The 72,089-nt window shown below is 34.8% G+C and overlaps 2 protein-coding genes and 1 long non-coding RNA gene across 3 annotated transcripts; 1 reads left to right on the forward strand and 2 right to left on the reverse strand.

Moving 5' to 3' along the window:
- Positions 1 to 20,704: 20,704 nt before the first annotated feature.
- On the reverse strand, positions 20,705 to 21,856 carry LOC107945552 (ethylene-responsive transcription factor ERF038-like). Its single transcript, XM_016879605.2, has one exon. The coding sequence runs from the start codon at positions 21,674 to 21,676 to the stop codon at positions 20,855 to 20,857; it is 822 nt and encodes a 273-aa protein (XP_016735094.2). The 5' UTR covers positions 21,677 to 21,856; the 3' UTR covers positions 20,705 to 20,854.
- A 10,033-nt stretch (positions 21,857 to 31,889) lies between these two features.
- Positions 31,890 to 34,377, reverse strand: LOC121224535 (uncharacterized). The gene is made up of 4 exons (XM_041107984.1): positions 33,297 to 34,377; positions 32,898 to 33,131; positions 32,462 to 32,783; positions 31,890 to 32,214 (listed from the first exon to the last, which is right to left on the reverse strand). Exons 1-4 carry the CDS (start codon positions 34,375 to 34,377, stop codon positions 31,890 to 31,892), a joined length of 1,962 nt encoding a protein of 653 aa, XP_040963918.1.
- Positions 34,378 to 40,311: 5,934 nt separating this feature from the next.
- LOC107945553 (uncharacterized) lies at positions 40,312 to 41,000 on the forward strand. The gene is made up of 2 exons (XR_001696616.2): positions 40,312 to 40,471; positions 40,737 to 41,000. It is a non-coding gene; the product is annotated as an uncharacterized lncRNA (long non-coding RNA).
- The last annotated feature ends 31,089 nt before the right edge of the window (positions 41,001 to 72,089 follow it).

Raw genomic sequence — 72,089 nt, forward strand, 5'->3', positions numbered from 1 at the left:
ATTTTCTCTCTCCTCCAGCTACTATTTCTTGAATCTAACTTGATATTCTAGCTCCCCATAGTCTCTTTATCAATTTTCTCTCTTGGTGGCTATGGAAATTTCTTTGATTTCTAAGTGAAAATGGTGATTTTTTGGTGGAAGGACCAAATTGTAAAGAAAGGAAAACTTCTTTCTTTTTCCTCTCTTCTCACGTTAGTTTCATGGAAAATGAGATGATTTCTCATCATCTTTCCTTCCTTTTATACTAATCATTTATTAATAAAATAATACTAAAAACATTAATAAAATAATAATTAAATAACATTTATCTAATTAATTAATTAAAAATATCACCAACATCATCATTACCTTCTAGAATTCTCTCTCCTTCTAATTTACCATTTTACCCTTCATAATCTTTTGAAATTCCATCCTTGAGTCATCACTTAATTTGGTAAAATTATAATTTAGTCCCTCAAAATTCTTCACCTTTTCAATTTTGGTCCTAATTCATCCATTTTCCCTAGTTTCTAGATTATTCCACCCTTAAAATATTTACCCTATTGGTCCTTCAACTTCTTCATAGTTACACTTTAACCCCTCAAGTTTTGAGTATTTCCTCTTGGGCAACACAACTTTTCTCACTTTTGCGATTTAATCCTTTCTTGAATTAATATGTCATAATATACCTTCCTATCATAATGCAACCCATGTCAAAATTTTAAAATAATTTTTTTTCCTCGTCGGATTTATGGTCTCGAAACCATTGTTCCAACTAGACCCAAAATCAGGCTATTACAAAGTGCCCATTTTTATAAAGCCATTCAACTATTTAAATAAAATTCATAAGATTTCAGAATGTTAGATCCTAACTTATTGGATACGACATTTTGGTATCTCGACTTCAAAAATAAAGGCAATATTTGATGTTTAAGAATTTCGAGAAAATTGAACCCTAACTTACTGGGTTCGGGTTTCCCAATTGACTTGAATAATCAACTATCCTTCTTAAAACACATGATTTTCTTTAAAGGAGAACAAACTTAATTTCGAAGAGCGACTATCGCGCTCTAACTTACTGAGCGTGGTAATCTATCTCTTTGAAATAAGTGAGTCTTATCACTCATTTGAATTTTCTTTTTAAATGACCGTATTTTAAAATATTTACAAAATTTCGACATTAAGACATTAAACAATCAATTCGGTACCAATTTTGGGCGTTACAAGGGTGCTAACCCTTCCTCGTACATAACCGACTCCCGGACCTATTTTCTCAAATCTCGCAGACCTAAAATTTATTTTTAATGGTGAACCGATCACACCTTAATAAAAGATCGGTGGCGACTCCCGTTTTCATTTTAAAAGTCGATCCACGTTTTTTTTAATTTAAAAATGGTTTCGACAGTAAGCTGACGTGGCACGTTAAATAATCATTTCAAAAAAAAAAATAGGTTAATTTATACAATCGGCCCCCATATTTTTTCGTTTTGAGAAATTTAATTTTTTTCTTTTATGTTATTTTAACTTTCCTTTTTTTTCTTTCTTTTTTCCATTCTCTTCTGCTTCTTCCTATGTTTTCCTCCCTTCTCCATTTCTTTTAACATAGTTTTTCTATGTTTTCCATTTGTTAAAACTAGTCCCTATACTTTTATTTTTTTTGAACAATTTAATTTTTTCGAGTGAGGTGAGCTTGTGGACTAGTTTTAACAAATGGAAAACATATAAAAACTACGTTAAAAGAAATGAAGAAGGGAGGAAAACTAAGGGAGAAACAGAAGAGAATGGAAAAAAAAGTTAAAAGAACATAAAAGAAAAAAATTAAATTGCTCAAAATTGAAAAAAATTAAATTTTCATTTAAAATGATGATTTAACGTGCCATTGTTGGAAATTATAGATTGCAAATTTAATTTTTGATGAGCACTTATTCAATTTTCGAAAGTGATAATTTATCAGTCAATAGATACATTTAGAAAGTGATAATTTATCATTCAATGGATACATTTTCATGGGACATATTTCTTTTATGTCCAACATGAAAGGTTGTGATTCTTCAAATTAGTATCCTTTGAGTGCATATAAATAAAGGGTCTATGGTGCTCACAAATAACAATTACAATCAATCCTATTTTTAGAAACTAGAGTAAGAGTTAGGGAATTCCTCAATTTTTCTAATCAAAGGAAATTCAAAACTTCATTGTAACCCGAGAGGACTTTTGTCTTAACCCTCTAGCAACTTTGTGTGGGGGCAAATAGTTCTCTTTTGAAAGCGTGATCCGCGCCTCGAAGTCTACTGTTTGTTTCCATATAAGTCTCTGATTCTATCGTCTCCACTCAAATATCCAACAATAAAAGATAACTATTTTGGAGATGTCGGCGGAGGCTATTACGTATTCAAAGTGATGAACCAAGAGTTTATGAAACTTGATTTGATTGTTCAAACTTTAATCATTGAAATGACAAGATGTTGTTCCTTCTTACTATATTAAATGTGGCGTATGTTTTGGATTCAAACCTACAACCCATGGAGGACCCAACTCCTAATGCAAACTCCGAGAAAATTACAAAAGTGGCTGAACTCAAGAAGAAGCGCGAAGAAGACAATTTCACATGTCGAGGACACATCCTCAACACATTGTCTAATCGATTGTATGATCTTTACATGTCGATGCAATCCCCGATGGAAATATGGAAAGCTCTTGAAGAGAAATACAACATCGAGCGATAAGGTACTGATAAATTTTTAATGATGAAGTATTTCGAATTTAAAATGTTCGATAGTATCCCGATCATGGATCAAGTCCATGAATTACAAGTCCTTGTAAGCAAGCTTCGTAACTTGAAAGTTGTTATTTCGGAATTGTTACAAGTCGAGGCTATCATCTCGAAGTTGCTTTCCTCTTGGAATAATTATAGGAAGAAACTTCTGCATATGGCAAAAGACTTCACCATGGAGAAAATACTTAGGCATTTGCGTATTGAAAAGGAAACTCAGAAACGTGATGTGGTGTATCTTTCCCAAAGTTTTAAAATGAACCATGTGAGCGAATCCAAGAACTCTTGAAATGGTAAGCGAAAGACCACATCCGAGACCAAGGACGTGCAAGACAAGAAGAAAAAATCTCGCAATTGTTATAATTGCAATAAGAAAGGACATTATATTAAGGATTGCAGACTTCTAAAAAAGAAACAAGATACACAACTTCCAAAGCCAATATGGTGGAGGAAATGGGCTTAGTGGCCATAGTTACGGAAGGAATCGAGAGTTTGGATATTGGTATGATTACTGAACTTAACTTAGCCATGAATGATAAGTCCTGTAATTGGTGGCTCGACTCTGAAGCTACTGTCCATGTGTGTAATGATCGACAACAATTCAAGAGTTATGAACTGTTGGCAAACTGTGAAGTGCTTATGGGCAACTATCAATCAGTTAAGGTGCTTGGTCAAGGGATAGTGGAACTTAACTTCAAATCTAGAAAGAAATTGACTTTGACCAATGTGTTGCATGTTCCCGATATGAGAAAGAATTTAGTGTCCGCAAGTATTCTGTGTAACAAGGGGTTCAAGATTATCTTGGAATCCGATAAGTTTGTCTTGCTTAAGGGTGATATATGTTGGAAAAGGATATTGTAACAAGGGTTTGTTCAATTTAAACATTGATATGAATAAAGTTAATTATTCTTCTTATATTGTTGAATCTTATCCTTTGTGGCATGCGCGTTTAGCACATTTAATTTTAAAACTTTACAATATATGCAAAAGAATGGTTATATAAGTCTAAGTAATGATAAGTTTGTGGATAAATGTGAAATTTGTATTCAATCAAAAATTACCAAGAAGTCATTTCCTAATAAGTGTGAAAGGAATTCGCAAGTGTTAGATTTAATTCATTTGGATGTTTGTGAATTAAATGGAACACAAACAAGAGATGAAAAACGATATTTTATCACTTTTATAGACGACTTCTCTAGATTTACTTATGTGTATCTCATGAGAAGTAAAGACAAGGCTTTTGATATGTTTAAACATTTTAAAAATAAGGTTGAGAATTTATTTAGTAAGAAAATCAAAGTGCTTCGTAGTGATAGAGGTGGTGAATATTTTTCAAATGAATTTAATGTATTTTTTGAGGAACAATGTGTGGTATATGAGTGTTCTGTGCCTTATACTCCGTAACAAAATGGTTTGGCAGAAAGAAAGAATCGTAGTTTAGTAGATATGGTTAACTCGATGTTGTTAAATGCTAACTTCCATATAATCCATAGGGTGAAACATTATTGACTGCATGTTACATTCTTAACAGAATACCATTGAGAAAATTTAAAGTATCTCTTTATGAGTTATGGAAGGGTAGGATGCCAAACTTAGATTATTTCAAAGTGTGGGGGTGTTTGGCTTACTATAGAGTTCTCGACCAACAGAAAACAAAGTTAGGTCTAAGAGCTGTCAAGGGTGCATTCATTGGATATACCCAACACTCTAAAGCTTATCGTGTTCTTGACTTGGTGCCAAATACGATAATTGAAACAAGAGATGTTGTATTCATTGAAAATAATGTTTTCAATGATTCAACAGATTCAGAAAAAGAATACCAATCAATGATCTCAAGTGATCAAACCAAAAGAAGTCTTTATGATAATAAGGATACAAAGCTGAGGAAAAGTCAAAGAATGAGAAAAGTAAAGGACTTTGGTCCATATTTCATTTCCTCGCAATCTCTAGCATTCTTTGTTGAGGGAAATAGAGAATCCGTAATTAGGAAGATCCCCATAATGTTTAATGTGGGTGGTGATCTAGAATCCTATGGTGAAGCCATGACTTCTAGGGATGCAACATTTTGGAAAGAGACGATCAATAATGAAATGAATTCAATATTATCCAACAATACTTGGATTCTAGTTGATTTTCCTCAAGGATTGAAGCCTATCGGGTGTAAATGGGTGTTTAAAAGGAAAAATACTCCAACAGAGGGTTCTCCAACCTTTAAGGCTAGGTTAGTGGTTAAAGGATTTAGGCAAAACCAAAACCTAGATTATTTGACACTTATGCACCAGTGGCTAGGATGACCTCCATTCGAATTCTTATAGCATTTGCATCTATCTATAAGTTACATATACATCAAATGGATGTTAATAAGATTTTTTTGAATGGTGACCTCGAAGAGGAAGTTTACATCAAGAAACCAGAAGGTTTTGTGCTTCTTGGGGATGAACATAAGGTGTGTAAGTTGATCAAGTCATTATATGGTTTAAAACAAGCGCCTAAACAGTGGCATGATAAATTTGACTCGGTTATCTTGTCATATGGTTTTTTTACATAATGGTGCGGGTAAATGTATTTACACTAAATTCACCGATAGGTATGGCGTAATTATTTGTCTCTATGTAGACGATTTATTGATTTTTGGTACGAACATGGAAGGTGTTCGTGAGACCAAAGAGTATCTAGCCTCGAAATTTAAGATGAAGGATCCCAACGAGGTAGATACAATTCTAGGTATAAAGGTGAAAAAGTATGAAAAGGGCTTTGCACTAAGTCAATCTCACTACATCGAGAAAGTATTGGAAAAGTTTAAACACTTGAATATCAAGGATTCAAACACTTCATACGATTTAAACTTCAAGCTAAGCGAGAACAATGGCAGGGCTATAACGCAACTTGAGCACGCCAGCGCAATTGGAAGTCTAATGTATGTAATGCATTGCACTAGACTCGATATCGCATTTGCTGTGTGCAAATTGGCGAGATTTAAAAATTTTCCTAGTACTGATCATTTTAAAGGAATTTGTAGGATTTTTGGCTATCTTAAGAGAACAAAAAATTTGGGATTATTCTATAGTGATTATCTCGCAATACTAGAAGGTTACTTGGATGCAAGTTGGATTACAAGTCTAAGTGACAATAAGTCCATATCAGGATGGATTTTTACAACCGGAGGTGGAGCCTTTAGTTGGGCCTCCAAGAAACAAACTTGCATCTCACATTCAACTATGGAGGCTGAATTTATAGCCTTAGCGGCTACTGGCAATGAAGCAGAATGACTAAGAGATCTCTTGCTAGATATAAAGTTGTGGCCACAACGTAGGTTCACCATTTTCGTATATCGTGATAGTGAATCTACCATATCTCGAGCGTACAATAAGGTGTACAATGGAAAGTCTAGACATATAAGTTTGAGACATGAGTATGTGAGACAATTGATTAAGGATGGTGTGATAACTGTTACCTATGTTAAGTCAATTGACACTTTAGCGGATCCATTGACAAAAGGTTTGTCAAGGGATATGGTTAAGAGTACCACCACTAAGATGGGATTAAAACCATTCTAATCACATCATTGACGATGGAAACCCTACCTTGTTCTAGCCAAAAGTTAGTTTCAAGGTTCAAAGGGTAATAACAAGTTATCGAATGACAACGTACACTAAGGATCAGGATTTAATGTTTATATTTTAGGAGGATGAGTTTTACTCTTAATGGATGGACATTAGTTGTCATGAAATCCACCTATATGGACATGAAGTGGTGCCACTTCAACGAGATTTTCTTTATGGTTTTCTCTCGTACATGTTCATGAAACATGATGAGCATATAGCCATAACGGTGCTAAAGCAAATTAAACTCTTACTCTAATATTTTACGGTTATTTGTAAAAATTTTCTAATATTAATTTTGAGAGTGATGGTTTAAGTGACTAGCCACCATTCACTTTGTTGATACTTTGAGAGTTTGCACTAAAGGAAGGTTCAATCTGCGGATACCTTTCTTTATGCATAATCGTTGTGTACTTATTTTTTGGAATTAATAATCTAGTGGGGGATTGTTGGAAATTATAGATTGCAAATTTAATTTTTTATGAGCACTTATTTAATTTTGGAAAGTGATAATTTATCATTCAATGGATACATTTTCATGGGACATATTTCTTTTATGTCCAACATGAAAGGTTGTGATTCTTCAAATTAGTATCCTTTGAGTGCATATAAATAGAGAGTCTATGATGCTCACAAATAACAATTACAATCAATCCTATTTTCAAAAACTAGAGTAAGAGTTAGGGAATTCCTCGATTTTGCTAATCAAAGGAAATTCCAAACTTCGTTGTATCCCGAGAGGAGCTTTGTCTTAACCCTCTAGCAACTTTGTGTGGGGGCAAATAGTTCTCTTTGGAAAGCGTGATCCGCGCCTCGAAGTCTACGGTTTTTTTTCCATATAAGTCTTCGAATCTATCGTCTCCACTCAAATATCCAACAATGATGTCAGCTTACCGTTATACTGTTAATGACAATTAACGGCTCAGTGATTAAAATGTTACAACACGATAATGCAAGTGACTAAAATATAACATTTCAAACATAAGTGACTAAACAAAAGTGACTATTTTAGTAGTTTACCTTATTTATAATTAATTCATATAATTTTTACAATAATAAAATTTAAATTTTATTAAATTATTATAAGACAAAAATTATTTATTTTATTTAATAAACATAATAAATTATTATAACATTTGTTTATATTTATTTCAAAAAATAAACATATTAAAATTATTTTATATTAAAGTATTGGTAGGAAAGTGCTTGGTATAGAGTTACTTGCCTCTCTCATTGGAGACCTTAGCTAATATATGTGGGCTCCTCTAATCTCTATATGCCACACATTCAATTATGATTGAGGTTATCAATAGGTATAGGTAGGGTGGCACTACAGTATGTACGATCTTCTTTGGATTCGGTCAAACTATTTGTATTTGGGGTTCACATGAGGTGGATATGATTCTATTAGACCAAATGTTTCATATCACCATGAAATGACTTAAAACAAGGACGAATATGCACCGAGATGAAAAAAGTATTCAATAAAATGTTTGGGTGACAAAATCTTGCAATCATTTGCTCCCATACATGTGATTTTACTGTATTTATAAACTATAAAAAATTATTTATAAAACTAAATCTTAATCGAAGAGTTTATTTATTTATTGTGTTGTTATTTTTCATGATTTTGCAATGAAAGTAACTTAAAATTTGTGTTAGTTTCACAAAATGGGGCTAATTTTGGGCTGGGCCTTTTAGTTAGTATTTAAAATACGCTGCGTTTTGTTTCCCTATTCTTTTCCTTTGGCTGCTGAAAGTTGAAACCATTCAGCTTTCTTCCCGCGCTAAAATCCATCGCTATCTCCTTACCCAAAAGTTCGTCACCGAACAAATTCATACAATTTGATTGATGAATTTCAAACCTCCTAAAGCCGCCGCACCGCCACAGAAATTTTTTCTTAGCAAATAATGCTCGCCGCCGGAGAGACGACGGTGGATGTTCGGAATTTGGAGTTACGGCAACGCTCAAACTTGATCGCCACCAAGTCGCGATGAAGTTTCTTGGCTCACTCGAAGGTACTATGAACATTGTTCTTTATAAATCCTTTCTCTTTTAGTATTTAATTTCCTTGAAAACTTTATATTCTCTCTTTCTTTCTCTATCTATATATAGATTGTTGAATAGAAATTGCAAGATCTATAAGGTAGGTATGTCTTGCTTTAACATTTGAATCCAGATTTAAAAATTTAACAGTCCTTTTGGCGCTAAACGGTTTGATTCAGTAATTTCCATAGTTTATTTGATGTTTTTGATCCAGATTTACAGTAAAGTGATGGCTACTAAAAATTAAAATAATGATGCGATGAATATGCTTTTTGTTTTTAAATAAAAATAAAAATTGATGGTAGAGTTTGATTTTATTGTGCTAGACAACATTAGAAATTTTTACATAATTTTAATAAAGCTAGGTGGCCATGGTCACATGGAGCAGACGTGTATGACTAATTGACTATATGTTCCTTGTGGCGTGCAACAATTGGGATAGACATTTATATATAGTCTTATGGAATTTTAAAAAATTATGATATAATCATTTATATATAGTGTAGCAGGCCAATTCTGCCTGGCCCGATGAAATAAATAAGGCCCAATTACAATACACGGCCCAAGTGCCCCAAAACAAATCAGAAAAAAAAAAGAAAACCCTAACCCTAGGTGCGCCGCACCTAGGGCCTTCTGACCCTCTGCTGTCGCTGCTTCTGCCACCGCTACCTCTGACGCCGCGCCGCCCGTCAATCACCTACTCCATCAACGTCAACACCTGCAAACAAGAGAAAAAGCAGTAGCAAAAATAGCAAAAATATTGTAAAAAAAAATGGCTATAAAGCCATAACAACCATTGTAAACGGACGGCGGGCCTTTTCTTTTTTTTTCACGAATACAAGTGAAATAAAAAGCAATATTTAGGAAGGTGATATTTTGCTTTAGATATGAGTTTTTATTTTTATTTTTATATTTTTTATCTACGGAAATGAAAAGAAAAAGGAAGAAAAACTCACCTGGTGGGTCCCGCGCTCGTCGTCGGTGGCCCTTTTTGGTCGCCGAAATCGGACCCAGAGAACGCGTGGAGGAACTCTTTTCCTTCGGCCTTCCGGCCAAAAAGGGTGGACTTTTGCCCGTGTTTGAAACGAGGTTTAAAAACCCGACTTTTGGGTGGTTCCGGCCGCCATCAACGGCGGGGAAGATGGCGGCCGACGGCGACTCTGCCGTGGTCCTCTCGCCGGATTCTGGGCAATGCTCGGAGAAGGCAAAGAAAAAGAGGGAGAGGTTTCTGAAATTTTTGTAAAAATGAAGGGAAAAGTGATTTTTTTAGGTTTTTTTATTTATATAGGGTACCAAAACGGTACCGTTTTGGGAAGTTCAGAAAATCCCCAAAACGGCGTCGTTTCGGGGCCATCCGACCCGACCCGACCCGACCCGCTTCGGAAGGAGGAACCGCGTGTTTTAGCCTTGAGGGGTTATTTGCGCAAGGAGTCTCTTTGTTTTTGCAGCGTAGTGCAATCTGATCTTTTTGTTTTTTGTGATTTGGGCCGTGAATTTTGCTGCTGTTTCACTCTGGTCCTTAGACCATGTGCAGTCCCTCGGTTAAAACGCTGCGCATCGGACTTGGGATATTTTCCATATCAGCCCTGTGTTCTTTGAGCGCGTTATATTTTGGTCTTTGGGGACCCCTTTTTGTGTATTTTCAATTTAAAACCCCTAATCTTATTTTAAAATTCAATTTAGTCCTTCATTTTTATATATTATTTTTAATATTAATGTGTTTGATGTTATTATTATTATTGTTATTGTTATGATTTACTTATTTATGTCATTTTGAATTTCAAATTTTGTTATATATATATACTTGCATATATTTCTACAACATATACATACGTACATTTTTAAAGTTATAAATATATTTTTATATTTCATTTTTCGTACATACATAAACCTACATCCATATGTATATATACATATTTATACACACTTCTATTTCATAATTTCAAAATATATATACGTATATCCATACATATTTTTATATACATATGTATATATGTATGTACTTATGTATATTTTCTATATTTTATAATTTCAAATATATATACATACATATATATACATATTCTATATAATTTCAAATATATATACATACATATATATATACCTATTCTATACTATCTCGGCGGACTTACTCTTTTTCGTGTTTACTGTCCCGATAGACTTACTCTGTTTCATGTTTACTATCCCGACGGACTTACTCTGTTCTGTGTTTATTATCTTGGTAGATTATCTCTATTCCGTATTTATTATCCCGACAGACTATCTCTGTGGATGTCATAGAGTCTTTCTTCCATGGTCTTACACCTATCTACCATCCTGGCATACTATTAGTTGATGTCATGGAGTTTTTCATCCATGGTCTTACTTATTATACTTGGCCGCCATAGCGTCCTTCATCTATGGTCTTATACTATTTACCTTATACATAGTTACCATGACGTCTTTTATTCATGGTCTTATGCCATATACCTTTTTACTGTGTACCATGCTGTTATGTCATCTTTCATTCATGGTTTTACGTTACGTATCTCATACTAGACTACCATAGGATCTTTTATCTATGGTTTTATACCATATACATTATACTAGATTGAAACAGTCTCTTTCATCTATGGAATTATGCCCTATACCGTCGTCATGATGTTGCCTCGAAGAACCAGTCGATATTGTCGTCGTGGTAAATATTATTCCATTGTTTCATTTCCCAAATCTTCCTCCCATTACCTCCTTTAATCCACCTAACATTGATACTCAAACATTGTAATGTTCCCTCTGCAAGCTTCAGAGATTCACCCGATGCGGTATTTAATGGGTTCTCTCCTTATTCCCATCCTAACTTCATTTAACCCCTTGAGGTTTATCTCATAGTCATGCGATGCATGGTTAAACAACATAAACCATAACAGTAGGTTTGGAGTGTGAAATTCACATGAGTCTTTGTTGTTTCCATATCTTATTCCTTCTCTTGAGCACCATAACTTCTATTATCCAGGTAGTAGCTTACAACCAAAAACCCCACTAGTTAAGCTTATGCTACGTCTTAAAAGCTTAAACTTTCATGACATGCAGAACCTTTAAAATAGTTTTGAAGTTCCATAACTTCATCCTACGCACACAGAAGTTAAGAACTTTACCCGCTTACTCGTTTCCATACTTTTCCATCTCCATCCTCATGAAGTCTACTTCATGCAGAACCTTTCATGGCTACTCTTTCGAGCTACCGAATAGGATGAAGAACGAAAGAAATTGGAACAAGGTCGGGAAGAAAAATCATCCCTAAAAGCCACCTCCCATTTATTTATAGCCATTTCCGTGCTATTTCCAATCCTATGAAAGTTTTCCATGGTTAATTATTATGTCTTCTACTAAGAAACTAGCTGGTTCCTTTTTACCGAACTAAATTTGTTTCTTAACCATGTCTAATCCAATTTTCAACTTTCCCATTTCTTCTAATTGAGGCTGTCAACTTGCGGTCTCTTTCAATTTTGTCCCTTAATTATTCTAAATTTTCAGATATTTAGAAATCCGGGTGTTACATTATTTGTTGATTAAGTTAAAATTGTTTATGATTTGTGACATTAAGGATATATATTTTTTAGATAAATTTAGAGCATTTAAATGAGCTTTTATCATCCTAAGGAGAGATGTGTTTAACCAAAATACTGTTTCATATTGGTTAAAACTATTTTTTTCTTTTACTTTCACTTTTTTTAGTCTTCTTTAAAGGAGCTTGTTTTTTTTTTCTTTTAAGAAAACAATTTAACGAATATAGTGAGGGTGAAGAAAGCAACAAAAAGAAAGCTTAGTGTTGAATTAAGTCCAATGAAAATTTTTTATAAAGAGTTTCTTATAGTCAATGTTGGTAGGGCTAAGAAAAAGTGCCAATTTAGGCAAACTCAAGGTTTTAGCTACAATTACTTGAGAAAAATGTTGATGATATGATCTAAGGGATGATTTAGGATATGTTTGGAGAAAAAAAGACTTTTGACGAAGATGATGAAAAAGTTGGAGGACAATTTGAAGAAAATGAGATTGTCCTAGATCTTGTTATAATAGGAAATGAAATAGAGCATGATAAAATAGAGAAGTTGTCTTTGATGGAAAAATCTTACTTGAGCTATAACAGTATTTGTAAAACTCCTGAATCAAATACTAATGGTACAAGCTTTCATATTGATAAAACAAGTGAGACTCTTCTTGATCTTCTTGAGATTATAAATGATAAAATGAGACTTGTTCGAAAATGGAACAAGACTATGTTAAAAATTAGTGAGGAGGGGGAAGATGATATCAATAAATATGTTATTGATCTACTAGTTGGTTGAGCTCTTGTTGGTGTTGGGAAGTATGTCCATATTGTAGTAAACATATAATTGTTTTCTATATATTTAAACGATGAATAAATAAGTAAAGTTAATTTCATATTTCACTATTATATCTTTTATGTTTCTACCTTTCATGTTTTGCAAGTACAGCGAAATTGTGACAAGCAAATATTAGCTTATTGATTGTTTAAGTTCAAACTGATGGTAAGTGGTACTGTAAGAACGTTTACATTGAGAGAAAGACAATTTACTTCAGTAGATAATCTAAACGAGTCCGTAATCTCGTAAAAGAATTAAAGTGAGCATTTCATTCAAATAATTAGAAGGATTATTATATCGTCTACAATTCCAATTGGGGAGATGGTTTGTCTTAGCTGTCGGAGTAGTTGATTCCACGGGTCGAGACATAGATGTATTCATTAGAAAAATGATACATTAGATTGGACCTAAGATAAATTAATTTTAGATCCGTTTGTGAATTAATTCACTTGTGACGTTCATGGTGTGATTTACCTAAATCCTGAGTTAGTCATTGACCATGCGTATGTAACTCATGTGATTTGATTGGAGGCTTATGCTCTAAAGATGATCGAGCTCATAGTCGGTATGTTGGGTACATGACTTGTGTATGGCATGACTTTACTAGCAGCAATAGAATTCATAGCTCGATTAAAGAGTTAATGATATCCTCTCATTGGCATTGTGTGGATTGATAAATATGAAATATGATCATGGGTTGCTTATTCTTGAATGAGCAATTTATCATAGTCATTTGTTGATATTGATCATGTTAATTATTAAGAAGACACAATGGTGACAATGAGATAAAATAGGATTGTATTGAGTGATCGGATTTAACTCAAGTAAATCAAGGATATCATATGAGGGTAACACACACATGATGAAGTCATTAGACAAAATAATTGGATGAATTGCTTTCGTAAAAAAATACAATAAGGAGTTTTCAATCATGATATTCTTTATGGATTGACTCCATGATTAAGTAAATTACAAATTATCGCAACAATGCTTTTGGACATAATTGCAATTACTAGAGCCTAATTGTACATGTTCGATTGGTCTCTCCGTTAGCTCAACAAAAGCTTGATCAGACTGCATTTGAATCAGAAGAAAATTCTATGACTTTGAAAATAATTTAATTGAGTCGATTTATTCGATGTGGAATTAAATTATGCAGTCGTGAGAATTGTTCAACTAGAAAATTTGATTAAAGAATTTTTTTGAAAAATTAATTTGGAAAATCGTAGTGATTTTTGAAAAAAAATAATTTTGATAAAGTAAAATTATATTAATTAAAATAAATAAATATGATATTTTTAGAAATTAATTTTCAAGTCAAACAATTGGCCCAATTAGTAATTGAACTTGAAAATTAGACCTGAGATCGAAAATTGAGCCCGAGAATCCAAAACCGAGATCGAGACCCAAAAATTGGTCGAACCGAGTTTGACATGTGAAACCGGGCCAATGGTCCAACTGGTGGCTAGACCAGACCGGTCGGGTCATCACGAGGCTTATATCAGCTTGGGGTGTCGTGAGGATGTCGCACTTGCGATGACACTATCAGACATGATGGTGCTGGTGGTGGCGATGACGACATTCCGGTGGTCGGCGAGTGGTCCTTCGACAGTTAAGCAGTGGAGGAATCACATCCTACTGGGACTTTATTAGATAATTTGATTTCAGATTAACTATTTCAATTAATATTATTTTAATAGATTGAATATTTAATTTAATTTAATATTTATCTTTATAGTATTTTATTAATTTAATATTAAAGTGATTATGTTAATATTAAATTTAATTTAAAATTTATCTTATAGATAAATATTCTATTAATTTAATAGATTTAATATTAAATGTAATCTAATATTTATCTTAATAAATGTTATATAAATTTAGGGTAAACTATCAAAATAGTCACTTTTGTTTACTTCAGATTATATTTTAGTCACTAATGTTAACACTTTAGTCACGTACGGTAACATGTTGTAAAATTTTAGTCATTGAGCCGTTAATTGCCATTAACGGTGTAATGGTAAGCTGATGTGGCACATTAAATCATCATTAGAAACAAAAAATTTTAGGTTAAATTATACAATTGGTCCCCATATTTTTTATTTTGAGCAATTTTTTTAATTTTTTTTCCATTCTCTTCTGCTTCTCCCTTTGTTTTCCTCCATTCTCCATCTCTTTTAACGTAGTTTTTCTATGTTTTCCTTTTGTTAAAACTAGTCCCTATACTTTTATTTTTTTGAACAATTTATTTTTTCTTTTTATTTCTTTATTTTCCTTTTCTTCTTTCCCTTTAGTTTTAACAAATGGAAATCATAGAAAAACTACATTAAAAGAGATTGAGAAGGGAGGAAAATAGAGGAAGAAGCGAAATATAATGAAAAAAAAAGAAAAAAAAGGAAAGTTAAAATAACATAAAAGAAAAAAATAAATTGCTCAAAATAAAAAAAATATAGGGACCAATTGTATAATTTAACCTAAATTTTTGTTTGAAATGATGATTTAACGTGTCACGTCAGCTTACCGTTACACCGTTAACGGCTTAGTGACTAAAATGTTACAACACGTTAACGTAAGTGACTAAAACATAACACTTCAAACATAAGTAACTATAATGTAACCTGAGGTAAACAAAAATGACTATTTTGGTAGTTTATCCATTAATTTAATATTAAAGTATTTAAGTTTAATCATAGTTAGAGAGAGTTTTGGGTCATTATTTTTCACACACTTGAATTCAAGAGGATGTTGTAGAGAGAAAATTCTCTGAAGAAATTTTTTCAGAATATTTCTAGAGATATTTTTCTTATTTATAACTTGACCCAAAATTTAGAGAAATTGCGAAATTACCCTACTGGTAATTTTGTGGAAAATTTTCTGATTCGAAGCGATCCCACACTCGGTAGATTTGAGCTTGAGGATAGCAGAGAAGATTACTCGGTTGAAGAATTCATCATAGAATCGAAAAGGTACAATTTTGATTAAGTGTTTATTACTTTAGATATCACAATCAAGTTTTTGTTTTGGGAAAAAAGTTTAAAACTCTAGTTTTTCTCTTAAACTTATTTTCCCCTGCGTTTTTCAAACTCGATTTTCCAATAGTTAGCTAGACTTCTTTGTTGCATGCTTGTCAATTAGGAATCATTTTGTCCCCAAACTCTTTTGAGTTCAATCCTTGGAATACTCGAGTGCTCCATTGTAAAACTAAAAATATTACAGCTCGACCTGTTACACATGCAGTATATCGCCTTATTATTGATTGTTTTTATGTTGATTCTCAATCTCGATGCACACATGTCAGGGCACAATCACATATCTTCGATTGATTGTGCTTTTATTGTTAATTATGTAATAGATATTTTCAATAAGTTACTTGGTATTCACTTAGATTCTATGTTAGTAAGTCGAAATTTATATATGTTTTGAGGTTTGTCTATTTGCTTTGAGGCTTGTCTAGGTTTTGTATAAGAGCTTATTGAATGCATTCTAATATGTTCATTAAGGAATTATTTTTGTGAGAGAGTGCAAACTGTTATTGTAAACATTGTTGAGTGTTTACTACCCAAGTTCTTTAGGGGAGGATTTGGATGTGAGTGTTCTAGTCTTTAGGTGCGAAGGTGAGATATCTATGCTTAGCGAGTGATAGTGTGAATCACTTATTGTATTCGTGATTAAAGATAGTAAAATTACTCAATGAGCTAGGCCCCACAGACGTAAGGAAACCAAACTGCATAAACAAACCTTGGTGTTCTTTGTGTTTTTGTTTGCACAGTTTTTGCAATGCCAAGTCGTAGTGGCCACTGTAGTCTAGCACTTCCATTAACAATTTTCTTATTAAGGAAATGAGCAACTTAAACTAGCAACAAAGATAATTATTAGCATATAAACATGTGATAAATACCTTTTTTTCTAGCTACTTATCACATTGAAGGAGAGCTTATAAATAGGTTATTAGTGAACTTCCTTATTAGCTATTTGCGGGTGTGTTTAGACACTCCTTGTTAGGGATTTTTATAGAGAGATATTGAATGTAAGTGAGGCATTTAGGGGGAGAGATTTGTAATAATTTGGGTTTGACTTTAGGGTTACAATTATCCATTTGGAGAGCATAGATTGGACTTTAGCCAATAGTTATGTAGGATGAATTTTAAATAAGATTATTTTCTGAGCAAGGCTCCACAGATGTAGGATTGGTGAATCTGAACTGCATTAACAAATATCATGTGTTCATTCTCTTTTACTTATCTATTTGACTCACGTTTTGGGTTTGTTATTGATCTGCCGTACGTTGATACGTCAAATTAAGCTCTCCATTACACTTAATGAGCTTATTCTCAAGCAATTTAGATGTTTTTTCGTTACTTTTGTTTATTTTTAGTTTTATCATTAATAAACTATTTTTTGTTAGTTTTATGTCATTTTTTATACCCAAATTGGCTAAACGTGCCATGGGGAACCTAACTTGATTGAGCGTTTTAGGGAGTCGATGGTGGCTCGAATGTGAAAAACATCACCTAGAAGAAGGGTATCGCGATATCAAAGTATGAAAGTTGTGATACCCCTGACAATGTTGAAACAAAGAGGATTGAGGCTATCTATAATGGTATTGCAATATTAGTCATGGGTATCGCGATACTAAAACACCCAAGGACACCATATTTCAATATTGTTGTGGGTCTCGCGATACCCAAGCTTAAAGTGTGAAAAAAAACTGTAAGGGCAATTTTATGTCCAATAAGCTTAAGTATAATTTTCATTAAAGGGAATAATGGTCAACATTAGGTTAAACATTAGTAGGCTATAAATACAACCTTATAAGCCTTTCATTTCAGATTTTGTTGGTTGAAAACATTTTCCTTAGTTTCTTAGCTATTAGTTTAGGTTTTCTTTTCTTTTTTATTTTTGTAGTATTTTTATTTATTCGTTTTTGTTGGAACATTGTGAAGGAAGATGTATTAAACACTCGTACTTCATCGGATGTTTATCTATTAATAAGCATTTTCTCAATCCTTATCTTTTACATTTTATGCTTACCATATGTTTGTTAAAATGCTTCTGTGGAATTCAAGTTTAATCATAAGCTGGATTGTTTTATTGGTTGATTGATGAATGAGTTACTTAGCTAAGTTATGCTTCATGCATTGATTGGTTGTTTGTTCAAGTGTGTTACATTGCATATTACACTAAAATTGACACCTCTAGTGGAAGATTTAGATAGACAAAATCGAGAGGAGACTCTATCATGTAGGACTTTGATACACTTGTGTCGAATAGTGAGACCAAGAGGAGATCTATATGCCTAAGTGAGATCGAAAGGAGAGCTTAGTTGGTATCTTTTAGTTTAGGATGAGACCGATAGGAGATTCCTAACTAGGAGTGGCAAACAATATAATCATCATAGGTTTATTAGCTTAGTTAGTAATCCATGAATCATTCAACCATCATTTCAATCAATTTGCATTAATTTCAGTAAAAAAGAAGAAAGTTTAGTACTTTTATTTTTAATTTAGATATAGCTTAAATATTATTTTATTTGAATTTGCCCTAATAATTTTCAACTCGATTAGGTTAGTAATTGTTTAACTTGTAATTAACTTGACAAAAATATTTACCGGCAATCCTTTGGGTTCGATCATTGAAATGCTTTAGTGTTCCATTGACACTACAAATATTACAACTGACACTATACGCTTGTAGTTAAAACTTTACTCTTAAAATTATTTTACAAAACTATTTGTTTTTCTGTGCACACGTGCATGCGGGTCAATTATGCAAACTCTCTAATTTTTTTCCAACAAAAGATGGAACAAAATTGTTTTTGAACGACTACAAACCAAGGCTTTTTATAAGTGAAGTGGACTTCGTCTCCAAGTATATAGACTGAATTTAAATCCTTAAGTCACCGCTATTTGAAGGGCTTTACCTAAATACCATCATAGCCGGAATAAGATTGGGTTTAGATCGTGAATTTGATCTGAATTTGAATCCTAAAGTCATCGCTATTAAAAGGGCTTTACTTGAATACTATTCCGGCCTAAACATGATTTATTATACCAAAAAGATAATGAATGATGAAGAACTTGTTATCCTTTGTCCTTTCATTCGTTTCATTGTTTGAATGTTTGTAATATAAAATTAATGGAACCAAAAACCTTATTCTCAATAATTTGTCCTTGTAAGACAAAAAATTAGCCCAGAATGAATAACTACCTGTGATTGTGGGTCTCTTGATATACAAACTTGTTTTACAATATATTTTGTCTCCTTTCATGAATGGGAAATAGAATATGAGGACATAAATGAAGATGATGTCAATTTGCCATAAAGGAAAAATAGTTGGGGCCTGATTACTTTCCCCCCATAATAACACCTTTCTTGATCATTATAAATTTGAGGAGGGAAATAGGGATGGTTTAGTTTTTTTTTTTAATTGACGGTTTTGTGCAGAGATATTTTTTTTCGAAAATTCAAGTTTTGAGATGGACGAATTAATTTTTCATTCAAAATTTTGGGTTAGGTTTAGGTGAAATATCTCGAAATATTTAGTGAGAAATTTTTATATTTTTTAAATTATAAGTTTTTAATTTCATAAAATTTTATAACCTATATTTTAATTTATAAATATTGTATAAAATTTTATGGCATTTTTTTAATTCTTATAACATTTTATAAATATATTTGGTTTAGTTTTATTTGAAATTAACATATAATTTTAAAAAAAATTATAAAATTTTCATGTCAAGGTGGAATAGGATCAGAAAATCGTTTTGGGGTCGAGTACAAAGTCGAGTAATAGTATATTAAATAAGATTTGTATATTTACAAGTGAAATTGGGTTGAAACCATCCCTAGAGGAGAAGATTTACACAAGGTTCGGTCCATAATTACCAGAGGCGTAAACAAGGATAGGCACAATTGGGGCTTTGACCCTTACAAATTGGTAAATTTTCTCATTATTTCTTTAACCTTTTATAGAATTACAAGTTAATATAATGTAAAAATCTATTATTTATTTATGTCCGTAACACAATTTTCTAATTTCACCCATGATAATTAGATTATGAATGTAAAACAACCTTTGTTATTAAGATTAAATCTAGAAGCCACAAAGTCTCTAATTAAATTTAAAATTGAATCAAGTAAAATCTATTTTCCGATACTCCACTTGACCCATTATTCTGTCAATTTTGTTTGGGGTTAGTTCTAAATATGTGTCCACATGGATAAGGAATCTCCCCTTAATTTCCTTTAGCCAAATAATGGTAGTAAAGTTGAAAAGCAGTGTTGTACAAAAGCACGACCATCCCTCGTTCCGTCACCTTCAACTTTGTTCCTTCCTTTCGTATATCACCAATTCCATTTACAGCAAAACAACTTTGCCACAAATCACTCCACCAATATCATGGATCTCTTTCAACTTTTTTTTGGTAAAAATACCATTGAAGTCCTTATGTTAAGTGTCATATTGAATTTTACCCATTCTATTAAAAAAATAGGCACTTTCTATTAAAAATTTCATTCATTTATACTATTAAAAACTGATATGATTAATAGAAAAAATCAAACTATCACAATTATTATGCCACATGTATCTCGTACTGACATATATGAAAAAGTTTTTAACAGTAGAAGTGGTTGAAATTTGTAACAGAATAACTAATTTACTCTTTAATCTAATGGGTTAATTTGTCCATTATTTAATAGAGAGGACGAAATGTAATTTGACTCCTAGTATAACGTCCTCCACTATGCTTTTACCTTTTCTTTTCTTTTTTTTTTCTTTTCCAAGCTATAGACACATAGAAAGGGTACGTATACAAATATAGCAGAGTAGCTACTATTTCTTGCTTTAAAGTTATTTATCACTCAAGTTTCATAAGAACAATTAATTTCTTGATTTTGCAAACAGAAATATATATATATATATATAACAAAGAAGAAGTGAAGAACCTAATCTCCATTTATTAAATGTTTATTGATCTGACATGCTCATATTTTACATATATATTTTAACCATATGATTGGTTAATATTAACCATGTCAAAGATTAAAAAAGAAGATATTGCATGTACTGAAAAGATACGGTCTTTTCTTAGTAGTACTCCCACGCGAATGGCTCCTCGATCCTGAAACCAGCATCGACTGCACATACTTGCCACGTTGAAGAATAAGAGCAGAGCCCATCGCTTCGATCGATGGCATCAATCGTGAGATCGGGCAAATCAAACAAGGCAGCATCGTCTTCAAAGGGTGAAGTACCACACATATTGTCCGAACGTGAAACCGGAACTTGTTCTTGCCTTGGTCGACGACTAACTTTGTCTTCGGGTTCAATGTTGTTGCTCCACCGCGATGTGTCGAGATATGTTGAAGCAGCAGCTTGGGAAGCAGCGGCTTGGATTTCCTTAGGAGATGTACTAGCGGGGCGTGGAAGTGTTTTTGCAAGTTCGGGGAAGTTAAGGTGAGCCGAGCAGCCTTTGATGGCTAGTGCGGCTACATCGTGGGCTCGAGCTGCCATTTCTGCGGTGGGGTAAGTCCCGAGCCATATTCTCGATTTCTTTTTTGGTTGTCGGATTTCGGACACCCATTTGCCCCAACTCCGCATTCGTACACCACGGTATACCGGTTGCTTCCTTTCCAAGTCTCCTACAGCTTTCTTTGAACCTTTAATAGCTACACTGTTTTTTGAAGTTTTCTTGTTTTGTTTAGGACCCGAAACGGAGAATGAGATGGAGGTGGCCACGGTGGTAGTGGTAGAGATGACGGAACAAGAAGTAAGCGGGTTATTATAATGAGCATCATTCTCAATGTCGATATCCCTTTCCATGACAGATAGATAGATGCCTAGTTTTTTGTTAAAGAAAGAAATTCTAAAGTTGTAGGGGCCTTTATGATTTATGATTCTTTCACCCATGAATTCTCATTTAAAAATGCATGATATGATATGATATATACATACATATATATGTTTATGTATTATACGTATATAAAGGAAAAAAGAATTAAAGAAGCTTAGGTCCTTAGCATAAGGCTATAACAGTTGAGCACTTCAGCTAATTCATCTATTATCCATGTGACTAATGGGAGTATTATTACATCATGCTTATGTTTGGATTGTTCTTATTTCAATTTGGGATACAGAATTGTTTAGTCCTGGTAACTTTTCACTATTAGGTTCTTGAATTTCTTTTGTCCGCAATAGTTTCGAAAATTAAAAACTTTTTTCAATTTGATCCTTCAACTTGGATTTCTATTCAGGAAAAATGACATGACACTCTAATTGAGCCATATTATCACTTGAAAATTTTAAAAATTATATATATTCTTTCTAAAAATACAAAAAATTAGATGATGACATGACATCATCTCATAGTGTCATGCCATTACTTTTTAATGAAATTCAAGTTAAGATTGAATTGGGAAAAATTACCAAATTTTAGGATTAATATGGATAAAAAAAGTAAAAATCAAATTAAAAAATTGTTAAATCAAAGACTAAATGTTACTTTATGCTCTACTATAGACTTGAAAATTTTAAGGATGCAATTAATATTTATATTGAAATTATGCAGATAGATTGTGATTTGTTAGATTGATATTTTAATTATGATTGGATCTATATATTTTTGGATTGTGTCACACTAAAATCATAAAGTCCTTAAAAGAGTTTTTTTAATTTTTAATTTCACGAGCGAAATTAAAAAATAATTATATATATTATTGATATTAAAAAGTAAAATTTTAAATAAACGAGGCGTATAACGATTTCTTTGATTACTTGTAAAATTAAAAATATTCACTAATATGCCAAATAATAATCATTGATTGAATTATTTTAAAAAAATGATAAACTACATATAATGTCATTAAATTATTAATAAGTTTATGTTTTGGTCATTCAACTTCAAAAAGTTACAAAATTATCATTGAACAGTTCGAAAGTTTTTATTTAATTCATTGGACTGTTAAAGTCTTCTTTGTTCACCACACCGCCTAAACCAATTGAAAGCTCTCCTCCTCTTCTTCTACAATTCAATTTTTTTTCATTAAACAACTTCAAACATCATGAATCCGCGAACTAAAATCTAAATAATTTTCTTCTTCGATATTCGACATTGACCATCAAATAAACTTGGATCTAAGTTATGTTATTCTATTTGTCGATAGGTATTGATTCACTGTATTGATCATCGGATTGTCGCTTGGAGCTTCCTAGTTGATTTAAAAAAAAACCTTAAGAGCCAAATGACTTAAATAAAAATTTTCGAATAATTCAATGATTGAAATAAAAACTTTCAAATAGTTTAATGACTATTTTGTAACTTTTTGAAATAGGGTGACCAAAACATAAACTTACTAATAATTTAGTGATGTTGAGTATAATTTGTCCAAATAAAAAATTAACACCCACATGATCAAAGTACTTACCTCAGTGTAGCCTTGGGTTTAGCCAGATGATATGTCATCTTCACCTTGACCCAATTCCCTCTCTCCCATAGCTTTCTCACTATTCTATCTTGTTTTATTTCTAAGTATCAGTTGCGTACATAATAATACAACATCACAAATTTTAATTAAATTTGTTTTTTATAAGATATTATTTAATTCATTAATAGTACATAAAATTATAAAAAATTTAATGTCGACTTTTTAAAACACAAAAATTGGAGTCGCCACCGATCCTTAATTAAGGTGTGATCGGCTCACCTTAAAAACAATTTTGGTCTACGAAGTTTGAGAAAACAGGTTCGGGAGTCAGTTACGCACGAGGAAGGGTTAGCACCCTCATAGCGCCCAAAATCGGTACCAAATTGATTATTTAAAGTCTTGGTGTCGAAAATTTGAAAAAATTTTAAAAGGAAATTTTTTATTTCATGAATGAAATAAAGCTGAATCTTCGAACACCGAAGTAAAGCTGTGTACTCTTCTATCGTAGGCACCAAATCAACCTTCCCGAATGTGAAGCAACTGTAGGCCGGATTCCAAAACTGGGCAAGAGCTCGAAACAGACGCTTGTCTACCTTCATGTCCAGTAAATAAGGCAAATCCCCATAATTTAAATAGAATAACTGCCTAACCTCATTATCCCATTGATCCCAAATCTCCTTCAATTCCTGCAAGTTGTTCTGAGCTACGCTAACACGAGTGAAGTCTCATAACTCTGATACGTATCCCACGGCCAAACTATCACCTTTTTCGTGCTGTATCTTCTCAGACCAAGTCCGAACAGCCGCATTGTCTTCCACTCTATCAAGAAACCCATTTCCCATGATAAACTTTCTATATGGCAACCGAATATGAATCAACGCCTTTATAATGAAATGTCATGCAATTATGATGTCATGCAATCAAAACAAAAGAAACCCAAGTCAGTATCACATATAAAAATATAATCCAACATAAAATAACAAGAACACTTATTTAGGAATCTACTAGGGTTCGGTATAGTTCTACCTAGGGCAAGTCCCTATAGCTCACTATATGAGGTTTAGTTTCTAGAGTAAGGGTACCCGAACCAGTAGATTCCTCGATCCTCACCCATTATAGGCTCATATGGAACGAGTTCAGTTCAGAGGGACACATTTCCCTATGGCTGTACAGAGATGAAAATCTCACGAAGACATAGGTACGGATGTATCCCGGAAGCGGTCCACTACCCTGCACAGAGGTGAAAACCTCACGAAGGACTAGTTTCTCGCTCCCACTTAAGGGTAAAATGCAAAATGCAAATGCAAAGTTACCAACATACCATGGTAAAAAAAAGTATGAAGGGAAATCATGAATTTTTTAAAAACTTTTGATGTTCGACACAAAGACAAAAATGAATCAATTTCTGGCTCGACTCTCTAATGTCCCCAATGGAGTCGCCAAGCTATCGAAACCGTTTTTTTGAAAACAAAAATTTAATGCCGACTTTTTAAAACACAAAAATTGGAGTCACCACCGATCCTTAATTAAGGTGTGATCGGCTCACCTTAAAAACAATTTTGGTCTACGAAGTTTGAGAAAACAGGTTCGGGAGTCAGTTACGCACGAGGAAGGGTTAGCACCCTCATAGCGCCCAAAATCGGTACCAAATTGATTATTTAAAGTCTTGATGTCGAAAATTTGAAAATATTTTAAAAGGAAATTTTTTATTTCATGAATGAATTAAAATGATAAGACATTCTTATTTCAAAGAAATAAAACACCACACCCAGTGAGTTAGGGCACAATGTTTTTAAATCTTCAAAATATCTGAATATTGCCTTTTGCTTTTGAAAATTCTTATTTCGAGAAGAAAATGTCACGACCAGTAAGTTAGGACCCAACATTTTTGAATTCCCGAGAATAAGCTTTTATTTAAAATTTGTACGAATTTATTGTAAAATAAATACTTGGTTTTCTAAATTCATTGAAAAATAATCACAATCCAGTAAGTTAAGATACGATCTTTCTCGAGAATCATGAATTCCAAATATTTAAAAGCTTATGAAATATGATGATTAAATGCTTCGATAAAACCAAAATATATTTCCCAAACGGGCATGTCAAAAGTTAATGCATAATATGAAATCAAAATTTAAATTTAAATCACACATGTACATGTATTTACAAAAATATATATAAGCACATACAAGTAAATCTAAAAATACATATATGCATAGGTTTAACACACATATAAGGATACATATAAAAAACACATCAATCCAAAACCTAATAAAATGTATGTACGTATTTGGATATCATGAAAATAGAAAGTTTGGATATGTACATATTTATAAAACAGAAATGTATAGGTATATAGGTGAAATATAAAGTAGGTGAAAGTTGAAAATAAAAAGAAAATACTAGAAAATATATGTATATGCATATGTATACAAAATAAAAAGAAAATATATATAATATAATGTATATGAAAGCTAGAACAATAAACACTATAAAAATTTAACACGTATGAATGCTAGCATGTATAAAAGCTAAAAATATTTAATATGCATGTGGAAAATGTTGGGTAATAAAACCTATACGGCGATAAAAAAATGAATCTAAAACATTAAAGTATGTGTTTGTATACTAATTAAGCAAAAAAAAAAAAGAACTAAACTGAATAAATAAAAAAACTAAATTGAACAAAAGACAAAAAAATGGGGGTAAATTCAAAAATAATAAAAAAAGGATCAATTCGTATGCGCGAGCTATAATGGGGGACTACAAAGGAAATAATTCCTTCCCTTCCAAGACAGTGCACAGTGGGGTATCAAATTGCAGCAAAATTAAAATTTGCGACCCAATTTTTAAAAAAGAAAAACAAGATTTAATTGAAACGTGTTGCAAGAGGGAGGGGCCAATTTCGCAAATTTCCCACCTGACGTCAGAGCGCGCGGATCCTCCCCTTCGGGTCGGGTCACCGCGCGGGTCATGGCACCAAACGGCGCCGTTTTAAAAAACATTTTTAAAAAAACCATTTTGAAACCCTAAAATTTTCAGTTTCTTAAACTGATTTTAGAAGACCATAAGGCCCTTCTCTACACCGCCGTCAACAGATGGTTCGGCCGACTCAAATTCCTGCACCAAATCCGGCCCGGATTCAGGCGAGGGAATCATAGATCACCACCGCGGCGTATCCTTGAAGGTACAATTTCGCCTTTTCCTTTGTTTTGTTCAAAAAACGATGAATAGACAAACATAAAAACGAAAGAAAAAACAGATGGGATTCACCTCTTTCAAGTTTAATTTCTACTGCTTTTCTTTGTATTTCTCTCCTTCTCTTATTGATCCTTTTTCTTTTTTACAGATTTTCAAAGGCTTTTATAGCCCGAAAAATCGAAAGAAAAAAAACAAATATTAATTATTCTTGCTGTTTCTTCTCTCTGGGACTCTTTGAGTTCGTTTTGCAGGTATTTGTGGCGAGAAACGTGTGCGTGGAGGGGAGATCGGCCTCGAGACGTGCGCCGATTGGAGTCTTACTGGCGGCGCTGGAGGTAGTGGCTGGTGGGGCGTTTGAAGAGCGGCTAGGGTTTTGTTCTTTTTGTTTTTTGTTTTGCTGTATTGGCTATTGGGTTTGGGCCAATTGACTGGGCCTGAACTGTTTTCTTTTTGTGTTTGGACCCAGGCCGATTGGGCCTTATTACAGCTGCCCCTCTTTGCTCATTGTCGTGTAACGGGAATAGAGCAAAGACTACAAGGCCCAATTATGCCTGGTCTTACTGAGCTTTAAACTTCTTCGGTGCTTTTCTTCTTTAAGTAGCTTCATTCCCTCCTACTGCATCTTCAGCGGTATAGGAACTAGCGCTTTGAACCACTCCATTGCAATGCCAAGGGGATAGGGTTCGTCCGTTGTAGCTTTTCAAAAGAACAAAATTTGCTATCTGCTCCACTGCAACTTCAGGGAGATAAGACTTATAACTTCAACTTGTTCTGCTACAACTTAAGGGTAAATCTGATGCAATCTGCTCTACTGCAACTTCAGAGAGATAAGACCTACGGTTTTAATCCGCTCCATTGCAACTTCAAGGAGATTGGATTGGTTACTTCAGTCTGCTCCACTGCAACTTCAAGGAGATAAGACTTGTATCTTTGATCTACTTCACCACCAGTATGGGAAGACAAGATCTGCTTATTTTTTATCTACTTCATGCCAGTACATAAAGACAAGATCTGTTTTCTCCGATCTACTTCACGTCAATACATGAAGACAAGATCTGCTTTTTCCGATCGATTCCACTGCCGACCAGGGGAATAGGATTACTGGCTTCAATATACTCCACTGCAACTTCAGGGAGGTAAAATCTGCCATCTTTGACCTGCTTCTCTGTCAGTATAGGAAGGCAAGATCTGTTTTTCCTACTTCGCCACCAGTATAGGAAGATAAAATCTGTATATTCGATCCACTTCGCTACCGATATAGAAAGACAGGACCTACTATCTTTGATCTGTTTCACACCGGTACATGAAAACAAGATCTGCTTTCTTTGATCTGCTTCGCCACCAGTATGGGAAGGCAAGATCTGCTTTCTTCGATCTACTCCACCACCTGTACGGGGAGACAAGATCTGGTATCTATGATCTACTTCACGCCAGTACATGAAGACAAGATCTGTTATCTTTCAACCTGCACCACTGTTGCTCAGGGAGATAAGGCTCTATGATTTCACCAATCTGCTCTCTGTGAAACATGACCTGTATGATTCACTTTATGAGCCTAATTATGCCTAATATTAGGATGTTATGATCAGAATGAATCAAATGCTCCTAACTAGGCGTGTATGAATGACATTTCAATGTTATGTCATGAAAAATGAATATTGAATGTTTAAAGTCATTATTTGCTCATTAAGGCTTCCTTTATGGCAACAACGCTTCGTCAAAACTTGAAAAATTTAAAATCTCGACTCTTGGCTCTTAGATATCTCCGACCTTTTAACCCGGTGAAGGTCTAAACAACAGTCATGTTTCAGGTTCCTGAGTTATTTAAAGATTTCTAGAGTAATATGAAAAACTTCCCTTGTGAAAGTTTTATTAGTCCATTAATCGTTACTCTAATGCAACATGTTTGTGAAAAGATTACAACGATGAATAAAACAAAATTAATTTGGGAGCATAGCTCGCAATGGATTGTCAATGATAGAAGAATTTTCTGGGGACATTTATATTGAAGAAGAATGAAATATTCTAAAACAACGAATTCAATACAAATACTATGAACAGGTGCCCTAGATATCTCTGCTTTGAATTTCTCTATACAACTTTTCGAAGACCCTTCTGAATTCAACACGTGTTTAGGAGATTCACAGTATTTTACTGATGCCCCAAGATGTCGTCTATTCCTTTCTACCAATTCAGGTACAATAAGACTACCACGTGACAATCAAAATTTGAGTCGCCCTTTTCAGGTTTTCAACTCAAATCCCCTTTGGTCTTAAGGTGCCCTTTGCGGGTTTTCACCTTAGCCTCTCCACTTTTTTTTTTTTGGAATCAAAGCGCCCTTTGCGGGTTTTCACCTTGGTTCCTTCCCTTCTTCAAGTAAAGTATCTCTTGACCGAATCTGAATTCACTGGATTAGGCAAGTTTCTTCCATTCATTTCAGCCAGGATCAAGGCTCCTCCAGAAAAAACTTTTTTTACGACATAAGGACCTTCCCAATTCAGCATCCATTTCCCCCTAAAATCTTTTTGTAGAGGAAGAAATTTTCTCAACACCAGGTCCCCCTCGTGAAATTCTCTAGGTCGGACCTTTTTGTTGTAGGCTCGCATCATTCTTTTCTGGTACATCTGACCATGCTGAATAGCCTTTAGCCTTTTTCCCTCTATCAAGTTCAACTGATCGTATCGAGATTGAACCCATTCTGCTTCATCCAATTGTAGCTCAGTCAAAACCCGGAGAGAAGGGATTTCAACTTCGATGGGCAAGACTGCCTCCATGCCATAAACTAAGGAGAAAGGCGTTGCCCCGGTGGAGGTCCTGGTTGACGTTCGGTACGCAAGGAGGGCAAACGGTAATTTCTCGTGCCAGTCCTTGTAAGTCTCAGTCATCTTCCCTACAATCTTCTTTATATTTTTATTAGCCGCTTCTACTGCACCATTCATTTTCGGGCGATACGGCGACGAATTGTGATGTCTGATCTTGAATTGACTGCAGACCTCTGCTATTGAGCTGTTGTTCAAATTCAACGCATTGTCGGATATGATTCTCTCAGGCATTCCATACCGACATATGATTTCTCTCTTCAAGAACTTACTGACTGATGACTTTGTAACATTAGCATACGAAGCAGCTTCTACCCATTTGGTGAAGTATCAATAACCACGAATATGAAACGATGCCCATTTGAAGCCTTCGGCGATATTGGCCCGATAACATCCATACCCCACATGGAGAAAGGCCATGGAGAAGTCATGACATGAAGAGGTGAAGGACGTGCATGCATTTTATCACCATAGATTTGACATTTATGGCACTTCTTGGAATAATTGATGCAATCCCCTTCCATGGTAGACCAGTAGTACCTGAATCTCATAATCTGTCTGGCCATTGTGAAACCACTAGCATGCGTTCCACAGATACCCTCATGGACTTCCTCCAAGATTTTCTTTGCTTCCACAGTGTCCACACATCTTAGCAGAACTTGATCCTTTCCCCTCTTGTATAAGATCTCCCCATCTAAGACGTAATCAATGGCTAGTCTTCTTAGAGTTCTCTTTTCATTCTCCGTTGCCTGGTCAAGATACTCACGATTTTTTACATATCGTAGTATATCTTGATACCAAGGACTATCATCGATTTCTCCTTCTTCAATATTGTAACAATGAGCCGAGTCTTCATAGATACTCATTTGGATAGGCTTCATATCCTCATGTCTGTTCACCTTGATCATGGAGGCTAAAGTAGCTAGTGCATCAGCTATCTGGTTCTCATCTCGTGGGAGATAGCAAAAAGTGATGTCCTCAAACTCCCTAATCAATTCGAGAACCAACTTTCGATAACTGATTAATTTGGGATCTCTCGTTTCCCATTCACCCCTGAGCTGATATATCACCAATGCTGAATCTCCATAGACCTCTAGCACTTTGATTTTCCGCTCTATAGCTGCACGAATACCCATGATGCATGCTTCGTATTCTGCCATGTTGTTTGTACAATCAAAATCCAATTTGCAAGTAAAAGGATAATGATCACCATTCGGGGACACTAGGACTGCCCCAATTCTATTACCCATAGCATTCGAGGCTCCATCAAAGTTTAACCTCCAACCGTGACCTTTTTGGAGATTTTCCTCAGTAGCCACTATACACATCAGGTCTTCATTTGGGAAATCAAAACTCAACGGCTCGTAGTCCTCCACAGCTCTACTAGCTAGAAAGTCAGCAATTGCACTCCCTTTCACAGCCTTCTAGCTCACATAAACAATATCAAATTCAGACAGTAAGATCTGCCATCGGGCCATTCTCCCATTCAAAGCAGTTGACTCCATCATATACTTTAACGGGTCTAACTTTGAGATTAGCCAAGTCGTATGGTATAACATGTACTGCCTTAATCTTCGGGTTGTCCAAATCAAGGCACAACATAACTTCTCAATAGGCGAATATCTCATTTCATAGTCAGTGAATTTCTTGCTGAGATAATATATCGCCCTTTCTTTTCTCCCCATTTCATCATGTTGGCCTAGCACACACCCCACGGAATTATCAAATACTGTCAGATACAATATCAGCGGCCTATCCGGGCTAGGTGGTGACAGCACTGGAGTGTTAGACAAATACTGCTTCACCTTGTTAATAGCTTCTTCGCATTCTTCATCCCAAGTCCCAGGATTATGTTTCTTCAGAAGACGAAATATAGGGTCACATTTCTCAGTCAGTTGTGAAATAAACCTAGCGATGTAATTCAGTCTTCCGAGGAAACCTCGAACTTCTTTCTGAGTGCGAGGTGGAGGTAAATCTCGTATTGCCTTGACTTTTTCTGGGTCAATCTCGATTCCCTTTTCACTAACTATGAAGCCTAGCAACTTTCCTGACCTGGCCCCAAAAGTGCACTTCACTGGATTAAGCTTGAGCTGGAACTTTCTCAATCTTAAGAATAACTTTCTCAAGACCCGCACATGTTCGCCCTCCATTCTAGATTTCGCGATCATGTCATCGACGTAAACCTCGATTTCCCTGTGCATCATGTCATGGAACAAGGCTACCATGGCTATTTGGTATGTCACTTCTGCATTCTTCAATCCAAACGGCATCACTTTATAACAAAACGTCCCCCATAACGTAATGAACGTAGTCTTTCTCATGTCCTCGGGATGCATCTTTATCTGATTATACCTAGAAAAACCATCCACGAAGGAAAACAATGAAAAGCCCGTAGTATTGTCTACCAATGTGTCGATGTGGGGCAATGGGAAGTTATCCTTTGGACTAGCCTTGTTCAAATCCCGATAATCCACACACATTCGTACTTTTCTATCTTTCTTTGGAACTGGTACGATGTTAGCCACCCACTCAGAATACTTGACTTCTTGCAGAAATCCGGCATCAAACTGCTTTTGGACCTCCTCATTTATCTTCAACACGATATCAGGCCTCATCCTTCTGAGCTTTTGTTGCACTGGCTTGCAATATTCTCTTATAGGGAGACGATGGACTACAATGTCAGTACTCAACCCCGGCATATCCTGGTATAACCATGGAAATACGTCCTTGAACTCTCGGAGTAATTCGATGAGGTATTGTCTTGTCTTTGCAGAGATATCCGATCTGATTTTCACCTTTACCTTCCTCTAAGCTCACAATTTCTATTGATTCCCTGTGAGGTAGGATTTGCTTCTCGACCCTTTCTACCATCTTCAACAAGTTAGGAGACAAACCACAGTCTTCGTTGTCTTCAAAATCATGCGATCCCTCTAAACACATGTTTCGTTCAAAAGGAGACTCTAAATTTGTAAGAGTGACGTTCGCATCATTGATATCGTGGGACCTGTTATAAGTATGAAAAACAATATGGATTCAGGAATTTGTTTGGTGTAATATGGTCATGAATGAAATGCGGGTGTAGTTTAAGAGAAACTTAAAATAACTGCTCTTATGGAAAGAAAGATTTGCTCCAAAAATAACTGCAAACATAAACTTTATTAAAATAACGATTTTCTAGACATGAGCCTATTTCACAAAGGAATCCTTATCACTTCTAGGCTAAAAAGCAATAACGGTGTTCTGGACATTACTCTGAGGAAATCCTAAAAACTACAGGTATTTCTTCTGCAGTCCAGTTGTTTAGCTCCCTTTCCGACTCGTAAGGACGAATATCTGGCAAAGTTCTTCCTCGCGTCGCTTCTTCATACACAGCATGAACACTCCCTAGCTCCGTGTTAATACTTCTGACCCCTAGCATTCCTGGATAGACAAATCCTCCCGATACAAAAGTCTTGGATAGGTGAGGAAAGGTCATGGGTTCCCATTTGACTTCATCACCTGTCAAGCGAGCCCTTCTCCTCACTTGCTTCTTTTCCTGCTCTATCCTCTTCTGCTTAGAATCTGGCTTATAACCTAAACCAAAATGATCGTGCTTGCCCTTCAATACTGGGACCTCGACTCGGCCCTGAAGATACTTCCCCAATCCTCTTCTCGGTAAAGCTCACTTTCCAACTGTCAATTGCAGACCCATATTTGTGGTCCTTGATATTCTCGGCATCGGGATCTTGTTCCCCTCACGGATGAATGATACATTTACGAACTCTAAGGAACGGAAAGAGCATTCGATTGCATCATCGCTCGTTTCCAGATAAGGCGCATCGTTGGTCACAGATGCAATAATATCTTCTTCAGCATCTATCGTCACAACCCTGCCTTCTGACACCAGCTTCAGTTTTTGATGTAACGATGACGGTACCGCACCTGCTGAATGAATCTAAGGCCTTCCTAATAGGCAACTGTAAGAAGGCTTGATGTCCATAACTAAGAAGTCCACCTCATAAATAGTTGGGCCAATTAACAAGGGAATGTCAATTCTTCCCATGACCCCCCTCTCAGTACCATCAAATGCTCAAACCACGTTCTGACACGACTTCATATGCGAACTATCCACAGGTAACATGTTGAGCGTGGATAGGGGCAATACATTTAATGCCGATCCATTGTCTACCAGAACTCCAAGTAATATGCACCCTTTACACCTTGCAGTGATGTGTAAAGCTCTAGTAGATCCCATACCCCTAGGTGGTATTTCGTCATCACTGAAAGAAATAAAGTTATCCGCGTTTATATTACCGACCAGTCGATCCAACTTGTTAATAGAGATATCGTCGGCCACATAAGTTTCATTTAGCACATTCAGTAGTGCATTTCGATGTCCCTCCGAGTTCAGGAGTAAAGCTAGCACAGATATGCGAGCTGGTTGTTTGTACAGCTGTTCCACAACGTTATACTCGCTATACTTTATGAACTTCAAGAACTCTCTAGCTTCCTCCTCTTTGATTGGTTCATTGACCAATAATTCGGGTTCAACCACATTCTTCCTCTTTTCAACTGAAGTTTCTTCTTGTATTGGCTTTACTCGTGCTTTCATCTGTTCGTGGTGCCCTCCTTCATCATGGTCCTCTTTATTAATTACGTCCTCCTTCCCTGGGATTGTCACATTACAATTATAATTCCAAGGAACCCTCCTGTTATCCTTGTAAGTAAACACGGTCGGTTTTTGAATGATAACCTTTGGTGCTACTCGCGCTCCAGCCTCACTATTCTTAGGTCGTGAGATGATGACCACAGGATGGTTAGCTTTTGGAACTCCCAATGCCAACTCTGACGTACATACATGACTCTCCTTTTGAATTCCTTCACAAAATTCCATCTCCTTATTATCCATCATACCCTGTACCATGGCTCTTAACTCCGTACACTCTTGGATTTCATGCCCCATTTCACAGTGGAACTCACAGTAGTTCCTCCTCTTCTCACAGCTTTCTTCTGAAGTAATTAGCCCCCTTTTCACCATCTCTTTCCAGACCCATCTCAAAGGAGTCTTCACGTCCGCAATGTCTGCCTTAATTTTTCTGTCCTCGCCCATCATATTTATTCCACTGTGAGTATAGTTTGGTAATGGATTTTCTGCTTTGGTGGCTTCATCAAATTTAACGACACCCATACCAATGAGCCTTTCAACCAACTTCTTGAAGGCAGTACAGTTTTCTATAGAATGCCCCGTGATTCCCGCATGATAGTCACACTATGCATTTGCGTCGTACCATTTGGGGTACGAGGGCTGTAAGGGCTTCAAATAGAAAGGGGAAACTACATGTGCGTCGAATAAATTTCGGTATAATTCCCTGTACGACATAGGAATTGGCGTGAATTGAGGCCTCTCCGTATTTCGCCTTGTACCGACCTCTTGTCTCGACGAGCTTTGCTGGTTGGCAGCCACCTTTCCCGGCTGACTCACTGTTACTGACTTCGAGTAACCCTTGTTGTACATGCTTGTGTTGTTCACCTCGTTTTCCTTCCTCTTCGAAGTCGATCTTCTGTTACTCTCTCCAGCATCGATCTTCCCACTCCTGATGGCGTTCTCAATCATCTCGCCATTCATGACTATGTCAAGAAAGCTTTTTGTGGCACTTCCTAACATATGTGTAATGAACGGTGCCTTCAGGGTGTTAATGAACAACATGGTCATTTCCTTTTCCAGGAGCGGTGGCTGAACTTGGACTGCGACCTCCCTCCATCTCTGCGCGTACTGCCTAAAGCTTTCGCTCGGCTTCTTCTCCATGTTTTGAAGGGTGATTCTATCAGGAGCCATGTCTGTCACATGACTATATTGTTTCAAGAAAACTTACGCCAAGTCCCTCCATGAACCAATCGTGGCACGACTCAACTGATTGTACCACTTGGATGCTGTCCCTGCAAGGCTGTCTTGGAATCAATGTATTAATAGCTGGTCATTATTAACGTATCCAATCATTCGCCTACAGAACATGGTGACATGAGCCTCTGGGCAAGTCGTCCCATTGTACTTCTCGAATTCAGGCATCTTAAACTTATGAGGGAGTACTAGATCTGGCACTAAACTCAGCTCTTTTGCGTCAATGCCTCGATAACTTTCAGTAACTTCCATCGCCTTGAACTTCTCCTCGAGCCACTTGCACCTCTCCTCTAACTGTCTCGGTAACTCCTCCTTCACACTTTCCTTCTCAACCACTTCATCAAAGTCAGGAATGGCAGAGTTAATAGGATTATTTTCGGGATTAAAACCCGGCCCAGTTTGGAGGTTCAAAACACCAGCCCGAAATTGCTGAGGCATGATGGTGACAGTAGATTTGGGCGGGTATTTAGCTTGAAGTCGCTCATGTGGAGGGGTGAAACCTGGAGGATAGAAAAGTTCATCATCATTTCCCTCATCGACATTTGCTATGGGGCCCTTTCCTTTGTCACCTCTCTTAGTTATCAGTCGGGTTAACTTTGCCACTATATCCTCTTGAGATTCCCACATCTTCTCAGACATTTCTTGCTTCATCTTGTCTAACTGCTCCTGCATTTGCAGCTGAAGCCGGTCTTGCATCTCCTTCTGGTACTGTTCGAGCTTTTCTAATCTCTGATCCTTATCTTTTGTCTTTGCTCGAGTGCCGTATCGGTGTTGGATTGGTTGGTTGGTTTCCAGGTTAACTGAGCAATAATTTTAATTAATTAGGATCAATTAAAGGTTTTGAATGCATATGATGCGATGCATGAGATGAATACAAGAAAGGCGTTAATTATGATTCAATTCCACTTGGAAAACTTTATTAGAAAATAAATCCCTTTACATAGAATAGACTACAAATATGACTTTGCCCTAATACTTAAGACTTTGATTTTTTGAAGCAACGAAGCTAACTCCCGTCCCCGGTCTGACTCTAATTCATACTTTACGCTCAACGTGTCAGCTTGTACTGCCAAAGTTTGTAAGTGATCAGCTACTTCTCGAATCTGAACCAAGGCTTGTCCCATAACACGATCCCTGCTTCTGACTTGATTCTAGAGATAGTGAAGCTGTTCGTTTTGATGGTCTTTGTTTGCCTCCAAATACTCAATCCTGGCTTCACTACTCTGCAATGCTATCTCTAATTCTTCTATAGTCTTCTTCATTTGCTCAATCTTGCTTAAACTTGCTTGCAGTTCTACCACTGAATTACGATTTCGGTATTGATGAACAATCTTCTCAAGTTCGACCTCTCTAGCCCTTAGTTTATCCCTTTCATCTTGATTTTCTAACAAACTCTTCTCAAGCGATCTATTTTGCATCTGGGCTTCTTGGAATGTTTCTTCCCATCTACCAGCCTTGGTTTTTTCTTCTTGAATCTCTTGACGCCACTGCTCTGAGGTTTTTCCCAACCCAGCAGTTTTTACTGACAGACGTAGTCTCTTATAATTCGTCTTCAAGCTATTCAGATCTTCCTCGACTTTGCGCTTCCCTTTTCTCAGGCCCTCGGTTTCCTACTTTTGAACATCTATGTCCAACTTTAAATTCACCTTTTATTCCTCCATTTGCTCTATTTTCTTCTCTAATTCTGCATTCCTTCTTTCGAGGTCTTGCTTTATCATTTCCAGCTCAGAAGGGACGATGCGCAAATGCTCCTCTATCGACTGACTATTTTCTGAACTTGGCCCAGGAATGTTGTCATTAATCCTCCTAACACGCCATTCGTTATATTCAGAAGTTGTCATTGGACCCACGGCTAATCTCTTCATTCGGCGAGTCTGATTCCACGCATTAGCCATCTCACGAGCCTTCCTTTTGTAGCCATCATCCTTATATAAGAATTCACACTCAACTAGTCCTTGAGTGGCAGGCACAAACTGTCTTGACCTGTACTGTCTTAACACTAGCAATGGGGCATAACCAACAGCTCCCCAAATCCCGAGCAATGGAACCCAGTCGAAATCCCCACATCGATATAGGATCTCATCTGGAAGCAACCATGGAGCTCTCCACTCAACATTCTCCTCTTGCAGATTCTGAAAGATTGCCATCCATTTCTCCTCCGTAATATCATATCTCCTTGACGTAGCCACTATCTCTTTCAACGGTGAATAACTTTCAGAGAAGACCTGATATGAAACCTTATCAACCTTCCAAAAGTGGCTATAGAACCACCCAAGTAATAGCTGCACACATCCAATAAATCTGCCCTCTCCCGTTCTTCGACATGTATTCAATGACCTAAAGGTTTCTGCCAAAATCACCGGAACTGGCGTAACTCCCGTATCAAGCCGATCAAATAAATCAGTGACCGCGTCGTCAATATGTCCCAAAACCTTAGGAAACACAATTAAGCCATATATACTCAAAGCAAAGACGTCTACTTTCTTCCTCGTATCTGGGTGTGCTAAAATGAGGTCCTTCAAACTTTTCTAAGGAATACACCTACTATCCATTTTTTGCTTAATCCGAGCTGTAACCCACTGCTCACTCATCCCTGTTATATTTATCAGCTTCTTCAAGAAGGTCGGTACATTTACCGCTTTCGAATAAATTCTATCTACTTGAATCTTCGAACACCGAAGTAAAGCTGTGTACTCTTCTATCGTAGGCACCAAATCAACCTTCCCGAATGTGAAGCAACTGTAGGCCGGATTCCAAAACTGGGCAAGAGCTCGAAACAGACGCTTGTCTACCTTCATGTCCAGTAAATAAGGCAAATCCCCATAATTTAAATAGAATAACTGCCTAACCTCATTATCCCATTGATCCCAAATCTCCTTCAATTCCTGCAAGTTGTTCTGAGCTACGCTAACACGAGTGAAGTCTCATAACTCTGATACGTATCCCACGGCCAAACTATCACCTTTTTCGTGCTGTATCTTCTCAGACCAAGTCCGAACAGCCGCATTGTCTTCCACTCTATCAAGAAACCCATTTCCCATGATAAACTTTCTATATGGCAACCGAATATGAATCAACGCCTTTATAATGAAATGTCATGCAATTATGATGTCATGCAATCAAAACAAAAAACCCAAGTCAGTATCACATATAAAAATATAATCCAACATAAAATAACAAGAACACTTATTTAGGAATCTACTAGGGTTCGGTATAGTTCTACCTAGGGCAAGTCCTTATAGCTCACTATATGAGGTTTAGTTTCTAGAGTAAGGGTACCCGAACCAGCAGATTCCTCGATCCTCACCCATTATAGGCTCATATGGAACGAGTTCAGTTCAGAGGGACACATTTCCCTATGGCTGTACGGAGATGAAAATCTCACGAAGACATAGGTACGGATGTATCCCGGAAGCGGTCCACTACCCTGCACAGAGGTGAAAACCTCACGAAGGACTAGTTTCTCGCTCCCACTTAAGGGTAAAATGCTAAATGCAAATGCAAAGTTACCAACATACCATGGTAAAAAAAAGTATGAAGGGAAATCATGAATTTTTTAAAAACTTTTGATGTTCGACACAAAGACAAAAATGAATCAATTTCTGGCTCGACTCTCTAATGTCCCCAGTGGAGTCGCCAAGCTATCGAAACCGTTTTTTTGAAAACAAAAATTTAATGCCGATTTTTTAAAACACAAAAATTGGAGTCACCACCGATCCTTAATTAAGGTGTGATCGGCTCACCTTAAAAACAATTTTGGTCTACGAAGTTTGAGAAAACAGGTTCGGGAGTCAGTTACGCACGAGGAAGGGTTAGCACCCTCATAGCGCCCAAAATCTGTACCAAATTGATTATTTAAAGTCTTGATGTCGAAAATTTGAAATATTTTAAAAGGAAATTTTTTATTTCATGAATGAATTAAAATGATAAGACATTCTTATTTCAAAGAAATAAAACACCACACCCAGTGAGTTAGGGCACAATGTTTTTAAATCTTCAAAATATCCGAATATTGCCTTTTGCTTTTGAAAATTCTTATTTCGAGAAGAAAATGTCACGACCAGTAAGTTAGGACCCAACATTTTTGAATTCCCGAGAATAAGCTTTTATTTAAAATTTGTACGAATTTATTGTAAAATAAATACTTGGTTTTCTAAATTCATTGAAAAATAATCACAATCCAGTAAGTTAGGATACGATCTTTCTCGAGAATCATGAATTCTAAATATTTAAAAGCTTATGAAATATGATGATTAAATGTTCGATAAAACCAAAATATATTTCCCAAACGGGCATGTCAAAAGTTAATGCATAATATGAAATCAAAATTTAAATTTAAATCACACATGTACATGTATTTACAAAAATATATATAAGCACATACAAGTAAATCTAAAAATACATATATGCATAGGTTTAACACACATATAAGGATACATATAAAAAAACACATCAATCCAAAACCTAATAAAATGTATGTACGTATTTGGATATCGTGAAAATAGAAAGTTTGGATATGTACATATTTATAAAACAGAAATGTATAGGTATATAGGTGAAATATAAAGTAGGTGAAAGTTGAAAATAAAAAGAAAATACTAGAAAATATATGTATATGCATATGTATACAAATAAAAAGAAAATATATATAATATAATGTATATGAAAGCTAGAACAATAAACACTATAAAAATTTAACACGTATGAATGCTAGCATGTATAAAAGCTAAAAATATTTAATATGCATGTGGAAAATGTTGGGTAATAAAACCTATACGGCGATAAAAAAAATGAATCTAAAACATTAAAGTATGTGTTTGTATACTAATTAAGCAAAAAAAAAAAGAACTAAACTGAATAAATAAAAAAACTAAATTGAACAAAAGACAAAAAAATGGGGGTAAATTCAAAAATAATAAAAAAAGGATCAATTCGTATGCGCGAGCGATAATGGGGGGACTACAAAGGAAATAATTCCTTCCCTTCCAAGACAGTGCACAGTGGGGTATCAAATTGCAGCAAAATTAAAATTTGCGACCCAATTTTTAAAAAAGAAAAACAAGATTTAATTGAAATGTGTTGCAAGAGGGAGGGGCCAATTTCGCAAATTTCCCACCTGACGTCAGAGCGCGCGGATCCTCCCCTTCGGGTCGGGTCACCGCGCGGGTCATGGCACCAAACGGCGCCGTTTTAAAAAACATTTTTAAAAAAACCATTTTGAAACCCTAAAATTTTCAGTTTCTTAAACTGATTTTAGAAGACCATAAGGCCCTTCTCTACACCGCCGTCAACAGATGGTTCGGCCGACTCAAATTCCTGCACCAAATCCGGCCCGGATTCAGGCGAGGGAATCATAGATCACCACCGCGGCGTATCCTTGAAGGTACAATTTCGCCTTTTCCTTTGTTTTGTTCAAAAAACGATGAATAGACAAACATAAAAACGAAAGAAAAAACAGATGGGATTCACCTCTTTCAAGTTTAATTTCTACTGCTTTTCTTTGTATTTCTCTCCTTCTCTTATTGATCCTTTTTCTTTTTTACAGATTTTCAAAGGCTTTTATAGCCCGAAAAATCGAAAGAAAAAAAACAAATATTAATTATTCTTGCTGTTTCTTCTCTCTGGGACTCTTTGAGTTCGTTTTGCAGGTATTTGTGGCGAGAAACGTGTGCGTGGAGGGGAGATCGGCCCCGAGACGTGCGCCGATTGGAGTCTTACTGGCGGCGCTGGAGGTAGTGGCTGGTGGGGCGTTTGAAGAGCGGCTAGGGTTTTGTTCTTTTTGTTTTTTGTTTTGCTGTATTGGCTATTGGGTTTGGGCCAATTGACTGGGCCTGAACTGTTTTCTTTTTGTGTTTGGACCCAAGCCGATTGGGCCTTATTACAATGTGAATGAGATTTTTTTCCCCCTTTGATATGGTCTGAGTTTCATACATCACATGGCTTTCTTAATTTGTAATGTTGTTTTGATTTTATTTTCAAATTTTTTGTGATCATTTTCTTTGATTATAAGAATTTTATATATCAATAAATTTATCCTTTACTAATAAATGATTGGAAAAGTGGTAGTAAACTTTTTCTTCAAACATTTAAACTCAACTTAAATCTCGAAACTATTATTGTTGAATGACTTTTATCTAAATAACATAATTAAACTCAGAATACTAAACATATACTATGTTTGTGATTATAGAAAATTAATTATTTCCTTCAAATTACAACCTATGCATTGAATGAGAAAGATGGGGCGGTTTGAAGACTGAAGTCTTGTCATGAACGACTGTCTTTCTCTTGTTTGTTCTACATTAATCTAGCTCCAATGTTCGGGTTTTCAATTTATTAATTGTTCTTTTAGTAACGTTAATGTTTAGAGTTCATAATTATCTTTTTTAATAATATCGTCTTTAAGATTCGAATTTCTATTTATTCTCTTTTTGGAAATGCAATATATCTTATTACTGCATCCAACACTTATTGGTTATTTGCTTAACTTGTTAAGATAGGAAGACATCGCCTTTAGCTTAATGAATGGGAAGTGACAAAAAATTTATGTTCAAGTCTTTAATTGACTTGGTCTCATGTTGAATGGTCTTATCATTTGCATCTTATAAAAAATAAATTTAGTGAAAGAATTTAACATTAAGGTTGTTATTATCTCTTTATTATCAAAAGATTGTAATTTCATAAGTTAAGAGTTCAATTAAATAGGTGCTGAGATTGATATTGATAAAATTAAAAACAACAATGTTATGCAAGGGTAGAGCTAGGGGGTTGGTAGGGGCCTCGACCTCCTTAAAATGGAAAAAAAATTTGCCCCTTTATAATTTATAAAATTTTAAATTAGTAATGGTAAAATTGCACTTTGACCCTGAAAATGAAATTTTTTTATTTAATCTTTTAAAAATCATAAAGATATAGGTTATTAAAAAGATAATATTGCATTATACTATCGTAGAAATATACAACTTAATTCTACCCAAAAAAATATTGGCTTCGCCCTGATGTTATGCCTACACCTTGCAAGCCAGAAGCCTAGGAGAATCAAATCATGCCAACCAAGACTCAAAGGCCTTATTCTTCAACCTCGCGAACCCACAGCACAGTGAGCATATATTGTGAGGACCATATCTATGACAAAGGCAACTTTTTATACACCATATTTAACTGTTGTCCTAACAAGATAACCCATACCTAGGAAGAAGTGATGCCAATAGATTGGCTAAGCTCCAACGAATAAAAAACCAACAAAAAGCCGACATGTAGCACTATGGGTAAATTTAAAAGGGATAGGCAAGAAAAAAATACCTTTTAGCCCTTTAATAAATTATTGAATTATTTTAAAAGTGATAAAATTATAAGTTAATACTAAATAAAATTACACTTTTAACCTCACAAAAAATTTATAATTTAATTTTAATCCCTTTAAAGTTTTTCTGGATTTCTCCTTAAGTAGCACCTTAAAAAAGGCCGAAAATACCTTTTATAAGATCTCCACCTACCACTATGATTCTTATTTGGTATTAACAAATAGTAATAACAAAATTAGGTAATGTAACTGTGAAATTAAAATTAGTTATCGAATAAAAGTTAGTGATGAGTAAAAGTATATAATTAATTTTTTGTGACAACAATGAATTATATAATAAAATTGGATCCTGGGCCTTGACTGAGATTTTACTAATTTGGGCTAAATATATAACCCACTAATGTCCCGGGCTAGTAAAAACGGCCCAGCTTAATGTGGTTCAGTACATTAATTATTTTCTTGGGTTTGGATTTTTTTTTCTTTGTTCTTCGTTGATGATCCAGCTAGAACGGAAAGTATTATTCATATTGGTTGAAGGAAAAAAATTCAGTTTATTTTGAATCGATTCGGAATCTATCAAACGATTTAGGTTTTATCCTACATTACACTACGACTGCCGGTATAACCTTTTCCGGTAACAATGCTAAAACCCACCCGAGGTGGGTTACACTCGCTATGGCTCAATTCAAGTCGCTGTAAGTATCGGTTTTATCGTTAACTCGGCCAGATTGCTGCTTTCTAAGCTACTATTTTTCGATTGCTTTGGTAATTGGGTTGGCCTACAAATTACTATTTGGGCCTTTCTTTGGACTGGCTAAGTTGGTGTTGGATCATGCCAATTTGTATCGTGTTAATTCGGATTGTAAAATTTATGAATCATTTCAGTTTGGATCAATTTGTATTGAGTTGTTTTGGGTTTAAAGTCATTTAATTTTTTGAGGTTATGATTTTTCAATCAATGTCATTATGGCTTCAAATTTTTTCGAGTTCGATTACTTTAAATTCAAATCATTTCAGGTTTATCGTGTTTAATTCAGATCAATATGAGTTTAGGATTAATTAAATTTGAAACAATAAAATTCAAATATTTAATATTTTAAAATCAAATCAAATTAAATTAGATTTGAGATTGAATTTACTTTTAACAAATTCAGGCTGAAACATCAAAAATATGAATTGAATCGTGATGTTCATGATTATATCACATTACGTAATACATACCCCAAATAAAAATGGAATTTAAATGATGATCTTATAATGAAAGATAAGAGCAACATGCAAATACAACGAAGATATAATAATTTTTAAGGTCTTCGTCAATGGTGTTATCGTTACTAACGCTCCGATATATTAAGAGCAAAAGAAACATCATAATTGCTCCATGGCCCTCAGCAAAGGAGTTTAAGAATTACATGGTTCTTATGATTGTCATGCTAATAAATGATGATCCTTTCCCTTCTATGGAATATTCATTCCACTAGTCACTATATAGTGAATTTAGAAACTTTTTTTTACTATAATTTTGAAGAAATTAAACTATAACGATTAAAAGTTTCTATTATATTTTTATCGTCGATTTTGGTCATCACCAAAAATTAGGTCAGCGGAATAGCAAAAGTAAAGAAAAATTTCATGATTCCTTTTGATCATGAATCCATGTTAAAAGGAAGAGATGTTTGTAAGTTAGGGTTTGGATGTACAAACTTGGAATGGACTTGAAAACGAATTGTCTAACTCAAACTAAAGGTTTATCATGGTCGATGAAGGTTATCAACAAATCAACACTCTTATAAAGGACCTTATCAACCCTGTTCATAAATCAAGGCAAAGTGAACGATTGAACACAATTCTAAGGCAAGAAATTTATAATGATTTCATAAGTAAATCCATTTCGTAGGAAAAACGACACCGATAGTGCCTTCTTTGAAAAATCATCTTATAGCATCTTGGCACAATAGGTGAAGCCAACTAATGATATCAAATAGAAGATTCTCTTGAAACTCAATCTTCCTTTTAAACTCAATATATTCACGTAAAATATTTTACAATAATTCTCTCCTAATAAGGTTTGAATTAGAAAACGTAATTTGGACATCCCTCTTTATTATCTAATGTGTAACAAAAAAATTAGAAGGATGTTGAACGCACCTTTTTGCTAAATGTGATTTTGTAAGGTGTTGATATGGTGAATCACTAGGGAGGAAGGACCAACATAGGTGAATAGCGGTTCACCCTTGGAGGTCGAAGGATTGTCGCGATAAAGTGGTGGAAGAGGTTGAGAGGATGGGAAGAGAGTTGTTCATCCCCTGTTAAGGTGAGAGTAGAGACGATTTTAAAGGGGATAGGCAAGGGCCTTAGTGTTGGGAAATGTGCCCATATTGTAGTAAACATATAACTGTTTTCTATTTATTTAAACAATAAATAAATAAAGTTAATTTCGCATTTTACTATTATATTTTTTATATTTTGCATGCTTAGCGAAATTGTGACAAGAAAATATTAGCTCATTAAGTGTCTAAAGTTCAAACTGAAGATAAGTGGCATTGTAAAGAACGTTTACATTGCGAGAAAGACAACTTACTTCAGTAGATAATCTAAATGAGTTTGTAATCCCGTAAAAGAATCAAAGTGAGCATTTGATTCTAATACTGAGAAGGATTATTATGTTGTTTACAATTTCAATTGGGGAGATGACTAGTCTTGGCTATCGGAGCAGTTGACTCGACGAGTAAAGATATAGATGTATTCATTGGTAGAATGATACATTGGACTAACCCAATATGAATTAATTTTGAATCCGTTAGAAAATTAATTCATTTATGATGTTCATGGTGTGATTTACCTAAATCCTAAGTTAGTCACTGACCATGCGTATACAACTCATGTGCTTTGATATAAGTGGAGGCTTATGCTCTAAAGATGATCGAACCCATAGCCGGCATATTGGATACATTACTTGTGTATGGCATGGCTTTACTAGAAACAGTGAAATTCATAGCTCAATTAAAGAGTTAATGATATCTTCTTATTGGCATTTTGTGATTTGATAAATATGGAACATGGTCATGGGTTGCTTGTTCTCGAATAAGCAATTAATCACAGCCATTTGTTGATAGTGGTCCTATTAATCATTAAGAAGACACAATGGTGACAATGAGATAAAATAGGATTGTATTGAGTGAATGGATTTAACTCAAAGGAATCAACACATGACGAGGTCATTGGATAAAACAGTTGGATGAATTGCTTTCGTAAAGAGTATACAATGAGTTTTCAATCATTGTACTTCTTGTGGACTGATTCTTTAATTAAGTAATTGTGAATTATCAGAACGATGCTTCTGGACATAATTTCAATCACTAGAGCCTAATTGTATGTGTCCGGTTGGTCCCTCCGCTAGTTCAAAAAAAGCTTGATCGGACTACATTTGAATCAGAAGAAAATTCTATGACTTTGGGAATAATTTAATTGAGTTTATTTATTCGATGTGGAATTAAATTAGGTGGTCGTAAGAATTATTCAACGAGAGAATTTGATTAAAGAATTTTCTTGAAAAATTAATTTGAAAAATCTAAGTGATTTTTAGAAAAATTAATTTTGATCAAGTAAAATTAAATTAATCAAATAAATTAAAATTAATATGATACTTTTGGAGGTTAATGTTCAAGTTAGACAATTGGCCCTATGGGTAATTGAACTTGAAAATTTGACCTGATATTGTAAATTGGGTCCGGGAGCCCAAAATCGAGATCAAGACCCACAAACTGGTCAAATCGGGCCTAATATGTGAAACTGAGTCGACGGTCCAACCTGTGGCTAGATCGGACCGGTCAGGTCATCGTTGACCCGGACCGAACTGATAGCAGCCGAATCGACTCGGGGTGTCGTAAGGGTGTCGCACTTGTATTACCAGACATGGCGATGTTGGTTGCTATGATGGTGGCGGCCCGATGGCCAATTGTTATTGATCGTCAGTGGTTGAGCAATGAAAGAATTATAGTCCTATTGGAATTCCACCAGAGAATTTGATTTCAGATTAATTATTCCAAAAATAATATTATTTTAATAGTTTAATATTAAATTTAAGTTAATACTTATCTAAATATTATTTTATTAATTTAATATTAAAGTGATTATCTTAATATTAAATTTAATTTAATGTTTATCTTGTAGATAAATATTCTCTTATTTTAGTAAGATTTAATATTAAAATTATTAAGTTTAATTATAGTTGAACTTTCTAAACTCTCCCTATATAAAGAGAGCCTTGGGTCATTATTTGCACACACTTGAATTCAAGAGAAAGTTGTAAAGAGAAAATTCTCTGAAGAGATTATTTCAGAAAATTTCTAAAGATAATTTTCTGATTTACAACTTGACTCAAAAGTTTAGAGAAATCGCAAAATTACACCACTGGTAATTTTTGTGAAAATTTTTCTAATTCGAAGCAAGCCCACACTCAGCAGACGTGAGCTTGAGGATAGCGGAGAAAACTACTCGGTCGAAGCGCTCATCCTAGACGAATCGAAAACTTACAATTTTAATTGAGTGTTTATTACTTTAGATATCATAACCAAGATCCTGTTTTGGAAAAAAATTAAAACTTTGATTTTTGCCTAAATTTATTTTCCTCTGCGTTTTTCAAATCAATTTTTTCCAATATTTGGTATCATAAGCCAAATTGTGTTCTATCTATAAATATAAACAGATAATCAAAATAAATTTCTCTTCTTCTAGAATGATTTGATTACATAGAAAGTGACATTCTTTAGATCTTATGCATGTTTTGAGTTATATATGGGAATGGATGCGATATTATATATTTGTTATATAACTGTTTTTTGTCAAGTTTGTGGTTCTTAGGAAATAGACCATGGACTGTCATCTCCACGTAGGGCTATATATATTTTTTAAATCCATAGAATTCTTGTGAGCCGGAAATGGACATAAGACTTAAATGTGATTTTTTCAAAAGGAGTCCATGACGAGAAAATTATGTGATGGTAGTTGAAGACCCAAGGAATGTCTTGTGGTGAAAAATTACGTAATTTTATTTTTCCAGTTATTTTCTTGAATTACAACCATGGAAACCTTGGCTGGCAATTTTGTTTTAATTACCTATCTCATTATATATATTTTTATAATTTTTATATTATATAATATTATAATTGTGATATATATATGAGATGATCCACAGTTGATCGATTAAAAATAAGAAGTGTGGTTGTGATAGCCTGAAATAGGGCCTAATCGGAACAGTGGTTTCGTAACCACAAATTCGAAGTGAAATAGTTTAATTTTATAAATTTTTATTAATTACCGGTTGATTGAAATATTGTGTGAAAATATGGATAGGAAATATTAATGATTTAGTGCGTAATTGAATTTTTAGGACTAAATTGAGAAAAATGCAAAATGTGTCTAATTAGTGATTAAAGGGCTTAGTTGAATTATTGCATGAAATTGGAAGTGTTTATGTGGCAAGTAGACCATAAATTAGTGTTATGGACACATAAGGGTAATTCTAGAAAAATATCTAAGTAAGTGGGTCAAGGGAATTTTTGTCAAAATTGAATAAAAGACAAAATAAGATGAAAACAAGTGTTCATCTTCTTCAAATTAGACCTTTGCTGCCAAAAATTTCATGTCACCATAGCTAGGGTTCTTGATTTTTCTAAGCTCAATTGTAAGTGATTTCCTACCTCGTTTTTAATTACTTTCGTATTTTTATGCTTATTGAAGCTTGAATTTCATGTTTCTACCATTTATTTTAAATGAAATGAAATTTTAAAAAATTTAACCATTCATGATATAGTTATAATTTGATGAGTGATGATAGATAATGAATGATTGAAGTGCTAATTACGAGTTTTACTAGATGAATTTCGATAAAAATGTTGGAAAAGGACTAAATTGTGAAAGATAGTAAAGTGTGCATAAAGTTGTAATTTTGTGAAATTGAGGGCTGTTATGAGCATGAAATATGACTTAGTGAGGTTTAAAATTTAAGAAATTTAGTGAATTTTATTTTTACGAGCTTTGGGGAAAAAGTGTAATTTTTGAAAAGTTATGGGAAAAATGTAAGTTTACCAATATATTGTGTATGAATTGTATTTGAATGGAATGTTGATAAAATATATTAAATTGTGTTAATATAGATCAAGAAAGAAGGAATAGTAAAAGTGATCGGGGAAAAGAGAAAGTTATCGACTAATTTACGAAAATAATCGTTTTGCAACCGAGGTAAGTTACGCGTAAATAATAGCAATATATTTTTATAAATTTTGAATTATATTTGATATGTGAATTAATATTGAATGTGGAAGGAAAATTGTTCATGAATTATTCAAGTGATAAAGTGTTTAAAATAAAGTGTTAAGTGTAAATTCCCGGTTGAACTTAGGAATAGAAGTGGATACAAGTGACATGTCACTAGAGACCAGTATTACAGTGTTACTAATCAGTGGTAGCTTCGGCTACATATCAGTGGTAGCTAAGGCTACATATCAGTGGTAGCTTCGACTATATATCAGTGTGGCACTTATGTGGTACTTCTCTACGTACCTGTGTATATTCCGAGTGTTCAATGGGATTAATAATGAGTTAAAGTGAATATGAAATGAGGTGTGTATACAGGTACATTTGAAAGAATGAGCATATGTTATAAAGGTTAAGTGTGTAAATGTATATGCAAGTGAATTTGGTAAGATTGTGCATATATAAGTGATTGAAATTGCTAAGAAATGTATTGATTAGTTATATGTTAAAAAATGTTAATTATTAAATGAGTGCTTATTGTTTACATGTAACTTACTAAGCTATTAGTAGCTTACTCCTTTCTTCATTTCCTTTGTTTTATAGTGTTTTGAGCTTACTCGAATTGGGCATCGTCTGAGCTTCGTATCACACTATCAACAGACATCTCGGTATTATGTGATTTCAAAACATTTAAAGCTATGGCATGTATAGAGACTTATTTATTTTGAGTATGTTTATATGATATGGCTAAAGATTAGCTATTGAAATGGTTAGTAAAGAACATGTTTTGGTGTTATATATGTTTAAATGGTAGCTAATACAAAGAAGCAGTTTTTGGACAGCAGCAGTGATGTAATTTTAAAAAAATCACCAAAAATAGTAGAAATGGAATTGGAGAGTGAATGATATATAGAATTAAATATTATCAAGTCTATTTTTACATGAAAGAAACGTTGTAGGTAAAGGAACTTTATATTTTGAGACATTTGAATTTTAGTGAGATAGGGTCAGAATGGTTTTTGAAGTCCTTTATTCTGAATTTAGAAATTCATTAAAAATTGTACAGAAAGAATTATGGGTCATAATTTATATGTATAGATTCTTTAGTGAGTCTGTTTTCAAAAGAATCAAACTATAACATTATATGAATTCTGTACAATGAGATAATTGATTTTTAGTGACAAGAGGACAGAACTGTCAAGCAGTGAAATAGTGGAGAATTTAACGAATAAACTGTACTAATTGGCTAAGACAAAAATTCTGTAAATTTTATTGTAATACGGTATATGAGTCTAGTTTTAGAGAAAATTTACGAATCTAAATTTTTAGTTTTGTAACTTGAGTTATAATTAAATTAGTGATAGTCGCATAGGTGGATAGTTTTGTTGAGAATAGTGAAATTAATTTTAAAAGCAAATTTTTGTGTTCCGAACTAGTAAGTTAAGTCAGATAACGTCTCGTGCTCGACTCCGAAAATGGTCTCGGGTAAGGGGGTGTTACCGTGGTTATGAGAAAATACATGTGTTGTATTGTTTTATTCACTTCTTTAGGTTATTTGATAACTGTGAGAAGTGTGGTAATGAGAAGGTGCATATCTAAGATTTGCTCTGGCTAGGAAAGACTTGGTTTTTAAGCAGTTAAAATTGACTCTCATTCCTTTCCTGGGACCCTTCCTGGTGCATGATTCGCATTCACTTCTTCAATTTTTCCCTTAAAAGAAAAACTGTGGAGAATCAAATTTGTTTATTTTTATGATTGATTGATTCTTACGAATGAATGTGAATATTATAAAATTGTCATAGCATGCCATGCATATATTGGAAGCATATCATTTAGATTAGGTAAGAATGCCACTATGACTATTGTATGATTATTCTTGAAATTTGGGATTAAAAACCTTGCATGTTTTTAAAATATTGTGTGGGAGAAGGTCCTTGAACAAGACCTATGGCCTCCATTGATGGTCCTTAAGTGATAGCATGGTAAAGTTTCGAGCAGGTTCCTATCCTTGCCGCACCCCAAGGACTCCTTGGGTGAGAATGATCGTAGCAATAGAAATTTTTTTCAATGTTTTAATACAAGACGGATGCATCATACTGCATTCTTGATATGTTACTCAAATGAAAAATATTTGCTTAATACAAAGATAGTAATTAGTGAAATCTTTATTTTTCAGTTCAAATATGTCTCATACTCCTCTTATTAACATTCTTACTGAGAATAAATTAAATGGGGATAACTTTCAAGAATGGAAATGGAACTTGCTGATAGTTCTCAACTGTGATAAACACAAATCGTTCTTGACGAAACATGCCCTCCTAAAGCTCAACCCAAAGCGAGAAACTGTTGGAGAGGTTTTGATTCGATTACTCGATGTTATATGTTAGCGAGCATGAGTAGTGTGTTGTAAAAGGAACACGAGAATTTCCGTACTACCAAAAAGATCATGACAAATTTGGAGGATGTGCTCGGAGGCCAAGTCACATTGGCTCGATAATCCGCTATTACAAATTTGATGAATTCTCAATAAAAAACCAATACTCCAGTCAAAGAACATATGCTTAGGCTTATGGGATTCTTTGCGGAAGTAAAGGATAATGGGGCTAAACTAGACCTGCACACTTAAATTGAAATAGTGTTCAAATCCTTAACCAAGGAGTTTGTTGGTTTTAAGGCCGCTTACAACTTAGGGAACAAGGCGCTTACCTTGAGTCAGCTCATGAAGGAATTATAATCCTATGAGTAGGTGCTAAATGGTGGTAAGCTAGTTCAGGAGAAACCTAAGGCAAACTTAGTTGTAGGCCCCTCATCCTCTAAGGGGAAACAGAAAACTAAGGAAAAGAAGAAGTCGACTAAGTCTTCTGTTCCACCTCGTATACATAGGAAGAAGGCTAAAAAGTTAAAAGATCTTTAAAATATCAAATGTTTCTTCTGCAATAAAAAAGGGCATTTCAAATCAAACTGGAAGGAGTATTTGGATTACCTAGTCAAAAAGGGCAAGGGTATAGAACTCTTTGTAGTTGAAGCTTGCTTAGTGGAAGAATGAATTGACAACTAGGTTACTAATTTTAAAGCCACTAACCATGTGTATGTTTCTTTACAGGGGTTCAGTGAAATGAGAAGTCTGCGTGACAAGAGCCTCTCGTTGAGGACCGGAGATGGGAGCTATGTTTCAGCCAAAGTAATGGAAGAAATTATTTTACACTTTCATAATTTTAGGAAGATTGTTTTAAAGAATGTGTTTTATGTACCTCATTTTAAGAGGAATTTAATTTCTGTAACATGTTTATTTTATGACGGTTATACTGTGACATTCAATAAAGAGATTTTTATTCACAAAAATATTCTTTAATCTGTAATTAATGGATGGAAAACAATCTCTACTTTATCAACTAAATAACTACTTAATGTTTTAAACTGAAATAGTGAATAAAAAGCTTAAAACTTCTCACTCTAATGAGGGGTACCTATGGTATTTAAGACTTGGTCATATTAATCAAGAAAGAATCACTAGTGTAACACCCATAACCCGTATCCATCGCTGAAATAGGGTTACAGAAAATTACGACATAAATCGTAACTTTAAACTTTCAATACCAAAATTTCATAAATCATAGTAATTTAATTCAAACGCATCATTATTGTCCCTTATTCGAGCCCTCAAGGCCTAAGAAACACATTAGAATTGATTTGGGACTAAATCAAAAACATTTGGAAACTTTAGGAAAAAGATAAAAAAATTTCACACTACAGGGGTCACACGGCCGTGTGAGTCACACAGCTGAGACACACGCCCGTGTCTCAGGCTGTGTAGACATTCGAAGTAGGGAAACATAGCCGTATCCCAACCCATGTTCGTGCCCGTGTAACTCTTTGACTTGGGTCACACGGCCAAGCCACACGCTCGTGTGCCAAGCCGTGTAACTCTCGAAATGGCCTCAAACGCCAATGTACCAGGCCGTGTGCTGGGCCGTATAACAACCAGAATTGAATGCCTTAAAAACCTAGAGGGGGCACATAGCCGTGTCACATGGTCGTATGTCACACACGCCCGTGTCTCACACATGCTCGTGTCTTAAGCCGTGTGAACATGAAATTGGCTAAATTTAAGCCATTTCCATCTCCAACTTACAAATGTACCTAAAAGCATTTTTTTTCCACATTATAGACCTCAAATGAAACCAATTCGTCCATGAAATAATCAATTCAATGGACCAAATAAATTCATCCCATGCCCACAACGCACCTCAATTTCAATCAACCAACAATCCATCTAAACATGTCAAAGACCTATCAAAATTAAGCATCATAACTTATTACAAACCAAGCTAATTCACATAACATACTTGAAGTATTCAAGCATCATCATTTGGCACCAAAAGATTTATACATTTTCTACTTATATATATATTCCAAAAGGTTTACCTAATTATGCACACAAGTTAAAATATCTTTTACTAGCATTAAGCATAACATATTAACTTTCAATACTTACATCTATACAAAATATCTAAGTACTAAAGTCCCTTCCTAATACGTGCCAGTTAAACCAACTAGCAAGAACCAAAATGACTACCGAGATGTTGATGATAGTGTGTGAGCTTCCGAGTCGATCTAATCAAAGCAACGATTCCAAAGGTCCTACAAGAATAAATCAAACTAATAAGCACCAAAAAGCTTAGTAAGTTCGGTATTGGCTTCATTTATTAATTAACCGAAAATGGTCAAATTGATGTAAAATTTTAATACACTGGCACAAGCCTGCTAAGCACAGAGCCCGAATAACACTTGCACAAAGCCTGCTAGGCACATAGCCCGAATAACACCGGCACAAAGCCTGCTAGGCACATAGCCCGAATATCACTGGCACAAAGCTTGCTAGGCATATAGCCCGAATATCACCAACACAAAGCCTGCTAGGCACATATCCCGAATATCACTGCATTTCTATTTCTTTAAACATAACTAAAAGAAATTCATAATTTAAACAATAATGAAATAGTATAAAATATTCAATACAATTAATAGTAACCATATAGCGAACTTACTTGGATAGTGTGATATCTCCCGACTCTGATGAAATTTGTTTCAATATTAGACAAAGATGTTTTCCAACCGAGCTAATTCCGATAATGTTGAATAATATACTCAAGTATCAGAGTAAAGATGTTGCTAAGGATGAGTAGGAACTCATAAAGGTATGAAGAAATGTTTTGTAATGTATGGTAATGATGAACGTTATGTTATGTGTATATATATGAGAGTCAAATTTAGAGGCTTTACGATCTCCACCCCCTCACATTCAAAGTCTTATACAATGAAAATTTCAAGATTTATGTTGAATAAGTCTGCAAAAGAGAAGCTAAAGAATTTAGTGATTGAATTAGTAATAACGTGGTCAAAGTTGAGAATTGGTTAGCAAATAAAGAGAGTTTGTAACAGCCCGTTTTCATTGAAATCGGAACAGTGGCTTTGGGACCACAAATTCAAGGTCAGAAAAAAATTATTTTAAAATTATTTTATGGTTTACTGTATGATAGAAATATCGTATGAAAATTTCGTTAAGATATTTTACCTTTTACATGCCTAGCTTGATAAAAAAAGACCAAATTGCATAAAATGCAAAAGTTGAATTCTAATAGCTAAAGGTATCAAATAGCTATGGAATTTAAAATTAGAGGTCCTTATATGAAAAATAAACCATTTAAAGTAGTTAGTAGATAAAGATGATTATTCATCATTGGAATTTAGTAAATTATTAATGTTAATTTTAGAAAGTAAATGATAAAATGATGATAAATAAAATAAAATAAAACAAATTTTCATCATTTTCATCATCTTTCCTAAAATAAAATATGGAAACCCTAGCCATGGAAGCTTGAGGATAGACAAGCTCATTTTGCTTAATTAGATCTGGATAGACCTAGTACAGAATTAGATCAAGGAAAAGAAAAAGCATTTGATTAGTAGCTTACAAATCTACGTATACTTGTTTAGGTAAGTTCGTGTAACTAAATTGTATATTTATATGTTTTGGATTGAATATTGTTATGTGTGTGAAATGTGCAATTGCCATGTAAAATACTGATCACATAACCGACAAGTACCAAGTCCCGTTTGAACCTTAGAAATTCAATGGATACAAATGACATGTCATTAAGGGTTCCCGATTAGTTGTTGTCCTACATGTGTTGTGGATACACCACAGCTCTCACAAGCTTCCCATTATGTAGCTCTTATGAGCATCCTGATATTTGGCTCTCTTGAGCTTCCCAATAAATGGCTCCCAAGAGCTTCCCATTATACAGCTCACATAAGCTTCCCGTTATATGACTCAAAAGAGCTTCCTGTTTACATGCTCGTATGAGCATTCTTGAATATGAAATGACGGATTACAATTTTGTACACTTTGTGTGTACTTCCCGTGTATCCAACGATATTTTAAATGGTTCAACGGACATAGTTCTGTTATGAGATTATATGAGAATGACTTGAAATGTTACTGGAATTTATGTGAAATACATGGAAATGATCTTACATGATATATTGAAACATGAAATGGGATTATACATGTATATGGAACTTGCTTGATGATTATGTTCACCCATGTTTATGGAATATTACATGAGATTCACATGGCTAACATGTTGAGGATATGTGTATAGGCTTTTGGCCAAATTGGTTTGGATATGTTATGAATGCTTACCTTAAATGTGAATAAATGGTAGGTTAAATTCCATGTTATACGAACTTACTAAGCTTAAATGCTTACTCTATTTTTTTCTATGTTTTATAGTAATCCGGAAGCTCGATTTGGTTTAAAGTTAGTCGGAGCTACTTCACACTATCCATCGGCCTTTTCGGTACATATATTAAACTAATTTTGGTTATAATGGCATGTATCGGTTAATTTGGCCAGTGATAACATACAAATATTTTATTTACAAATATTTTATTGAGATTAGCCATTTGTATGGCTTGTATTTGGTATATTTTGATGTATATATATACTTGTGACATTATCATGTTTGATGAGTGCTTGATGTAGTTGAATGAGGGATAATTTATAAGCATATTGATGATTGGTATGAGACAGTATATATTTGGTAAAAATATGCATATATGTGTATTAGATCAATTTGGTAAGTTATGTATAAAATTTGTTTTTGGCGTTATTTGAATGCATTCTTATGACTTGATATTGTGTTAAAGTATTGTGTTAGGTTGATGATAAATGGGGTGAGAAATGTGGCTTGGAATTGGCCTATTCTTGTCCACACGGGCATAGACACGGGCGTGTGTCTCAGCCGTGTGTCACACACGACCAGGTGACACAGCCTTGTGTCCCCTATATTTTAAATTTGCACAAAACAGAATGCTTACACAGCCTAGCACACGGACGTGTGGATTGGCTGTGTGACTCAAGTTAGAGAGCCCATAAGTTTGGACACGGGCTAGGACACGGCTGTGTGTCCCTATTTCAAATGCCTACACGGCCTGAGACACGGGCGTGTCTCTTGACCGTGTGAGACACACGGCCTGGCCACACCGGCGTGTCCCTTGCACTTTTGCAAAATTTTAATGTTTTCCAAAAAAAATTTTGAATGCCCGATTTAGTACTGACTTGTTTCTAATGTGTATTTTGGGCCTCGAGGGCTCATATAAGGGACATTATGCTTGGCTACGACTGGTTTTTGATATGAATGCTATATGCTATGAAATATTTGTTTATTTGTTCTGTAAATTCTAGTAATGCTGTATAACCCTGTTTCGGCAATGGATACGAGTTAGGGGTGTTACAGAGTTCTAGAAGAGATATTAGATTTTTTCTGAAGATCATTCAAGATACACAATATTGCTATTGAAAAAGATGTTAATCTCGGGTAATCGACTTATTCGGGTATGGTATCTAAAGAATGTATTAACCAGAATTTCTTCTTAATTGATTTCTTTAGTGAATGGGATAATGTGGGATTATTGATGACTATAGTAGTCTATGGAATAATGTTTGAATTGCAAAGATATTTGAATGCAGCAGTTATAGTCGAGTATCTTATGACGATCTCTTCGCGGTATTCTATATGTTCTTTTATCTTCAAAAATTTATGCAATTGTTCATCTTTAGATGTGATTCTTATCATAAGAGAATGCTAGCTAATCATAATGTTAGACGGATGTATTGTTAGGTTGGTTCATTTATGATTGGCATTACTTTATCTTTCTTTGGCATTCTATTCCATTATGTTTGGTAGAAAATTCAACGATAAAACTCATATGATGCTATTATTATGTTTCTACTAGTTGTTACTTTACTTTTTATATATGCAAATTATGTTGCCTCTGCCACAACTGATTACAGTGTGTATGAGCGATATTCTTCTTCTTTATCATTCAATATGGGTTGTATTCTCGAAAATTCAATATAGCTTCACATCTTGGAATTTACTATCTCGATTTTCTTATCATTCTTATGGTTTAATTTTATCTATAAAAAATGGTTCATCTATGAAGGATATTCATTGGTTGGAGGTAATTACATTTATTACGATTATAAATCCTGGGTCGATTATGGGAGCTCGATGATATAGATATCAGATTATAGAGTTTTTGTTACTGCATTGGTTGTTATTGGAACTACCTTCAGCTTTCCTCTTCTATTTAGGAGTGTACTATTAATGTTGAGGCATTGTTCTATCCATACGGTTGAAACGTCGGTCTTATTATAGCACTATGGTTTTAATCTATCTGATGGTTGTGGTTCAGGTATGGTTCAAAGCTTCGATGTTAATAAGTGAAATAGCTTTATTATATTCCCTTTCTAGCTTTCGTGAAGGGGTAGGCATCGGAAAAAGTGTAGACAGTGGAAGATCGAGCTCAAACTTGTTTATTGGTTCTCATTTTTTAGGTAATCTCGATTTATGTCAATGAGTTAAAATGGGATGTTATGCTTCGTTTGAGTTAATGCAGTTTGTAGAAATATTTGATTGTTATTCTGAGTGAATTATGATAGATTATATGTCTGGGTTGTCTTGACAATAAGAAAAAGGGGTTATTCTGAAATGTTATTATCCGATAGATAAAATGGACTCAGTTGTTTTAATCAGAGAGGGTTATTCATTTGAAAAGTTAATTGAGTTATACGCATTAGAGTTTATCCTCAGGTTCAAGAATAAATTTTTTGCATTAACGAGTAAATTGAAGAACAGTTAGAATGAGGGATTTGTAATCTAGAAGACATGATACAAAAATATATCTATCAGATCAGTTCTAATCAGGAAATGTTATTATGGGTTAAAGTCATCTTGACAGTTGAAGCTATCGCGCTTGTGTTAAATGATATTGCTTGACACCTCATTAGTCAGAGTTTGATAATCTAAGTTTCTCAGTTATACGATCACTGTGAATTTCTCGGTTGATATACTACTAATGAAAAGTGATGACAGGAAAACATCATAGCTGCTTAGTTAAGTTCAGATATAGTATCAAGTTTTGTTATGAGTTCTAATGCGAGTTTTGAATCGAGGTTAGTTATAAATGATTTATCTGTAGATTACCACTAATAAGATGGCAGAAAGACTCGACTTGATAGCTTTTATCAGGTGAGAAATTTCGAGGACGAAATTTTTGTACGATAAGGAGAGTTATAATAGGCCGTTTTTCTGTGGTACCGAAAACAGTGGTTTCGGGGCCACCAAATCCAATGGGTAAGTTCGTAAATATTATTATCTAATATTTACGAGCCAAACATGGTTTTAAAATGGTTTTTGATATAGTAATTTTTGTTATATAAGCAATTTATTAAGTTCAAATGGTAAGACCCTAAGGTCAAGTGGTTTTAGAAAATGAGGTATCAAGAGCTCATTTCTATAAACTAAACTGCAAATATTTTTATAAATATTTACAGAGTGTCATTAAGGTGGTATTAAAGTTTCGTTGAAAAATTGTAACGTTTCGATAGTTAATTAATTAAAAAAGACTAAATCGTAAAAGATGTAAAATTGGATCACTTTTTGATTTGAGTGATTAAATGATTAATTGAATAAAGGAAAAGGGACTTAAATGGTAATTATACCATTCAAGGTGTTAGTGGACAATAATGGACATGAATTTGATGTTTTATTTAATTATTAACTAAGGTTAATATGGTGATTTGATAATTATATTAACTAAGGTTAATGGACATCATCTTAATGTCTTCTTCACCGATTTTGAATGGAGAAAAACTCCATGGAAGACCTTGAAGCTTCGGCTTACCTTGTGATGATGCAAGTAAGTCCGTTTTAGCCCCATTTTTAATAATTTTTATATTTTTGAAATCGTTGCAACTAGGTCCAACTAGCCTGCACCTACGATTTTGAAACTGTTAAAGATTGTGAATATTTCCATTGATGAATCTAGTGATTTTTTATGTTAAATGATGAATTTGAAATATTATTTGGTATTTAAAAGTATTTTGTTAAGTGATTTTTGATGAATTTTCTGATTAGGGACTAAATTTTTAAAATAGTAAAAGTATAAGGATTTGATGTGAAATTGTTACAATAATATGCTGTATCAGATGCCATGAGTATTTGTCTAGGCTCAATTTTGGGTAAAAATGGTTAATTTGCATGTTCTAGGCTCAGGGACTAAATTGAATAAAAGTAAAATTTTAGGGGCAATTTTGTATAAATGTAAAAATGACCAAATTGCATGAAATACAGTTTTTTAACTGTCTAAATTAATAAATTGAATGAAATTATTAATTTAGATCAAGTTCGAGCGAAAAAATTGATAATGAAAAATTACCAAAATACCCTTAAACTTTGGTAAATCTGCAAGTTAGCCAGGTAAGTTCGTATGAACTATAAACACTTAAATGTGAGTTAAATTGTCTTTTTAATGTGCTATTCTATTGTACATGAATTAATATATAGATGTTATTATGCAATTTATTATGTCATGAAACGATAGAAATTCAACGACGTACGATGACTATCGAGCCCCTTTTGAACCTTAGGAATTCATAGCATACAAATGACATGTCATTAGGGTTTACATGATTCGGGTGTTGGTCTTGAAGTCCTACTATGGCTGAAGCCTGGCATGTGTTGCAGAGACTCCATAGCTCGTGTGAGTAGCATCGTGTAGCTACATTCCGACCCATAGCCCGTGTGAGCAGGCCCATTTTCACAGCTCAAGTAAGCATATTGATTCACAGCTCGTGTGAGCATATATGTACAAGATTTGATGAACTACAATTATACGAGTTAGCACACTTTGTGTAAGCTATCCTGGGTATCTAACGGTATTCTAAAAGGTTCAACATGCATGATTTGGAAAGGAAACAGTAAATGTTCAATATGAGCAAATACATGTATATATGAAATAAATTGAAATGATGAGATAAATGGAAAGCATGTTATGTTATGAAGGATGTTATATCCAATTGAATCATATTCAAGTATAATGGTTATCCATGTTGATGTCATATGAAATATGTTCAAGTATGCTAACATGTGTTGTTGTTTGATTCTTAGGCATGTGCCAGGCTATTGGTTGGATTGCATTATGCTTACTTATAAGTTATGCATTGAAATGGTAAGGGTCCAAATGGAAATATGCTTGTGTTCATGAAAGAGTGTTAAGGTTTAAATTATGTAATTTCTTATGAAATGATTTATCATGTGGTTAATTCCAAAAGAGCTATATTTAAATGCACTAGCTTGTGGTTATGGTTGATGATATGCTTATGTATTGGGTGTTATGCATATGAAACGGGTGTGGAAAGGTAATGGTATAGTAAGTTCATACTCGAAGTGTAAAATGATGAAAAAGGAAATAATGAGTTGAATTGATGTTGTTATTTAAGCTAAAGAAAGTAAATGCAACGGAAAGTAATGATATGCAAATGAAAGTAAGAAAATTTGGAAAAGGTTTAATGTTTATAAAATCCTACGATGCTAGGGATGATATATATATGATGTTGTGGATTTATTCACTTTGTGAGTTGTTGAATATGGTTTCATGAATCTTGTGGTATTGGTATAGGATTATTCTTGATATGTATAAATTTCATAATTGAAATAGATTGATATGACTATAGTTTATACGAGCTTACTAAGTATTCATTGCTTACTTAGTTGTTTTTCTATTACTTTTTAGATTATCGGAAGCTCAATCAGGTTGAAAGTTCGTTAGAGATCTATCACACTATCCAGTGATTATATCAGTAGATTTTGATGTCTTGGTTAAAGTTATAATGGCATGTATAGGTGGACTTATGGTTAATGATTAGTTGAACATTAATTGATGAGTTTGGTAAATATATATGTAACACCCCTAACCCGAATACGTCGTTAGAACAGGCTTACGAAGCATTATCGGAGTTTACAGAACATATAGATAGAAATTTCAAACATTTCACATCATATAATATTATATCATAAACCAACCGAAAATAAACATATTGTCCCTTATATAAGCCTTCGAGGCCCAAAATACGCGTTAGAAACAAGTCGAGACTAAATTGGGTACTCAAAATTCTTTTCGAAAAACATTGAAATTTTTCAAAGTTGCAGGGGACACACGGTTGTGTGACCCACACGGCCATGAGACACGCCCGTGTCTCAATCTGTGTGGGCATTCGGAATAGGGATACACGGCCAAGTCACACGCCCGTGTGCTAGGCCGTGTGAGCATACTGACTTGTGCAATTTGAAAGATACAGGGGACACGCGGCCGTGTCACCTGGCCGTATGTCACACACGACTGAGACACACGCCCGTGTCTCTTCCCGTGTAAACAAAAATAGGTCATTTTCGAGCCACATTTCTCACCCAATTTGGTACCAACCTAAACACAACTATTTGCATATCAACAAGCCATAACAAGGCATTCAAATCAAGTTAAAATCAAGTCCTAAACATGTATTATCACAACATACAACCAATATGCCCCTAGGCACCTCAAATGACAAATTAATAACATGTTAACCAAATATCCATATTTACCTAGATAATCAAATGCGTATATGCATAATTATAACAAATATACTATTTCAAACCAATCATCAATATACCTATAAGTTTTCCATCATTCAACCATATCAAACACACATTAAATATGTTAAGGCCACATATATAAACACATCGAAATATATCAAACACAAGCCATTCAAATGGCTTGCCTTAACAAAATCCGACCAGCTTCCAACCCGTACGAGCTTCTGAATTACTATAAGACATGAAAATAAGACAGAGTAAGCATTTAAGCTTAGTAAGTTCGTATAATTTAGAATTTAACTTACCATTTCTTCATATGTAAGATAAGCATACACACATATCCAAACCAATTTGGCCAAAAGCCTAAACCCATATCCTCAACATGTTAGCCATGTAAATCACATAAAGGATCCAATACACATTGATGAATTCATCAAGTAATCACATTTCATGAATTTCATGTATATACCAGTAATAGTTTATATCGAACTCATATAATTTCATAACATAACATTGCCCGTTGAACCATTTAAAATATCATTGGATACATGGGTAGTACACACGAAGTGTACTGAACTGCAATCTGTCAATTCATGTACATGTATGCTCATACGAGCTGTAAACGGGAAGCTCCTCCAAGCTGAATAACGGGAAACTCGTGCAAGTTGTATAATGGGAAGCTCATGCGAGTGAAGTATCGAGAAGCTCATAAGAGCTATGGTGTGTCCGCAACACATGCAGAACCCCAACCAAATCGGTAACCCTACTGACATGTCATTTATATCCTACGAATTTCATAAGGTTCAAACGGGACCCGGTAACTGTTGGATATGCAATCGGTATTTATTCATGGAAATTGTACAATTCACAAACAATAAATCAATTTAACACATATAAATGTACAATTTAATTATACGAACTTACCTCGACGAGTTTATGTAGATAAGAATATGACTAATCCAATATTTTTCCTTTGCTTCAATCTAACTTCGTACTAGGTCTAATTGGATCTATACGAATGAATTTAACTCAATTCAATATAATTCATATTCAATTTAGTCCAACAACACATTTTTGGAAAAATTACTATTTTTCCCCTATACTTTTAATTTATTACAATTTAGTCTCTAGGCTTAAAAAATGACTTTCATCCAATTTAATCCTTACTCAAGCCTAGTAAATTTTTATACATTTTAATAGCATCCCACATAATTCATAATTTCACAATTTTACCATAAATTTACCATCTTTTTCAATTTAATCTCTAATTGATAATTTCATCAAAATTCTCTTTACAAAAGTTGTTTATCTAACAACAACCTTTCATTTTCTATCATAAAAATTTAAAATTCAAGAATACTCATCAATGGAAAAACCCTAATACTTTAACGGTTTTACAAATTAATCCCCGAGTTAGCTAGATTAAGCTATTACGATCTCAGAAACATAGAAAGCATTAAAAATGGGACAAGAATGCATACCTAATTAAGCAAAACAAGCTTGCTAATATCTAAAGCTTCCATGGCTAGGTTTTCTCTCTTTTTTTATTTGGTGGTAGTTAAAAATGTATGCTATGAGTTTTATGGCCTTGATATGCTTGAATTTTGTTATTTGGTATATTGGTTATAGTTGACATATGTGGCTAATGTTTAGTTGATGGATATTAAATGACCAATTGGATAATTTGAGTGTGGATTTGATATGTGGATATGGAGGTAAATGTTGGCATGAAGTTTGTTACAATTTAGTTGTTTTGTGTCTAAATTATACAACTATAAAGTACATGTTGGTTGTTGTGATTGAAATGCCCTTTTGGGCATATTGGTTGTATGAACATATACCATGTTCTTCTAGCTTGATTATGCATGTTTTTTATGCATCTTGAATGCTTGATTATATGTGCAAGAGTGTTATAGGTGGATGCATGTTTTGGGTGAAAGAAATGCTTGAAAATTACCTATTTCTTATCTACACGACCTAAGACACGGGTGTGTGTCTCAGCCGTGTTTGACACATGGCCATGTGACACGACCGTGTGTCCCCTATAGGTCTTTAAAGGTTACATTTCCAGAGTTACACGGCCTGGCACACGAGGTTGTGGCTTGGCCATGTGACCCAACTCAGAGAGTTACAATGGCACGAACACGGGTTGGGACACGACCGTGTGTCCTTACTTCAAATGTCCACACGGCCTGAGACACTGGCATGTGTCTCAACCGTATGACCCCTACAATTTGAATTTTTTTATCTTTTTCCTAAAAATTCCATATGTTTCTAATTCAGTTTCGATTCATTTCTAATGTGTTTTTAGGGCCTCGAGGGCTCGTATAAGGGACAATATGTATGTTATTGACTGATTTTTCTATGATTGATGTTGTGAATTACATGTTTTAATTTTTTGATTGTTTTGAAATACAACTCTGGTAATGCTCTGTAACCCTATTCTAGCGACGGATACGTGTTAGGGGTGTTACATACAAATTCATAAATTTCTTGTTTCATACCCAGCCACCAGAAAATCTGTTTCAAGTTACAATACATCTTCGTACTACCCGGATGAATAAAGTACGTACTGCTGTGAGCTTCTGAAAGAATATCATGTTTCAAATTTAGATTGTTCAGAATGCAAATTCTATCGCGATAATGCAATGTAACACTATCATCAACACTATACTCCGAACTTAAATTATTTTGAACCATTTGTCGTTTCAACATCAACTTTGGATCTTCATCTTTCAATTCTCGAATTCGTTGTAGAAACAGTGGTTTCATTCTCAACTTTGCTAATACAGAACCATCTTCATTCAGACCTAAATGAGCGTTCAACGCTCGAAGTGAAAACAATGACAACTTTCGACTGAGTGCATTCGCAACTACATTAGCCTTTCCCGGATGATAATCAATAACCAGATCTTAATCTTTCAATAGCTTTAACCACCATCTCTATCTCAAATTCAATTCTTTTTGAGTCATCAAATACTTTAAACTTTTGTGATCTGTGAACACGTGACATTTCTCTCCCTATAAATAATGTTTCCAAATCTTCAAAGTGAATACAATCGCAGCCAGCTCGAGATCATGAGTGGGATAATTCTTTTCATACGACTTTAACTGACAAGAAGCATAAGCTACTATTTTTCCTGCCTGCATAAGTACACAACCCAAACCGTTGAGAGATGCATCACTATAAACAACATATGCTACTCCAAATTCAGGCTGAGTCAACACTGGAGCTTTTGTCAACATGTTCTTCAACTGATCAAAAATATGTTGGCACTTATCAGACCAAACAAACTCAACATTTTTCTGTAATAATTTGGACATTGATGAAGCAATAATCGAATTTTTTTTAACAAGACGTAGAGAGTAACCTGCTAAACCCAGAAAACTTCACACTTCTGAAATAATCTTTGAAGTTTTCCAATTCATCACAGCAGAAACTTTACTTGGATCAACTCGAATCCCGTCAGCTGATACTATGTGACCTAAAAATCCAACTCGCGAAGCCAAAATTCACATTTACTAAATTTTGAGTACAATTGTTTTTCTATCAAAGTTTGTAATACGATACTCAAAAGTTGAGCATGCTTGGATTCTATCTTGGAATAGATCAATATATCATCAATAAACACAACAACAAATCTATTCGAATGAGGTTGAAAAACCCAATTCATTAAATCTATAAAAGCAGTAGAGGTATTAATCAAACCAAATGGCATTACTAGAAACTCATAATGATCATAATGAGTGTAATCACTGAATTTTGTCCGGGATTAATTTCGTGTTAAAAAAAATTTAATTTTTTTTTGCATTTTAACTCCTGTACTTTTCAAATTTTACATTTTGACCCCAAACTTTTCTAAAATTTACATTTTGACCCCAAAACTTTCTAAAATTACATTTCGACCATTAAAATTTCTCAAAATTGCACTTTGACCCCTAAACTCTTAAGAAATTACATTTTGGCCCATGTTTTTGCTAAAATTACACTTTTGCCCCAGAAGCTTTGCATCCTATGCAATTTAGTCCTTCTGGACTAGTCTAATCGCCGCTGCAGCAGCCGAGCGTACCCCTCCCAGCCGAGCTACTCCAGCAGCCCCCCCTAGGCCATCATGGCTCATCTGCCACCTGCAAATAATGAGAAAGAGGATAAAATTTGAAGCTTTTAAAAGGAAAGGATTGAAGAGAAATGGGGGGCAATCGAAAAAAAAAGAAAAAAAGTGCAGAGAAAATTTTAAAAAAATCCAAACAATAGCAGCCCAAAAAGCCCTCGCCACCGTCGTGCCACTACCCGCCACCGCAGCCACCGTACCACCACCTAGAAGCAAAGAGAAATCGAAACAAAAAGAGAAGCAAAACAAAAACGCGGCAACAAAAAACAAGAAAAAAAGCAAAAGAAAGGTCCAAAAAGAAAGTCCAGTCGTCCCTTCATCGCCACCATGCCACCACCGGCCGTCGTACCAGGGGGAGGAAACGCCCTCAAAGACGCACGTGGGGTTAAGGTGCGGCCCGAAGAAGAAGAAAGAAGAAAGAAAAAAGAAGAAGAAAAAGGGAGAAGAAAAGGAGAAAAGAAAGAGAGAAAGAAAAAGAAAAAGAAAAAAGAAAAAATTTAAAAGTCAGTCGGGTCAACCCGACCCGACCACCCGACCCTCGGAGCCAACCCGACCCGACCCGCGCTCCAACAGACCTCTCCAAACAGCAGGATCCAGCAGCAAAACACCTAGGTCCAAGCAAAAAAGGAACCAGAAAAAAAAATAAGCAGCAGGCCCAATAGCAGTAACAGCCCAGCAGAAGAAGAGAAAAAGGAAGCAGGCCCCTTTTGCGCAGGCCCAGCGCAGGCCCAGCAGCAGCAAGCCCCAGGCTCAACAGCAGCAGGCCAAGCAGGCATCCCTTCGGCCCAACGCCCAGGCCCGACATCCAGCAGAAAAAAGAAAAAAGAAAAGGGCCCACAACTTTGGGGCTTTTGGATAATTTCCTTAAATTTTTAATTTAGTTTTATTTATTTAAATATTATTTCATTTAAATTTAATTAGCATATTTTAAATATTTTTTTAGTAATATTAGAGTGGCTTTATTTGCAAATAAAAAAATGAAATAAAAATTATTTTAATAAATAAGGCAACGAATCGGTTTAGCATCGAGTCACCGAATTCATCGCTATGTTGGGTGAATATCGATAGCTCGTGTTAAATTCGGGACGCCCTTTTAAAAATAAAAAAATTCAAAAATCCCCTTATTTAAAAAATTTCTCGTGTTTTAATAGAATCCCGATTAAATATTAAATTGAATTGAGTTAACACTAATTCGATGGTTTCATCGCCATATCGGGATGAATATCATCGATTCGTGTTAAATACGGTATTTTTTAAAGAAAAATCGTGTTTCAAAAATTTTTATATCTTCAAAATCTCTCGTGTTTCAAAATAATAATAATAAAATTTCCCGTGTTTCAAAAAACATATTCGTGTTTCTTTCTTTTAAAAAAATTAGTGTTTTAAAAAAACAAAAAAAATTATGTTTTCAAAACTTTCGTGTTTTCAAAATTTTTGTGTTTTCAAAATTTTCATGTGTTCGTGTTTTCAAAAAAAATTCTCATGTTTTTTAAAAAAATTTCATGTTTAAAAAAAATCATGTTTTCAAAATTTTCTTGTTTTCAAGATTTTTCGTGTCAAAATAATTCTCATCTATCGAAAATTTCCGTGTTTTCAAAAAATATTTCCGCGTTTCCAAAAATTCAGGTGATTTAAAAAATCGTCGTGTTTTCAAAAACTCCAGTTTTCAAAATTTTCATGTTTTTCAAAAAATTCTCGTGTTTTAAAAAATTTTCGTGTTCTCAAAAATAAAAAATGTTTCAAAAATCGTCGTGTTTTAAAAAAAATTCGTATTTTGATCTGGTCGCCATTAACTATTAAATTGAACTCGTATTTTTGAAAATGAAGACAACGCGCGTTTAACGAGATACCAATTTTGGGCGTCGCGAGGGTGCTAATACCTTCCTCGCGCGTAACCGACTCCCGGACCCTAATTTTCTCTGGATTTTGACGTGGACCTAAAATTGCCTCTTTTTTAGAAAAGTTTTAAAAAAAATTCTTCTAAAAAAGATTTTATTTGGTGTCCGATCACACCTAAAAAAGGATCGGTGGCGACTCCTTTTTCAAATGAGATCGAGATTCGATTTTCAAGTTTTCAATAATCACTTCGACTAGCGCCCGATCGCGAAAATTTTTAGGTCGCTACAGCTGGCGACTCCACTGGGGACAAAATGTTTTTGAGAGTCGAGTCTGATGTTAAACGCGTGTTGTCAAATTTTTAAAATCCTGTGTTCAAATTAATTTTTAATCGTGATCCTTAAATTTTATTTTTTGAAAAGTCATGCATTTGCATTCAGTTTTTTTAATAATATTTTTCTAACTTGTTTTGTCTTTCTGTTTTTTTTTTCAGCTTTAAGTTTTACGTTTTTTTAGTTGTTTTAGTAAAAATAAAATTTAAAAGGTTTGTGAGTTTCCCCCCACACACCGTGCACTTGCATTTTTTACATAACATGAGCTCTCTACCCGGGCTCCGTCCGTTTAAGTGGAAGTAAACACTATGCCTTCGTGAGTTAACTCATCCCTCCGCACAGGCTAGTAATTACTTCCGGGTTACATATGACTTATGCTTTCGTGAGTTAACTTGTCCCTCCGCATAGGCATAAGTAAATGTAATCCCTCGAATTGAACTCGCAAGCCCATGACGGGTGATAACCGAGGCTCCATACTAACCTTAGTAGGTGATAGTATGGACAATTTGAGTACCTTTCTAGAACCAAAATCACATATAGTGAACCGTACGAGCCACCCAATTAGAGCCATGCCGAACCTCTGTCCGTTTGATAGTTACCAAAATAAGTACACGGGAGAAACGCCTCTTACCTTTTATTTCTTTTACATTTGCACTTATTTGCAAATGAATTGGGTCTATTTAATAAATTGGGTCGGGTAGATTGTCTGATGGTATGTGGCGTAGGTTTTTGTAAAGCATGTTGGGGCAAAAAAATGTGGGCCTGTTCCACCAAATTGCATGATTGAATAGCTTAATTTGTTAAATTTTCCATAGTATTTATTTTTCATTTTCCTTCTGTTTATATCTGTTGTGATCTCTAACCAATGTTATTTGTTCTTCATTTTATTTTTTTATCATGCATCATAGACATCTCATTATGAAGGTGTTGGTTAAAGATTGGTTGCCAAAAACGGGTTTCTGATGGAGGAGTCAATTACATGAGTAACTGAGAAAAATGCTGTAGTCCGAGATTGGTCTTTGAGGACTCAAAAAGTAAAAGGGGACAGTTTAAAGGAAGGATACACCTCTGATCTTCCCGAGCGTGTGACCTCGAATGTGCGTTAGAATGACCCTGAAGATTTGACTAGGATCGGAAAACAGTGAGACTCAGGCACTAGGGGCATCTTCATTAGCAAAATATTTTGACATGAACTCTTTTGATAAATGAAATGCCAAAATATGGGGCTATCTTAAAATCAACACCATTTTTGCATATTTACGCATGACTAGCATCCATTCATTCATTCATTGCATGTACATATCACCCTCACCATTCACTGAGGCTAAAACAATATAATCCACAGTTGCGACATTCCAAGTCTGGAATCACGTCATTCTTATAGAATGCGTTTAAGAGCTAGAGCTATGGATGCTGAACTCAATGAGAGTGATACAATTGAGGATGTTTCAATGATATGCTCTTGTCCCCTAAGATTTGTTTTGAACAATTGGACTGCTGTGGACCTTCTTGTAGTTTTTAAATCCTCTCCAGAATAATGCTCAATGTTACTTCTCTATTTATTTTGTGTGCCCCTAAATAGTGGGATTCCTTTTGTAAGAGCTTATGTTTTCTGTTTATCATTTCAATGAACATTAATGAAGATGCATTTTGTTATGATCTTTTCATTTTTATCAGTTTCAAAATTACCCCCGTCGCTTCATATCTTTTCTCTCCATGAATCTCATTTCATAACATTGCGTGTGTTGATTCCAATACTTTGATGCTCCTCCATAGTTTTCTTTCCCATTCACCTTTCAGGTGCTCAGATATCAATGGCATGAATAATCCCGTTATGAATCTTGAAATCAATTTTGAGAAGGCTGTTTGTTTAGGAGAATTCGAGGCTGACGAAAATGTTGAAGATTGTGTCTCGTCTCCTGACTTACTGAGAATGATGGAATAAAAAGAGAAATAGATCCTACCCCATCAAGAATCTGTTGAGGTAGTGAACTTGGGGAATGAAGAAAAGAAACAAGAAGTGAAGATTGGGACTTCCATTTCAGAAAACACAAGGCAGAATTTGATCGTCTTGCTCCGGGAGTATAAAGATGTATTTGCCTGGTCGTATCAGGACATGCCAGGGTTAAATGATGATGTGGTCGTTCATAAGCTCCCACTGAAACCAGAATGCAAACCTGTTCAATAGAAGCTAAGAGGGATGAGACCTGAAATGCTATTGAAAATAAAAGGAGAAGTCAAGAAACAATTTGACGCCGCCTTCCTACAAGTCTCCAAATATCTAGAGTGGGTGGCTAACATAGTCTTGGTACCGAAGAAAGACGGCAAGGTTATAATTAGATAAAGATGGCTCCCGAAGATATGGAGTAAACCACATTCGTGACAATATGGGGACCTTCTGCTACAAAGTAATGCCGTTCGGATTAAAGAATGCTGGGGCAACATATCAGAGAGCCATGGTGACGTTGTTCCATGATATGATGCACAAAGAAATAGAAGTTTACGTCGATGATATGATTGCCAAATCTCGGCAAGAAAAAGAGCATGTTGGAAATTTCAAGAAGCTGTTCAAAAGGCTAAGAAAGTTCCAGTTGAAGCTAAACCCGGCCAAATGTACGTTTGGGGCTACCTCAGGAAAACTGCTAGGGTTCATTGTCAGTGAGAGAGGTATCGAAGTTGATCTAGATAAGATAAAAGCTATACAAGAACTACCTCCCCCGCGCACACAAAAAGAAGTCAGAGGATTTTTAAGAAGGTTGAATTACATTGTTCGATTCATTGTCCAACTTACCAATCAATGTGATCTAATTTTTTGACTCCTCCGAAAACATAATCCGGGAGAATGGAATGAGGAGTGCCAAATGGCATTTGACAAGATAAAACAATATCTGTCTAATCCTCCGGTGCTGGTACTGCCGATCCCTGAAAAACCTTTAATATTGTACTTGACCGTGTTTGAAAACTCAATGGGTTGCGTATTGGGGCAACATGATAAGTCAGGGAAAAGAGAAAAGGCGATTTACTACCTCAGCAAAAAGTTCACAGAATATGAGGCAAAGTACCCTTCAATTGAGAAGTTTTGTTGCGCATTGATTTGGACGGTTCGAAGGCTCAGACAGTACAAGTTGTATCATACGACATGGTTAATTTCAAAACTGGATCCAATAAAGTACATGATGGAGTCACCTGCACTCTCAAGGAGAATGGTATGATGGCAGATCTTATTGTCTGAATATGACATTGTGCATGTGAGCCAATAGTCGATAAAGGGAAGCGCGATAGCTGACTTATTGGCAAGTCGAGCAATGGAGGAATATGAGCCGTTGAGATTTAATATCCCAGATGAAGACTTGATGTGTATTTCCGAAGGTGAATCATCAAAAAATCAATCATGGAAGATGAGTTTTGATGGTGCATCAAACGCGTTGGGGGCAGGGGATAAGAGTAGTCTTAGTCTCATAGTGGAATTGGTCAAAGAATTCAAAGAAATGACTTTTTACTACTTCCCGCGAGAAGAAAACTAATTGGTTGATGCTCTGGCCACATTGGCTTCGATGTTCAAAGTAAATAGAGAAACTGAGATAATGCCCATCCAAATGAGTATATATGAGACCCCCGCACACTGTTTTAGTATTGAGGAGGAGTCAGATGGACGACCATGGTTCTATGATATCTTGGAGTATATCAAGAATCAAAGGTTCCCCGAGCAGGCAAACGAGAATGACAAAAGAACAATCAGAAGAATGGCTATTGGATTCGTTCTTGATGGGGATATTCTATACAAAAGGGGAAAAAATCAAGTGCTCCTGAGGTGCGTAGACGTTGTTGAAGCTAGAAAGATACTTGAGGAGGTTCATGAAGAAATTTGTGGAAAGCATGCCAGTGGTTTCACTATGGCCAGGCAGATTATGAGACTTGGTTATTACTAGCTGACGATGGAAAGCGATTGCATTGGCTACGCACGAAAGTGCCACAAATGTCAAATTTATGGTGATAAAATTCATGCAGCTCCATCGCCCCTTCATGTCATGGTTTCTTCGTGGCCTTTTTCTATGTGGGGCATGGATGTTATAGGGCCAATTTCCCCGAAAGCTTCCAATGGACATCGATTCATCTTTGTGGTTATAGACTACTTCACAAAATGGGTAGAAGCCACTTCGTTTGCTAATGTGACAAA

This window comes from Gossypium hirsutum, chromosome D12 (assembly GCF_007990345.1).
Source record: "Gossypium hirsutum isolate 1008001.06 chromosome D12, Gossypium_hirsutum_v2.1, whole genome shotgun sequence".
NCBI lineage: Eukaryota > Viridiplantae > Streptophyta > Magnoliopsida > Malvales > Malvaceae > Gossypium > Gossypium hirsutum.

Excerpts from the sequence above, each read along its gene's own strand:
- LOC107945552 (XM_016879605.2), bottom strand. The coding sequence starts at position 21,676 with ATGGGTGAAAGAATCATAAATCATAAAGGCCCCTACAACTTTAGAATT.
- LOC121224535 (XM_041107984.1), bottom strand. The coding sequence starts at position 34,377 with ATGGGTGTCGTTAAATTTGATGAAGCCACCAAAGCAGAAAATCCATTA. Across the intron at positions 33,132-33,296 it reads TAGTTCGCATATGAAGTCGT|GTGCGGTACCGTCATCGTTA; the intron begins GTCAGAACGTGG and ends TTCATTCAGCAG. Across the intron at positions 32,784-32,897 it reads ATCAAGGACCACAAATATGG|GTTATAAGCCAGATTCTAAG; the intron begins GTCTGCAATTGA and ends ATTTTGGTTTAG.